The sequence below is a fragment of the Macaca fascicularis genome, chromosome 6 (assembly GCF_037993035.2).
Source record: "Macaca fascicularis isolate 582-1 chromosome 6, T2T-MFA8v1.1".
NCBI classification, from domain to species: domain Eukaryota; kingdom Metazoa; phylum Chordata; class Mammalia; order Primates; family Cercopithecidae; genus Macaca; species Macaca fascicularis.
The window spans coordinates 184321596-184382187 of record NC_088380.1 but is presented as its reverse complement, the minus strand read 5'-3'; the positions used below and the strand labels follow the sequence as shown (position 1 = coordinate 184382187).

General features: G+C 54.8%; 4 protein-coding genes across 18 annotated transcripts in view; 2 read left to right on the top strand and 2 right to left on the bottom strand.

The window, feature by feature from the left end:
* GRK6 (G protein-coupled receptor kinase 6) overlaps positions 1-15203 on the bottom strand; it is a 17686-nt gene extending 2483 nt beyond the window's left edge. For 2 of the 9 annotated variants that reach the window (XM_015452311.4, XM_005558651.4), the window contains exons 1-13: positions 14864-15074; positions 10868-10963; positions 9726-9838; positions 9513-9590; positions 9017-9117; positions 8586-8678; positions 8415-8478; positions 8149-8289; positions 7721-7911; positions 6912-6949; positions 6730-6819; positions 5246-5454; positions 4997-5134 (exon numbers count right to left, since the gene is read on the bottom strand). In XM_015452311.4, the coding sequence (XP_015307797.1) occupies positions 4997-5134; positions 5246-5454; positions 6730-6819; positions 6912-6949; positions 7721-7911; positions 8149-8289; positions 8415-8478; positions 8586-8678; positions 9017-9117; positions 9513-9590; positions 9726-9838; positions 10868-10963; positions 14864-14915 (1404 nt within the window). In that variant the 5' untranslated portion in view covers positions 14916-15074. Of the gene's footprint in view, positions 1-4996; positions 5135-5245; positions 5455-6729; positions 6820-6911; positions 6950-7720; positions 7970-8148; positions 8292-8414; positions 8479-8585; positions 8679-9016; positions 9118-9512; positions 9591-9725; positions 10049-10867; positions 10964-14863; positions 15075-15130 lie in introns of those variants that run through there. The other 7 variants (XM_073994847.1, XM_065547104.2, XM_073994848.1 and 4 more) reach the window with 7 other exon arrangements.
* Positions 15204-32090: 16887 nt separating this feature from the next.
* F12 (coagulation factor XII) lies at positions 32091-40756 on the top strand. Its single transcript, XM_015452310.4, has 14 exons — positions 32091-32170; positions 32533-32590; positions 36849-36948; positions 37105-37175; positions 37478-37588; positions 37727-37858; positions 37998-38102; positions 38248-38413; positions 38499-38716; positions 38822-39053; positions 39293-39429; positions 39513-39656; positions 40199-40347; positions 40438-40756. Exons 1-14 carry the CDS (start codon positions 32114-32116, stop codon positions 40603-40605), a joined length of 1848 nt encoding a protein of 615 aa, XP_015307796.3. The 5' UTR covers positions 32091-32113; the 3' UTR covers positions 40606-40756.
* Positions 40757-42562: 1806 nt separating this feature from the next.
* On the top strand, positions 42563-45445 carry PFN3 (profilin 3). The gene has a single exon (XM_005558643.5). The coding sequence runs from the start codon at positions 42648-42650 to the stop codon at positions 43059-43061; it is 414 nt and encodes a 137-aa protein (XP_005558700.1). The 5' UTR covers positions 42563-42647; the 3' UTR covers positions 43062-45445.
* On the bottom strand, positions 44381-58798 carry SLC34A1 (solute carrier family 34 member 1). Of its 7 annotated transcripts, none has more exons than XR_012414425.1 (14): positions 58743-58798; positions 57439-57594; positions 57151-57300; positions 56938-57066; positions 56721-56864; positions 55413-55524; positions 55097-55292; positions 54914-55009; positions 49212-49281; positions 48776-48943; positions 47177-47295; positions 46368-46484; positions 46144-46268; positions 44381-45442 (listed from the first exon to the last, which is right to left on the bottom strand). XR_012414425.1 is itself a non-coding variant. In XM_015452307.3 (13 exons), exons 2-13 carry the CDS (start codon positions 57545-57547, stop codon positions 44939-44941), a joined length of 1920 nt encoding a protein of 639 aa, XP_015307793.3. In that variant the 5' UTR covers positions 57548-57643; positions 58743-58798; the 3' UTR covers positions 44381-44938. The 7 variants fall into 7 exon arrangements, 5 of the variants coding, with proteins under 5 accessions (XP_015307793.3, XP_005558702.3, XP_073850945.1 ...); XR_012414426.1 differs by having other exon boundaries at positions 57439-57568; XM_015452307.3 differs by lacking the exon at positions 47177-47295 and having other exon boundaries at positions 57439-57643.
* Positions 58799-60592: the final 1794 nt, after the last annotated feature.

Sequence of the window (60592 nt, the reverse complement as noted above, 5' to 3'; positions counted from 1 at the left end):
GCCCGTGGCTCCCCGAGGCCAGGCAGCAAAGCCAACCCATGGGGAGCCCACACTGCTTCCTGGGTATGCAGTTGGGGTGGGAAGTACAGGCTGAATCTCAGCCGGCCGCTCGGCTGGGCACCGCCACGCAGAGCCTGGAGATGGTGACTCCTTGGCTCCCTGCCCTGCGATGACCTGGGATTTGCTCCGTCTTCTCTCCCAGCCAATCAGAGGACTGGCAGTCTCCCACCGCTCCACCTCCCCAGACCCATGCTGGGAGCCCATCTCAGCTCCAGGAGGCCACCTTCTTTTTTATCTTAACATGGTTTTCTAAATCCTTCAAATAAGATGTCAATTAAAATATCATCGTCATGTAAAATGGTGCAGCGGCTTTGGAAAACAGTCTGGCAGTTCCCCAAAAAGTTAAACATCATTACCATATGACCTGGTAATTCTACTCCTAGGTATAGACCAAGAGAAATGGCAGCATCTGTCCACACAAAAACTTGTACATGAATGTTCACAGCAGCAATAACAGCCAAAAAGTGGGAACAATCCTAATGTCTACCAACTGACGAACAGGTAAGTAAAATGTGGTCCATCCATGCAATGGAATATTATTCAGCCTTAAAAAGGAATGAAGCACTGATCTATGCTACAACATGGATGAACCTCGAAGATATTACGCTAAGTGAAAGAAGCCAGGCACAGAGGATCACATACTGTGTGATTCCATAGCTATGACACGTCCAGAACAGGCAAACAGAGAGAGACAGAGAATAGACTGGTGATTGCCAGGAGCAGCTGGAGGGAAGAATGGAGAATGACTGCTAAGGGTATGGGTTTTTTTTTTTTTTTTGCAAAGTGGGGCAGGTAATGAAAACACTCAAAAATTTATTGTGGTGATGACTGCATAACTAAAAAGCCAATGAATTGCACTTTTTTTTTTAAGATGGAGTTTTGCTCTTGTTGCCCAGCCTGGAATGCAATGACATGATCTCAGCTCACCGCCACCTCTACCTCCTTGGTTCAAGCAATTCTCCTGCCTCAGCTTCCCAAGTAGGTGAGATTACCAGCATGCGCCACCACACCCGGCTAATTTTTGTATTTTTAATAGAGACGGGGGTTTCACCTTGTTGGCCAGCTGGTCTCGAACTCCTGACCTCAAGTGATCCATCCACCTTGGCCTCTCAAAGTGCTGGGATTACAGGCATGAGCCACCACACCCAGCCGAATTATACATTGTAAATGGGTGAATTGCATGGTATATAAATTATATAAATTAAACTCAAAAAAGCTGTTAAAAAAATCATCATCAAGCTTGCTTTTCATCTACTGCTTCTACAAAGTTAAACTCCAGGGCACTAATTTTATCTCCAACTTTGAATGGAAGATCCAGAGGCAGTGTGGTTATTTCAAGGTTAAATGAAATGATGAACACAGGAAACAGAACAGACTGAGTGATGAGTGGCAGTGCCAGCCTCAGGGGCGAGCTGGCGAAAGTCAGGTTGTCCTAGTTCAAGTGCCTCTGACAGGGCCCACCTTTGCTTTGGAAAACAGTCTGGCAGTTCCCCAAAAGGTTAAACATAGTTACCATATAACCCGGTAATTCTATTTCTAGGTATAGACCAAGAGGAATGGAGGCCAAAGCGAACAGCTTACCTGAGGTCAGGAGTTCGAGACCAGCCTGGCCAGCGGTTCCAGTGAGGCCCATGTGAGGCAGTCACTCAGGGCAGTAGCCCCCTCGCTGGCGCCCCCACTTCCACTCACACCCACTATGGCCCACTCCCCATACCTCACATTCCTGCCCAGGGTGCCCCACTGGTCCCGTCTTGCTGAGAACCTGCCTGCACTCCTCTGCCTGCACGGGCTCACTCAGCCACACAGGTGTCCTCGCAGCTGCTGCCCCTCACGGGGCTGGCCCCTGCCTCAGGACTGCAATGCCTGGCTGTTTCTTCTGCCTGGAATGCTCACACCCCAAATCTTGGCGTGGCTCTCCGCTTCACATATTTTACATTTCTGCACCACCATCACCTCCCCAGAGACCACCGTGTCTAAAAGTACTCCCCCCACCATCATTCTCTGCCATCTTCGTAGCTTTAGTTTTCTCTTTTTTTTTTTTTTTTTTTTTTTTTTTTTGAGACGGAGTCTTGCTCTGTCGCCCAGGCTGGGGTGCAGTGGCCGGATCTCAGCTCACTGCAAGCTCCGCCTCCCAGGCTTACGCCATTCTCCTACCTCAGCCTCCCGAGTAGCTGGGACTACAGGCGCCCGCCAACCCGCCCGGCTAGTTTTTTTTTTTTTGCATTTTTTTTTTTTAGTAGAGACGGGGTTTCACCGTGTTAGCGAGGATGGTCTCGATCTCCTGACCTTGTGATCCGCCCGTCTCGGCCTCCCAAAGTGCTGGGATTACAGGCTTGAGCCACCGCGCCCGGCCTCTTTTTTTTTTTCTATTTATTTATTTATTTTTTTGAGACAGAGTCTCGCTCTGTCACCCAGGCTGGAGTGCAGTGGCTCGATCTCCACTCACTGCAAGCTCCGCCTCCCGGGTTCTCGCCATTCTCCTGCCTCAGCCTCCCGTATAGCTGGGACTACAGGCGCCCGCCACTGCGCCCGGCTAATTTTTGTATTTTTAGTAGAGACGGGGTTTCACCATATTGGCCAGGATGGTCTCGATCTCTTGACCTCGTGATCCGCCCGTCTTGGCCTCCCAAAGTGCTGGGATTACAGGCATGAGCCACCGCGCCCGGCCTTTTTCTTTCTTTTTTTTTTTTTTTTGAGATTAAGTTTTGCTCTTGTTGCCCAGGCTGGAGTGCAGTGGTGCGATCTCAGCTCACCGCAACCTCCTCCTCTCGGGTTCAAGCGATTCTCCTGCCTCAGTATGCCGAGTAGCTGGGATTACAGGCATGCGCCACTACACCCAGCTAATTTTGTATTTTTAGTAGAGACGGGGTTTCACCATGTTGGTCAGGCCAGTCTTCGAACTCTCAACCTCAGGTGATCAGCCTGCCTCAGCCTCCCAAAGTGCTGGGATTACAGGCGTGAGCACCGCGCCCGGCCAGAGACGGGGTTTCACCATGGTCTCGATCTCCTGACCTCGTGATCCGCCCGCCTCGGCCTCCCAAAGTGCTGGGATTCCAGGCGTGAGCACCGCGCCCGGCTGCTTGCTTTAGTTTTCTTTATCACACTTAACATGACCTGGAATTCCTTCTGGCTTACTGGTTTATTTGGGTGTGTCTCCCACTAGAATATAAGGGCAGGACTGGCTCCAGTGGGCCTCATTATCTCCAGGGTCTGGCATAAATGGGCACTCAGCTATTTGCTGAATCAATAAACGTGTGTCAGCTATCAGCCAGGCCTGCCCTGCCCATCCTTCGGGCCTCTCCAGTGTTACTGGTGAACCGTTAATTACAGGACCCGGTCCTCACAGACAAGGGAAGGGGAAAGCACATGACCTCATCTTAGCCAGTCAGAACCGTCCCTGTGACTGTCACACAGAGAAGCCTAATTCATGGGGAGGGAAAGAGTCAACAGGTTGAAGGCAAGGCAAGAGCTGGAGAATCCTGGCACACAGCAGAAAACCCTGAAGCTGGCCCTACTTTGGGACTTTCTGGCCAAATGAACCAATACACTCCATGTTGAGCTTAAGTGAGTTTAGGCTGGTTTTCTTTTTTTTTTTTGAGACGGAGTCTCGCTCTGTCACCCAGGCTGGAGTGCAGTGGCTGGATCTCAGCTCACTGCAAGCTCCGCCTCCCGGGTTCCCGCCATTCTTCTGCCTCAGCCTCCCGAGTAGCTGGGACTACAGGAGCCGGCCACCTCGCCCGGCTAGTTTTTTGTATTTTTTTTTTAGTAGAGACGGGGTTTCACCGTGTTAGCCAGGATGGTCTCGATCTCCTGACCTCGTGATCCGCCCGTCTCGGCCTCCCAAAGTGCTGGGATTACAGGCTTGAGCCACCGCACCCAGCCTAGGCTGGTTTTCTGCCACCTGGCCTCTGACAGCTAGAGGACACTCTTGCCTGCTGAGTGCCTGGCCCACTGAGATGCTCAGTTAACAGGTGAGACTCTATAAGGGGAAGTGACCACCCACAGAAGGACGGCCAGCCCAACAGCCCCTCCCACTGCTGGCAACTGCACTGTGGTTTTCCTCTGGGGAACTGAGCTCCCCCATTGGTGCAAGGTCAGGTGGGCGTATGATCTGGGTGTGGCCAGTGAGGGACTATGAGCAATGAGAGGCAATGGACATCAGTCTTGGTACTTCTTTTCCCCCATGAGGATTTCTTTTGAAATTACTGGGCAAGGCCAGGCACAGTGGCTCACGCCTGTAATTCCAGCGCTTTGGGATGCCGAGGTGGGCAGATCACCTGAGGTCAGGATTTCAAGATTTCAAGACCAGCCTGGCCATTATGGTGAAACCTCGTCTCTACTAAAAATACAACAATTAGCTGGGCATGGTGGTGGGTGCCTGTAATCCCAGCTACTCAGGAGGCTGAGGCAGGAGAATCGCTTGAACCTGGGAGGCAGAGGTTGCAGTGAGCCAAGATCTCGCCACTGCACTCCAGCCTGGGGGACAGAGCAAGACCCTGTCTTGAAAAAGAAAAGAAAAGAAAAGAAAAAAAGAAAAAAGGAAAGAAAAGAAGAAAGAAAGGAAAAAAGAATGAAGGAGGAAAGGAGGGGAGGGGAGGGGAGGAGAGATGCTCTCTGTCCACTGTGGCGGCTGAGCTGCTGGGGCCCACTGCTGCCACACCCTGGGGAGAGCCACCTCAGTATGAAGACTACACATTCAACAGTACAGGGAGGGGAGGGAGAGAGTTCCTAGGACATTGTCAGAAGCCCCAAGCCCCATCCAGGCATGCCAAAAGCTGGAACTATCCTGGGGCTTTTCCTTTTTGTGAATTATCTTTATTTTTGTGGCTAAGCCACTAGATTGTTTTTTCTGCCGCTTGCAATGGAAGCATCCTGGCTGATACTACAAGAGCCCCTGAGCCCCAGCCCTGGCTGGGCCCCGCCCTCCTGCACTCACGTCAGGCTTGAAGGGCGGCTCCAGCATGCCGGCTCCCAGCCGCTTGAAGTTCAGCTTCTTAAAGAGGGGGTGCTCCTTCACCTCGCGTGCACTGCCGCCACGACACCCCAGGCGTTCGGCGGGGTCCTTGCAGAGGAGCTGTGGCAAGGCAGGGGTGAGGCAGCCGGGCAGGCGGGTGAGTGGGTGGGAGGGAGGGAGAGGTGCGTCCACCCCAGCCCTAGCTGGCCAGGCTTCCGTGAGCTGCCGTACCTGTGAGCAGAGGGAGCGGGCCTGCGGGGAAAAGCGCTCGGAATACTCCTCGGGGACCTCCTTCACCAGCCGCTCCACCTCCTCCCGCTTGATCTTCTTCTTCCTCTGCTGGAAGGGCGACTGGCCTGCGATCATTTCGTACAGGAGGCAGCCGAGCGCCCACCAGTCAGGGCTGAACGTGTACCGTTCATTCTTTACCACCTCCGGAGCTGGGTGGGTGGCATGGGAGTTAGGGCTGGGCAGGAGGCGGGCAGTGGACCCTCAGGCCCCAGGAACGCCAGCGCACGTTAGGTCTGGGATACACTCAAACCTGTTGGCCAGGCAGGTGCCGTCCCAGCTTGGGGGGGACCTCGACCAGTAGGAGAGCGCAGGCCCCATCAAGCGGGTGGGTACAGCCCTGCAGGAGGCCATGCCCAGGGTCCCTGGGTCTTCAGATTTTACACAAGGAGTCAGAAATCTGTATTTTGTATGTGAAACCATCTGGCTTACTAAAAACAATTTGACTTAAACACAAATGTAGGCCAAATTGGGCCCACGTGGCTACCAGTTTGCAACTTCTGGATTTAATAACAGTGAGAAGAAGGAAACTCCTATTTTCTGACTACCTCCTACCTTCCAGGGCAGCCCCGTGGGGAGTTTTCCCTGAACTCTCTCTTTTCATCTTCTAGGCAGCCCTGGGAGGCAGGTATGATGAGCGTTTTACAGTGGAGCAAAGTGAGGCTGGGAGCAGTGGAGTCTCTGGTTCAAGGCCACGCAACAGGCAAGAGGCGGCGCCTGCAGAGCCAGAACTCTGCCTCCTGTGTCTCTCAGTCTCCAAGTGGAATGTGGGGCCTCATCTTGGCCCCTCCACTGGCCTCCTTCACAGATGGGCACAGGCAGGGCAGGGACTGGGGCCACAGAAACAGATGGAGGGTCTCTCTCCTCCATCCCCCGGTGGCCACTTGCAGGCTGAGCCATAGCAGGGTTTAATAAGTATTTAGCGGCCAGGCGCGTTGGCTCAAGCCTGTAATCCCAGCACTTTGGGAGGCCGAGGCGGGCGGATCACGAGGTCAGGAGATCAAGACCATCCTGGCGAACACGGTGAAACCCCGTCTCTACTAAAAATACAAAAAAATTAGCCGGGCATGGTGGCGGGCGCCTGTCATCCCAGCTTCTCGGGAGGCTGAGGCAGGAGAATGGCGTGAACCTGGGAGGCGACGGAGCTTGCAGTGAGCGGAGATCGCGCCACTGCACTTCAGCCTGGGCGACTGAGCAAGACTCCGTCTCAAAAAAAAAAGTATTGAGCAAATGAATGACATGGTTTCCAACTGTGTGCGGCCCTGGCTGAGTCTCGGTCTCCTAAGCTCTAGAAGAGGAGCATTGGTATGAGCCCTTTCTGCTGAGGCCCCTTTTGAGAGAAGACTCCCTGACAGAAGTGGGTGTGGCTGGATGGCTGCATAGTGAGGGAACCCAGGAGGCTAGTGCGCCGGGCAGAGAAGACTCACCCATGTAGCCCACGGTGCCCACACGGCCTTTGATGGTCTGGCCCTCGGGCACGTGCACAGCCAGCCCCAGGTCAGAGATGCGGATGTGGCCTGAATGTGGGTGGAGAAACAGGTAGACCCGTTAACAGGCCAGGCCTCTGCATCTCACCCCACCCTGACCCACCCCAGGCACCCCCACACACCATGGTCATCCAGCAAGATGTTCTCTGGCTTCAGGTCCCTGTGCAGAAAGAAGAACAGGGTCAGATGCTGCTCAGTCTGCCAGGGAGCCAGACGGGGTCAGCCCCTCCTAGCTCACTTGCCTCCTGGGGCCAGGTGTGGAGCAAGGTGCAAGACTCATTTGCTGCCAGGGCGACAGACAGCCCTGCTCTCCCTGGCAACAGCCTGGATTCAAGGGAGCAGAAGAAGGATTTATAGAGCTAGGACTCCCAGGACTCTCTAGGCGAGTGGAAGGCAGCTCCACCTGCAAGAGGCCTCCCCAGTGGCCTTGCTCACCCCTTGATGACTGACTCCGCCTTTCCTCTCCATCAAATGGGACTACTCATCTGTCCCCTGACTAGGCTGCTGTGAGGCTCACAGGAAGTCAGCAACTATCAGAGCCAGGGCGCTCTCTTACCCAGCCCCGTGTGCCAGGCACTCTGTGCTTAACTCACTGGGCTCCTCCAACAACCTGGGAAGTAGGAATTACAGTCTATGCTTCCTAGAAAAGGAAGCAGTGTTGGGAGCAGGGAGCTGACTGGCCCAAGGTCACACGGTGGGGGGTGGAGGGGTGACAAAGTCAGGATTCCCCTGTGGGTCCACCAGAGCCCAAAGCCTAGGTCTGGGCCACTCAAGTTGGCCTGGCATGTGAGTTAAGCCAGTGCCACAGCCCCCACACCAATGTCCTTCTGTAGTCTGGCCTGATCAGCAGCCTTGGCCACCTCCGTCCAGGCCCAGCTGCAGTTGCTGGCAGGGAAGGACTAAGCCCCTGGGGTGGCCGAGCCGTCCCAACCTGTACACAATGCGCTCCCGGTGCAGGTCCTCCAGGCCACAGCAGATCTCGGCGGCGTAGAAGACGGCCCGTGCTTCGGGGAAGCCAGCCTGGCCCATGTGGTAGATGTGGAACTTGAGGTCGCCCCCGTTCATCAGTGTCAGCACCAGGCACAGCGCGTCCTTGGTCTCATAGGCGTAGGCCAAGCTCACCTGTGGCCGAGGGGACCCGAGCCCTCAGGCAGGAGCTGCGGGGCGCTTGGCGGCAGGGCTGCCCAAAAAAGCCTTCTCGGTGCCACTCCTTGGGCCCAGCCTGCTCCCCAAGCCTGGCGTCAACACCCCAAACCCGCCCTTCCCGGCATCCCGTGCGGGAGGGTGGGGCCTGGGGGGTAGGGAGGGCCAGTGCGCCAGCATGGCCAAGGGGAAGGGGGAGTCTCCTTCTGTACTTACTACAAACCTACTGTTCACTTTCTCCAGGATCTGCTTCTCGTTCAGCGCCATGGCCTCCCCTTTCCGCTTCTTGATCCGCTTTTTCTCTAGCTTCTTGCAGGCGTACATCTTACCGGTGGCCCGCACCTGGCAGGCACACACCTGTGGCCAGGCAGAGAGGGGCGAATGGAGGCCAGCTGTGCCCTTGCTGGGCATCCAGGGGGTGGTCCAGGGCCCAACACACCCACCCTTTTCACTCTTCCAGGGCCACTGGCCTGGCCACTCACCTCCCCAAAGCCGCCTTTGCCCAGGACACGGTACTGCCTGAAGGTGTTTTTGGTCACTGGCTGCCTGTGGCAAGGGGTGGGGAAGCGAACGCTGGCTGAGCAGGAGAGCCCAAGGCCTGGGAAGAACCCCAGCAACCTGGCCTGTCCCAGTCCAGCCTTCAGGGAGCTCACCTTTCCAGCCACTTCCACTGCAGGAAACGGTTGAAGTAGATGCTGTCGAGGTAGTCGGCAAAAGGGGCCACGCTCAGGTACTCATGGGTCAGCCTAGTGAGGGAAGGCAGGCCCAGCTCACCCGCCAGCCCCTGACATTGCAGGCTGTTGGCTCGATGGGCCAGGCCTCCCATTCTGCACACGCTTAGCCCACAGGTATCATCGTCGGCCAGTCCTCCTGCTAACCTCCGAGTGGGGAGACACATAGCCTGTGCTGAAGCTGTGGGTGCTACTGAGGGGAGGCAGCCTGCTCAGGTCACACAGCAGGGGCAAGGCCAGGGCTGGGCAGCTGAGCTCCCTCACCAGCCACTGAGCTGTTCACAGTCTTTCTGACCCCCAGAAGCTCCCTCCTCTGGGCACAATTCCAGGCTTGTGGGCAGGGACAGACTTACCGGGTGAGTTCCTGGAAAAGGTCTTTGCAGGGCCCCTGCTCCAGCCGCTGGGTGCAGTTCGTCACCAGCTGCCGGGGGACCTCTGGGATGAGGTCAGGACCCTGGGAACAAGCCCCAGACAGGTCAGTGCAGGGGCTCCCTTGGACGGCTACCCACTCCCAGGGGAGAGGGGTCAGGCATCTCGGGCTGGTGCCATGGGAGGCTGCAGGCCGGGGGTGTGCCAGCCAGCCTGGTTGCTGAACTCCTTCCTGCTGCCCACCCGTGAGGCAGAGCGCAGAAGAGCCACTGGGAGGCCGCCTGGCCCAAGCCCAGCCCATACCCTGGGCCGCATGCCCGCCGTGCTGCCTGGAGCAGCTCCAGGGCACTCTCTGCCCAGGCTGTGTGTTATGCAGTCTGTGTGAAGAAACCACCCTCAGAGGCCTGACACTGTGGTCACTCCTCTCCCTGACAATGGGCTCTGGCGGATCCTGTCATCTCTCCATCACTGCTCACCCACCGTGTGGCTCAGAAAATTCTGCATTAGCTGCCGCCCACATGCCTTTCGCTTCTCATCCGGGGTCACTTCATACTCAGCCTGCAGGGTGGAAAGCAAAGAAGCTGGAGGTCTGGACAGAGCAAGCAGCAGGTGTGGGGAGGAGGGGCACATGGGGCTGGGACCTCGGCCACCCGCAGGGCTGGGCAGGGCTGGGCAGGGCTGGGCTGCACTCACCACCCCATCCAGGAAGGCGATGCAGCGGCTCAGCTCCGGCCTCGTGGCACAGAACTCTCGGAACAGCAGGCGCCCAATGGGCTGCCGCTCGCACAGGCTGTGATAGTCACGCTCTGTGGGCAGTGATGGAAGCTGCTGGGTCCACAGCCCCAGAGCACATGGGTGGGGCATTCCTGCCCACACCACCAGGCCCTGGGCCCCCACAACAGCTTCCAGCTCTGCAGTGTGGCAGCCACAGTCTTCTTCGGAACCCTCACCACAACCCTAAGTTGGGCACAGCTGTTTTGGGGCTGTGAGGCCCAGAGAGGCTAACTGACTAGCTCAATGTCACACAGCCAGGAGTCTGGCTCCAGAGACCAGGACTCCACCCACCTCCCTGCATCGTCTCCTGATTTACACGACTTGTGTATGTCACAGTACTGGGGTTGGGTGCGGTCCGTGAGGTTCCGGCCCAGCCCAGCCCTAGCCAGGCCCACACCTGCTGCCTGCCTGGCGAAAGTGCGAGAGGAAGCTGTGGCTTCCGGCACGCTCTCAGCTGGGCCTCCTTCCCAGGAGGTGGGAGCAGCCCGGGTGTGCTCTGCCCACGTGCAGGCCACCGGGGGCCTCAGCAACCGTGGGTGCTGCTCAGACCTGGGGCCTTGGCCAAGATTGGCAGGAACTGGGGTCCCGAGCCCTTCTGTCCCCTCCCAGGAGTAACCCTGTCACACTGCCTAGGCTGAGGGCTTCTGGTCAAGGCTTTGCTAGTCACCCCTCTGGGCTGGGCCTGGGAGGCTAAGCCCCAGTGTGGAGCTCCCAAGGCAGTCAGTCTGTGGGCTGGCCCAGCGGCCACTCCCTCTCTCTTGTGGGCCCTGCTAACCCTAGCTGGCTCTCCTTTTCAAAGTGGTATCAACTGCCCCAATCTGCCCCTGCCCTATTCCTGACACCCGCTTCACCTACCCCCAGCGTGACCCTGTTTGCTGTCTGCTCTCCACCCATCCCAAGCCCGGGAACTGAAACTGGGCTGAATGGTGCAGTCCTCATCCTCCTGCTCACTGGATCCCCCAAGCCTGTCCCTCTGCCCCAGGGCAAGGTCTCAGGGGAGGCTCCCCCTGCCCCGGCAGGGGCCCCTGTGTTGGCACCCGCAGGCCCTGCCCAGGCCTCACCGAGGCTGAGTCGCAGCTCTTCGCATTGGCTGATGTGCGGGAACTGCAGCATCTGCCGCCATTTCTTGCTTTTGCCTTTGCGATTTCCACCGCCACCTGTGGGAGCAAGCGGACACTGGGTCTCAGGTCTCAGTGCAGTCCAGGGCCTCTAGGGCTCAGCCAAGGCAGAGCCAAGGCAGAGCGGCACCTCAGGCCTTCCCTCTGCACGCTCCAGCACGCCCTTGCTGCGTTCCAGGACACACGTGGTTCTCCTGCTTCAGGCTCCTGCGCTGGGAGAGCCAAGAGAGGCAGTGAGGTCGCTGGGGGAGGACGGTGTTCCAAGAAGCTCCAACAATGGGTCCAACCTCAGCTGCTTCCCACCAGGTAGGAGTTCCCTCAGTGAAGAAAGGGGAGAAGGACATCGCAGTGGTGGGAACTGCAGAAGGCCCAGGAGGGAGAGATTCTAGGCCAGTGGGGCAGGCCTGAGAGATGCACAGGGCAGCCTGGAGACAAGGAGGCTCCCAGGCCTCTATCACCAGGCCCCACATCAGAGCTATCAAATGCTCAAACAAGGCAGGGGCAAGGGGGCTGGCACCCAGGACTCCCCATCCCCTGCACACTGGGGCTTCCCCGGTCCCCTGCCTGCCTTGCTTGACCTCGCAGACACCCCACCTGCAGCGGCTGAGGTCACGGCAGCAGTGGGATTGCCTGCAGAGCCCAACAGGTGTGGGAAACATGGGCCAGATGTGAGATGACCAGGAACAGCAAAGGCCCCTGTGACAGAGGCAGCTGCAGGACAACACCAGCTGATTGCTTGATTGCTGCTAGGAGGGTTTCTGGCTCAGTGAGGCCAGCTCTTCTGATTTTTCAAAAGCAGCTAGAAATTCAGACTCTCACATAAAATATTGGCCCTCATTTTATAAAAAAGAAAAAAAAAATTCACTGCAACCACATAAATAAAATGTGTCAGGGAGCTAGCTAAACGTGTGTGGCCTGTGGGCCACCAGGCTGAGGCGGGTGGAAGGGGCCTGAGCCTCCCAGAGCTGGGTCTGAATCTCTGATTCACACCATAGGCCCATCACTTGCTATCTGTGAACCTCAGCTTCTCCGCGTGTGTTATGTGGTGCATGGGAGACGCTGTCCACATTAAGTAGGGCTGAGTCAAGAGGTGAGCCCCAACTCCAACAACTCCATGGCAACCTTAGACAACCATTTTCTCATGCTGGGCCTCAGTTTCCCATCTGGTTTTTCAGTCCTGTATCCATCTGGCCTGGGTGAGGGCAGGTGGTGCAAGGGCAGAAGTTGCCTTCTAGGGTGGGGGCAAGGCGAGGTCCCTGGATGGCTCCCTGACCTAAGCTGCCTGGAGGAGGAACTACTGCAGAGGCCCATTGAGAAACTTGCTAGAGGCCTCCTGCGAGCATGCCCTGCAGTCATTGCTTCACTGTGAGTGAGCAACAGACCCCCACCCCTCAACCCAGGGCAAGGCCTTCCCAGAAGGGGAACTCCTCCCCCACACCCACAGGTCCCTCACCCAACCCTCCATCCGCCAGCCTCCCACCCTCAGTTACTTCCTCCTCCCCCCTCCCAGCCACATCAAGGCAGCAGCAGAGTCACATGCAAATATCCTGTCCTGGGCTTCCCAGTCAGTGGGGCTCCTCCCCACCCTCCCCATCCCCTTTCAGTGTCCCTGGGCCCCCTCCCCATGCCTCTGAGTGCCTGGGAAGAGAAGGGGTACTGAGGGAGGTCTCAAGCCCCAGCGTTGTCCCACTCCATCCTCACAGCAGCTCTGCCAGAGCAGGCCCAATTTCCTATGAAAACTGAGGTTCCGAGGTGAGGAATCGATTCACCCAAGATGACTAAGCCTAGAGGTGACAGGATTGGTACCCAGCTCCCTATGGCCACAACCCAAGCTCCCTTCCCACCCCAAACATGGCTGGCATCTATTAGGTGCCAACTGTATATACACTCCAAGGGTTCCCAAACCCCACTTGGGGTCTCAGATCACTCAGGAAGCCGTCAAAGGTCCCAGCCCCAAGCTCATGGAAAGCCGGTTCATGAGTTGGTTCTGATGCAGCCCACCCAGGCGCCTGGGCTCAGGACTCAGTGACAGTCAGGGTTTCCTTTAGTCTTTATATCCCACCCCTAACCGTTCCACAAAAAGGGGTACTGAAGTTGAGAGAGAAGAGACATGTTTAAAGCCATGAAGGTCGGCCAGGCGCGGTGGCTCATGCCTATAACCCCAGCAATTTGGGAGGCCAGAGGCAGGTGGATCACTTGAGGTCAGGAGTTCAAGACCAGCCTGGCCAACATGGTGAAACCCGTCTCTACTATAAATACAAAAATTAGCTGGGTGTGGTGGTGTGCACCTGTAGTCCCAGCTACTTGGGAGGCTGAGGGAGGAGGGTCACTTGAACCCAGGAGGCGGAGATTGCAGTTAGCCCTGCACTCCAGCCTGGGTGACAGAGTGAGACTCCATCTCAAATAAAAGTCATGCAGGTGGGAGGGGCAGAGCCAGGTTGTGGTAAGAGTTCTCAAGTGGAGGTACCAGTCCCCAGTCTGGCCACACCACCCTGTGCCTTGCCCATGGCCTGACAAAGCTTCTCCAAACGTACCCACACTCTCGGGCCAGGCAGTGCCATCAGCAGGCCTGAGGCCTTAACTGGTTACAGCTCTAGGGAAGAAGTCCTGTTTCAGGCCTCCCCACCCCTCCTCCCTGGCTCGTTGGATGACAAGGCAGAACAGAATCGGCAGATGCCCCCAGAGGCTGGGAGGAAGGCCTAGCCCATGGGCTCGATAAGGGACAGGGGATAAGACAGGCTCCCCAGGCACTGAGGACCCAGCCTGCCATGCCATTTCTGAGCTGCACCTCGCCAGGGCACTGGGTGGGCATGGGGTGCCAGGTGTGGCACCCAGCTGGAGGTTCCTCTGGGCTTCCTATAGACTGTGCCGGTCAGCCTGTGTCTTAGGCCTGAGTCAATCACAATATTGCTGTGTGACTGATGCTAATCCCTGGTTTGAGCCTCAGCTTCTCACGTGTAAAATGGGGCAGAAAGGTGAAGCAGATGACTTTTAAGCCTGGAAGCCCAGTAAAGGAAAAACTGTCATGGTCTCCCTCCTTGCCCTGGAGTTCCAAAAAGAAGAGTCTTGTTTACTGCTGCTTCCCCAGCACCCTGGACAAGGTAGGGCAGAGTGGGTGGTCAGTGATCATGTTACTGAGGTGGGGTGTGGCAGGTGGGGGCAGACTGACCACAGGGCAGTGAGGACCCGGTCTGGTCCTTGTGTTTCTCCCAGGACCTGCACAGAGCAAGTGTCTGATAACATCTGGGGTGGGAGCCACGAGGAGCTACACACACACTCGGTCCACCAGACTGGTTTCCCCAGTCAGGCCTTTGAACTTACAATACTGACAACGCAGCCTGCTCTGCTCCCACTTCTTTCTGTGTCCGCTAGGCCCACTAGACCATGGGCTCCCTGAGGGCAAATATCCATTCACCTCTGCCCTCAGTGTCCTGAGGCACAGAGCAAGTAGCAGTCCTATAGGTAGCATTTGTGACCAGGAGTTTCCCCAAGTCAGGTGGGCTGTGCTAGGCAGAGGGTCCGCTCATTCATTCTCCAGCCTTTACCTAACACCAACTTTCTGCGGGATTAGGCTAGGTGCTGGGGTCTGGGCCCATGGCACGTGGGGCATCTTTACACCTCTCACCTGGAGAGGACTCAGAGAGGCTCTCCTGGGGCTCCGGTCCCACCCTTCCCTCTTCGTCTCTCCTTCTTTCACTCCTTCACCCCCACCCGCCGTGAGGGCGGCGGCCTGACCCCCGCCCCTTCCTGGGCCCCGAATCCCGGGGGCAGGTGCTGAGGAGGAAGACGACGGGCCGGAAAGGCTCGTGTCTGGGCGGGGTGTAGGGCGCAGGGCCCGCGGGCCTAGGGGATTCGACGGCTGGGTAGCCCCGCGGAGCTCAGACGCCGCGCACTCGCGCTCCATGCACCCGGGCCCGGCCGCCCGCCCGGCCGCCTCACCTTCGCGGGCCTTGAGTAGCACCGTGTTCGCTACGATGTTCTCGAGCTCCATGGGCTGTGGCGCCGCCTGGCGCGCCGGGCCGCACCGCCGGCCGGGATCGCGCGCGAGTGCCGAGGCCGGATGGGATCGGCGCGGCTCGGCTCGGCTCGCAGTGACCGCGCCGCGGCCTCCCCGGCCTCCCCGGCCGCCGCAGCCAGCCGCGCACTCTCCGCCCCCTCCCGGGGGCCACCCCGGCGCTGGCCCGCCCCGCCCCGCCCTCTGTTTACCTTACAAGACCAATCACCGGGCAGAAGCTCCCCGCGCCGTCTTCCCATTAGTCTTCCTCTTCCTCTTTCCCCCGCCCCCCGAGCTGGGGACTCGCTCAAAGGAGTATGGGGGCGGGATCAAGCACGTCACCTCTTCCTGGTTGGTCTGAGGGCGGGGTTCAGCCCCTAGGTTCGAATTTCTAGGCTTTCGTAGGATACCAAACTGCCAATTAGGGCCGAGCCCTCAGCCGGGACAACGGAGGTGGGTACTCTGGGGCACGCCCAGGAGGCCGAATGTGTGATTGGGTGAAGAAGACGTCCGTCATCTTAAGTACTGCACTTTGATTGGGCCATCGCCTGAAGGTGTGGCCCGGCAGCCTTTAGCTCGCAGATGGCTTTTCTAGGGTTTTGTTGGGGATGCGCTCAGTATCCTGGGCCTCCTGCGGGCTGGCAGGGAATTTGTTTGGTCCACTTGTGTGGCCTTATTCCCTTGGGTCGGTCCCAACCAGGAGGGCGCACATCGAAAGAGGGAGCGACAGGGAGGAGGCTGCGGCCTCCGCAGCCGTTCCCCGACCTCTTGCCCGGTCGCCGCAGGCGCCCCGCCCAGCCCCCGCAGCCGGATGTTGTGATTTCTCTCCACCCACTCGGCCTAGTCTTCCCTTGGCCTCTGCTGCCTTATAAGGCAGCACTACCACCCCTAGACATTGGGATGAGTTCACACCCGTTATACAGGTGGGGAGCTGAGGCGCCGGACGTCAAGTGGCTGACTCCAGCCCGAACACTACGGAGAAAACAAGGCTGAAATCTTACAACTAATCAACACCTTGTAGCTTAACACCCCACTTCCTCCACCCCCCACTTCACGCAGCAGGAAACGGGCTTGCCCAAATTCCGCTAGTAAGGCAGAGCCAGATCCATCTAGGCTTCTCTAGTCCCTCTTCATTCATTCATCCGAAAACACTTACTGAGCAACACCTCTGTGCCAGGCACCAAGCCAGGTGCTGGAGAATACAGTGGTGGCAGCAAGATAGCCAGGCTCCCTGCTTACTTGCTAGAAGTGGAGGGAGCAAGTGAGGGCCGGGTGAGATAGAGGTAATCATTCTGTAAATAACAAATAGATAGTTTCAGAGAGTGACAACTGCTCTTGGGACGTTAAGACAAGATAGAGTGTGTGACACTCTCAGTGTGTGACATTGGAGCGGATCCAGTAGAAGCAACAGCAAACGCAGAGGCTCTAAGCCAGACTAAGTGGTGTTTCAGGGAATAGGAGAAGGCGTCTGCAGCTTCTGGGCCCAGTGGTCTGAGATGAGACAGAAGGAGCAAAGGCACTAGCTAGGTCATGGAAGACCGTGAACACGTCCAGGAGGTTGAAATGTTTTTGCTAAGTGAAATGTGAAACATTTGAAAGAATGATTTATATTTTAAAAATATCACTCTGGTGGATTCCTAGGGGGCCAAGAGTGGAAGCAGAGCAGTCAGGAGGTTACAGAATTCCAGGACAGCGATGGCGGTGGCCTGGACTAACAAGGTAGCAGTAGAGATGGAGAAAAGTGGATGGATCTAGGATCTAGGGAATTAAGATAAGTACCTTAAAAGAGGGAAACCCTCCTGGCTAACGCAGTGAAACCCTGTCTCTACTAAAAACACAAAAATTAGCCAGGCGTGGTGGCCGGCGCCTGTAGTCCCAGCTACTTGGGAGGCTGAGGCAGGAGAATGGTGTGAACCTGGGAGGCGGAGCTTGCAGGGAGATGAGATCGCTCCAGCCTGGGCGACAGAGCAAGACTCTGTCAAAAAAAAAAAAGAGGGAAATCCAGGGGCCAGTGGAACATAGGGCAGTTGCCTCACTTAGTGAAGGCTGTTGTGTCCAAGTGAAATCTGAAGATTCAGTGAAAATGGGCGGGTTACTGGAGTAGGGAGGGAAAGAGCCTTCTGGACAGAGGGGTATCACATGTTCAAAGTTCTGAAGAGGAAGTCAGGAAGGGCTCCTGTGTTCAGCACCTAAGGGCAGAGCATCCAGCTAGAGTTTAAAGGTACACGATGGGGTGGACATGGGGGGCAAGAAATGAGGCTGAAGTCTCAGGAGGGGCCTGGATCAGGGAGGGCCTTGAGAGCCAACTAAGGAATTTTGGACTTCATCTTGAAGGTGGTAGGGAGCTGTCAAGGAGGTTTTGAGCACGGTGATCAGATTTGCTTTCATAGAGAGCTCTGGGCTGCACTGTGAAGGATAAGCTGAGGGGAGGGGGCTGGCTTGTTGTTTTAGTTCCCAACATCTGAAGCCCTTCCCATTTGAGAAGAATCCTATGAGATGTGGAGGCAGACCCTGCCTTCAACTAAGGAAATCAAAGAAGGGAGGTAGAATTTTTTTCCCAGGTGTCTGGTAGCTGGAGCACAATTCCGATGTTTCCAACCAGGTCTTTGAATCTAGAGCAAGTGAGCAGCGCAAGACATGGAATTCATTGTGGAGGCCGTGGAGGTTGGGGGAGGGAAGGAAGGCAGTCAAGCTAGGCCCTTCCTGGGGGAGGGGGATTCGGCAAGCCCCCCAGGCTGTCCTGTCCATTCCTCGTCTGTTTAGTTACCCAGAATTGGCTTCCTTGTCTGCAGGCCAAGTATCCTAAGACAGGTGAGAGACCTTTTAGAAGGAACGTTTAGAGAGAGGAATGATGGTGCCCTATGCTGGGGCAGTGGCCATGACATGCAGACAGGTGGACAGATGGAGACCTGGCATGTAGCTGGCATGACAGGACATGGCAATAGATAAGAGGTGAAGAGAAGATGTCACTCAGGAAATTTGGTTCCAGCTCTTCAAGCCATTTTCTACCTGCAGCCAAAGTCATATTTTCAAAAGGGAAAATTGGCTAAGCATGGTGGCTCATGCCTGTAATCCCAGAACTTTGGGAGGTCAAGGCAGGCTGATCACCTGAGCTCAGGAGTTCGAGACCATCCTGGCCAACATGGTGAAACCCCATATCTACTAAAATAAAAAAAAAAATTAGCCAGGCATAGTGGTGCGCGCCTATAGTCCCAGCTACTCAGGAGACTGAGGCATGAGAATCGCTTAAGCCCTGTAGGTGGAGGAGTTTGCAGTGAGCCAAGATCACGCCAGTGCATTCCAGCTTGGGCAACAGAGGGAGACTCCATCTCAAAAATAAATAAATAAATAAATAAAAGGGAAAATCTGCCACCAACCATCTGAGATGTGCGTGTCTAGGAATTTATCTTACAAATATCATTGCGCTTAGTCTGGTGCTATTCACTGCAGCATTGTCCAAAAAGATGCATTTTTTTTTTTTTTTGAGACAGAGTCTCATAAAAAACACAAAAATTAGCCAGGAATGCTGGCCTGAGCCTGGAATCCTAGCTATTCGGGAGGCTGAGGCAGGAGAATCGGTTGAACCCAGGAGGTAGAGGTTGCAGTGAGCCGAGATCGTGCACTCCCGCCTGGGTGACAGAGTAAGACTCTGTCTCAAAAACTAAAGAAGAGTCTGGATAAATTAGGTTCTGCTGCAGTAACAATCAATCAATAAGTAACCTAAAACAACAAGGCCGGGCGCGGTGGCTCAAGCCTGTAATCCCAGCACTTTGGGAGGCCGAGACGGGTGGATCACGAGGTCAGGAGATCGAGACCATCCTGGCTAACACGGTGAAACCCCGTCTCTACTAAAAAATACAAAAAACTAGCCGGGCGAGGTGGCGGGCGCCTGTAGTCCCAGCTATTCCGGAGGCTGAGGCAGGAGAATGGCGTGAACCCGGGAGGCGGAGCTTGCAGTGAGCTGAGATCCAACCACTGTACTCCAGCCTGGGCGACAGAGCGAGACTCCGTCTCAAAAAAAAAAAAAAAAAACAACAACAAAAGTTCATTTCTCACATGTACCACATGTCCAACACAGCTTGTTGGGTGGTGGGGTGGCACTACACATAGTAGTCACTCAGGGCCCAGCATAATAGGGGCTTCATTGCAATTTCTGCTTCTGTAATGGCAGGAAATAGGAATGTGGTAAATCATACAATGGTCCTTAAAGCTCACACCCAAAAGTGACACAAGTCACTTCTGCTCACATTTCATTGGTCAAAGCAAACCACGTGGCCACAACTAGCTTTTAAAGGGTGGGGAGAAGGGCTGGTGCGGTGGCTCATGCCTGTAATCCCCATACTTTGGGAGGCCAAGGCTGGTGGATCACCTGAGGTCAGGAGTTTGAGACTAGCCCGGCCAACATGGTGAAACCCCGTCTCTACTAAAAATACAAAAAGTAGCCAGGCGTGATGTTGCACACCTGTAGTCCCAGCTACTCGGGGTGCTGGGGTGGGAGAATCGCTGGAACTCAGGAGGCGGAGGCTGCAGTGAGCTGAGATCATTCCACTGCACTCCAGCCTGGGAGATAGAGTGAGACTCTGTCTCAATAAATAAATAAATAAATAAATAAAGGAGTGAGGAGACACAACATTACTATGGCAGATTATATTTTCTGAAGATGAGTGTAACAATGCATTCCCGCCGGGCGCGGTGGCTCAAGCCTGTAATCCCAGCACTTTGGGAGGCCGAGACGGGCGGATCACGAGGTCAGGAGTTCGAGACCATCCTGGCTAACACGGTGAAACCCCGTCTCTACTAAAAACTACAAAAAACTAGCCGGGTGAGGTGGCGGGCGCCTGTAGTCCCGGCTACTCGGGAGGCTGAGGCAGGAGAATGGCGTAAAAACCCGGGAGGCAGAGCTTGCAGTGAGCTGAGATCCGGCCACTGCACTCCAGCCTGGGCGACACAGCGAGACTCCGTCTCAAAAAAAAAAAAAAAAAAAAAAAACAATGCATTCCCATCCCACAGGCACTCCTGCAATGAAACCTTGCCACCCCCACAGCAAGAGATAGAGTTTAATTTCCCTCCCCTTGAATTTGGTCTGACCTTAATGACTCTCTTGTCGTCGGTAGAATATAATGGAAATGATGCAGAGTGAAGTCTGAGGCCAGGTCAGAAAAGGCCATATGGCCTGGCTCTCACAAAATGCCGGCTTTCCAGAACTGTCCTCTTGGGCTGTTTCCTCAGAATCAGCCGCTGCTGTGAGACGCCCTAGCCAAATGGAGAGGCCACACGTGTGTGCTCTGCTGTGGTTGACAATCCCAGCTGAGCCCAGGATGCTGGGATGATCCAGTCATCCCACCAAGCACCAGACATGTGAGTGAAGAAGCCTCCGCCCCTGGCAATTTGGATCACCCCCAGCCATTCAAGTATCCAGCTGAGGCCCCTGGCATCTTCCCCGCTGAGTCCTGCCTGAATTCCCAACCCACAGAATCCATGAGCATAATAAAGCAGGCCACTAAGTTTAGAGTAGTTTGTAATGCAGAAACAGGTACCTGCCATGACTACTATAGGCCTGGAAGGAGAAAAGAATTGGAAATATTTGGTGAACAACACTAACAACCACCACAGATAGTTTTGCTTATATACATGTTGGCCACTTTGGGAAGGCCACGTGAGGCAGCAGGAGTGCTGTTCGCATCTGGGAAGGGGCAGTTAAATGGCTGGGGACAGGGGCAGGAGGGAGGTTTGTCACCCTATTCCCTTCTGCACCGTTAATCTTGTATCGTGTGACTGGATGGCCTGTCTTAAAAACTATCAGCTGGATCCTGTCACTCTCTTGCTCAGAACTCTCCAGTGGCAGACTGCGGTAGGCAACCTCCAAGGTACCCCTGCTGCCAGGGATCTCTGTTTCTTCCTGGTATTCACACCCTTGAGATCCCCTTAAGTGTCAGGTGGACCTCCTGACTCACTGTTTTTTTTTTTTTTTGAGATGGAGTTTTGCTCTCCTTACCCAGGCTGGGGTGCAATGGTGCGATCTCAGCTCACTGCAACCTCCACCTCCTGGGTTCACACAATTCTCCTGCCTCAGCCTCCTGGGTAGCTGGAATTAAAGGCGCTCACCACCATGCCTGGCTGATTTTTTGTATTTTTAGTAGAGACAGGGTTTCACCATGTGGCCAGGCTGGTCTGGAACTCCTGACCTTGTGATCTGCCCGCCTCGGTCTCCCAAAGTGCTGGGATTACAGGTGTGAGCCACCACACTCGGCATTTTTCTTGTTCTTTCTTTCTTTTTTTTTTTTTTGAGACGGAGTCTCGCTCTGTGGGAGTCTCACTCTGTTGCCAGGCTGGAGTACAGTGGCATGATCTCCACTCACTGCAACTTCCGCCTCTGGGGTTCAAGCAATTCTCCCGCCTCAGCCTCCCGAGTAGCTGGGACTACAGGCGCGTGCCACTACGCCCAGTTAATTTTTGTAGAGATGGGGTTTCACCATGTTGTCCAGGCTGGTCTTGAACTCCTGACCTCAAGTGATCTGCCCATCTCGGCCTACCAAAGTGCTGGGATTACAGGCGTGAGCCACCGGGCCTCGCCGGCGCCCGGCCTTTTCTTTTCTTTCCTTTTTTTTTAGACAGAGTCTCGCTCTGTCGCCCAGGCTGGAGTGCAGTGGTGCAATCTCAGCTCATTGCAACCTCTGCCTCCCAGGTTTAAGCAATTCTCCTGCCTCAGCCTCCCAAGTAGCTGGGATTACAGGCACCACCCACTACGCCTGGTTAATTTTTATATTTTTGGTAGAAATGAGGTTTCACCATGTTGGCTAGGCTGGTTTCAAACTCCTGACCTCAGGTGATCCACCTGCCTCAGCTTCCCAAAGTGCTGGGGTTATAGGCGTGAGCCACTGTGCCCAGCCACATTTTTTTTTCCTAAGAGACAGGGTCTTGCTCTGTCACTCAGGAGTGCAGTGGCACGATCACAGTTTACTGCAGCCTCCACCTCCTGGGCCCAATCGATCCTCCTACGTCAGCCTCCCGAGTAGCTGGGACTACATGCGGGTGCCACCATACCCAGCTAATTGATTTTTTTGTAGAGATAGGGTCTCCCTTTGTTGCCCAGGCTGCTCTCAAACTCCTGGCTCAAGCAATCCTCCCTCCCTGGCCTCCTAAAGTCTTGGGATTACAAGCGTGAGCCACGGCACCCAGCCTGACTCACTTCCAATGGAAAAATGCAGCCAAGGTGATGGAAGTCATTTCCAACATGAGATTACTAAAAGATTGTGGCTACCATCTTAGGTAACTCCTCTTGCTCCCTCACTGGCTCAATCTGAGAGAAGCCAGATTATGTTGTGAGATGGAGAGACCTATGTGGCAAGTAACTGATGTCTCTAGCTTTGTAAGTGAACTTGAAAGTGGATCCTTCCCCCAGCAGCCTCAGCTGACCCTCCGATGCAGCCTCGTGAGAGATGCTGACCCAGTGGCACTCAGTTAAACAGTGCCAGGCTCCTGACCCATAGAAACTGACCCATAAATACCTTTTTTTAAAAAAGAATTTATGGCTGGGAGTGGTGGCTCATGCCTGTAATCCCAGCACTTTGGGAGGCCAAGGTGGGTGGATCACCTGAGGTCAGGAGTTCGAGACCAGCCTGGCCAACATAGTGAAACCCCATCTCTACTACAAATACAAAAATTAGCCAGGTGTGATGGTGGGCACCTGTAGTCCCAGCTACTCAGGAGGCTGAGGCAGGAGAATCCCTTGAACCCAGGAGGTAGAGGCTGCAGGGAGCCGAAATCGTGCCACTGCACACTCCAGCCTAGGTGACAGAGCTCCATCTCAAGGAAAAAAAAAAAAAAAAGTTTAATTGATGTGAGGCTGGCCCACATGAGAGAACTAGAGTTATCACTGAGATCAGTCTACATAAATGTCATTTTAAGCTGCTAAATTTTGGGACAATTTGTTATGCAGCCATAGACAATTAATACGCTTCTCATTACACTTAAACAATAAAACCTCCTTGAAGCTGCAGTGAGCCATGATCATACCAGTGCACTCCAACCTGGGTAACAGAGCAAGACCCTGTCTCAAAAAAATAAATTGAAAAAAAACCTTCCTGTAGTCCCAGCTACTTGGGAGGCTGAGGTGGGAGGATCACTTGATCCTAGGAGTTCAAGGCCAGCCTGGACAACAACATTGTGCGACCTATCTCTACAAAAAATAAACAATTAAAATGTTAAAAACCCTACATTCTTCCCTGTGGCCTACAATGGCCCAGCTTGATCCGGGCCCTGTTTCCCTCTCCAGCGTTATTTCATGCCATTTCATTCCCTCTCATTCGGCGTGCACCAGCAGCCACACACTGACCTTCTTCCTGCATCCGTCAGGAACTGCACTGTCCAATATGGTAGCGCCTAGTCACATGTGACTACTTAAATTAATTAAATTTGGCTGGGTTCTGTGGCTCATGCCTGTAATCCCAGCACTTTGGGAGGGCGAGGCGGGTGGATCATCTGAAGTCAGGAGTTCAAGACCAGCCTGGCCAACATGGTGAAACCCGTTTTTACTAAAAATGCAAAAATTAGCCAGGTGTGGTGGCAGGCACCTGTAATCCCAGCTACTTGGGAGGCTGAGGCAGGAGAATCACTTGAACCTGGGAGGTGGAGGCTTCAGTAAGCTGAGATTGCTCCATTGCACTCCAGCCTGGACAACAAGAGTGAAACTCCCTCTCTCTCTCTCTCTCTCTCTCTCTCTCTCTCTCTCTCTCTCTCTCTCTCTCCATATATATATATATAAAATCAAGGCCAGGCGCAGTGTCTCATGCCTCTAATCCCAGCACTTTGGAAGGCAGGAGAAGGATCATTTGAAGGCAGGAAGAGGATTACTCCCGAAACAGGAAGAGGATCACTTGAACCCAGGAGTTCAAGACCAGACAGGGGAGCAAAATGAGACTCCATTTAAAAAAAAAAAAAAAAAAAAAAGCTCAGCGTGGTGGCTCATCCCTATAATCCCAACACTTTGGGAGGCCGAAGCTAGTAGTTCACTTGAGCCCAGGAGTTCAAGACCAGCCTAGGCAACACAGCAAAACTCTGTCTCTACAAAAACTACAAGCCAAGCATGATGGCTCAAGCCTGTAGTCCCAGCTGCTCAGGAGACTGAAGTGAGAAGATGGCTTGAGCCTAATACGTTGAAGCTGCAGTGAGCTATGATGGCACAACTGCACCCCAGCCTGGGCGACAGACCGAGACCCTGTCTCTCAAAACTAACAACAAAAAAACCAAACTTCAGTTCCTCAGTAACAATGGCCCCATTTCAAACATTTCAAGTGCTCAATAGCCCTGTGTAATCAGTGGCTACTGTATTAGACAACAGAGACAGAGAGCACATCCATGATCACAGAAAGTTCTCAGATGGCACTGGTCTGGAAGAAAGAATGGCTTTTATTTGTGTAAAGACTCTATCTTGGCCGGAGGCGGTGGCTTATGCCTGTAATCCCAGCACTTCAGGAGGCCGAGGTGGGTGGATCACCTGAGGTCAGGAGTTTGAGACCAGCCTGACCAACATGGTGAAACCCCCATCTCTACTAAAAATGCAAAAAAAATTAGCTGGTATGGTGGCACACATCTGTAATCCCAGCTACCTGGGCAGGTAAGCCCAGCTTCTGTAGAAAGACAGAAGCCAGGGCAAGGGGACAGTGCCTTTCTGCTCTGGTCTAAAGGAGTTGGTGGAAGACAGGCAGATGTGCAAGAAGATCTGGGGACAAGTGTGCAGAAATTAGAGAGAAAAATGTATCCACATTGGAAAGTTTCTTTGTACACTTCTATGGACTGAGCTCCAACCACATGCCAGGTTCTGCCTTTTCACTTGCAATCCCATTCAAACACCTCAACAAGTCTATCAGACAGCATGAGTGCCCATCCCTCCCTACAGAGGTGTGGCAATGCAGATTGAGACAGGCCAAGCTTAGCCGTCATCACACTGCAGGGCGGTGGCCAAGGTGGGAGTGGAAGGCTTCCTGACTCAAGTCCAGAGCTTCCCTACCTTGCTTCTAAGGTCGGTATTTTCCTGTCCTTTAAACTATTGACTTACCCATCACAATCACATGAAGGGTTTGTTTTGCTTTGTTTTGTTTTAGGAACTTCCTGGTAACAGTGCATGAACTCTGGCAGCATAAGTTAGGACTTTTGGTTGAAACTAAAAGTGGCTTAGGCAAAAAAAGGAATTTTGGGGTTCAAGTAACAGAAAAGCATAGGGGGTGGTTCTGACTTCAAACGTCTCTGGATGCTGGGTCTCAAATGGTGTCATTCAAAATCTGTCTTTTTCTTTTCTTTTTTTTCTTTTTTTTTGAGATGGAGTCTCACTCTGTTGCCAGGCCAGAGTGCAGTGGCGCGATCTCAGCTCACTGCAACCTCCACCTCCCTGGTTCAAGCAATTCTCCTGCCTCAACCTCCCGAGTAGCTGGGACTACAGTTGCATGCCACCACGCCTGGCTATATATATATATATATATTTTATAGTAGAGACGGGGTTTCACCATGTTGGCCAGGATGGTCTCGATCTCTTGACCTCGTGATCTAGCTGCCTCAGCCTCCAAAAGTGCTGGGATTACAGGTGTGAGCCACCATGCCCGGCCCAAAATCTCTCTCTTCATACCATGGCTCTGCTCTTTATTTTTTTTTGAGACGGAGTCTTACTCTGTTGCCAGGCTGGAATGCAGTGATACAATCTCAGCTCACTGCAGCCTCTGCCTCCCAGGTTCAAGCAATTCTCCTGCCTCAGCCTACCAGGTAGCTGGGATTACAGGCACGCCACCACACCCAGCTAATTTTTTTGTATTTTTAGTAGAGGCAGGGTTTCACCATGGTGGCCAGGCTGGTTTCGAACTCCTGACCTCAGATAATCCATCCACCTCAGCCTCCCAAAGTGCTGGGATTACAGGCGTGAGCCACCGTGCCCAGCGTCCATACTCTGTCTCTGCTTTTAATCTTTATTATCTTTATTCTCAGGTAGGTTCTCCTTTTGAGATGTTAAAGATGGCTGCCAGCAGCTCCAGGCTCATTTGCTAGGAATGTGGCAACCTCCATGGAAAGAGAACGCCTCTAGCTTTATAATTCCAGCAAAAATCCTGGGGCTGCCTCTCACTGGTTTGATGTGGGTTAGGTGTTCTTTTTTTTTTTTTTTTTTTCTTTGAGATAGGGTCTGGCTCTGTTGTCCAGGCTAGAGTGCAGTGGTGCCATCTTGGCTCACTGCAACCTCTGCCTCCTGGGCTCAAGCCATCATCCCACCTCAGCCTCCTAGGTAGCTAGGACCACAGGCGTGTGCCACCACACCCAGCTAATTCAGGTGTTCATTTTGAACTAACCGCTGAAGACAGGCAGAGGTGGTGTTCTGATTGGCCAGGTCTAAATCAAATGCCCACTCCACCCTCAGCCAAGGGATGGGGTAGGCTTTATTTTATGTATATTGACGCAGAGTGGGGAGGAGCGATTTTCCAAAGAAACACTGAAGGCCATTTCTAGAAGCAGGGAGAATGAGTGGTAAACAGGAAATGATAGACGTCCATCACTGGCTCTCAAATTGTGTTTCACAGCTGTAGCCACCTTGAATTTTCTGGAAGTCAAAGAAGAGGCAGTAGAAATTGAGAGAGATGGAGAGATTTGAGAAATATTCAAATATTCAAATATTTGAAAAATATGGTGCAGTGACTCATACCTGTAATCCCAGTACTTTGGGAAGCTGAGGTTGAGGAGATAGCTTGTGCCCAGGAGTTTGAGACCAGCCTGGGGAACATAGTGACACCTCACCTCTACAAAAAATTTAAAAATTAGCTGGGTGTGGTGGTGCACGCCTGTATGCCAGCTACTTGGTAGGCTGAGGTGGGAGAATCGCTTAGAGCCTGGGACGTTAAGCCTGCAGTGAGCCATGATCATGCCACTGCACTCTAGCCTGAGCAACAGAGTGACACCCTGCCTCAAAAAATAAAAAAGAAAGAAAAGAAAAAAATATATATATTTATATATATTTGAGACAGAGTCTCACTCTGTCAGCCAGGCTGGAGTGCAGTGGCACGAACTTGGCTCACTGCAAGCTCCGCCTTCTAGGTTCACACCATTCTCCTGCCTCAGCCTCCTGAATAGCTGGGACTACAGGCGCCCGCCACCTGGCCCGGCTAATTTTTTGTATTTTTAGTAGAGACGGGGTTTCACTGTGTTAGCCAGGCTGGTCTCGATCTCCTGATCTTGTGATCCGCCCACCTTGGCCTCCCAAAGTGCTGGGATTACAGGCGTGAGCCACTGCGCCCGGCCAATAAAGTAGCCTTTCACCACCACAACTGGGGAGGCGTGATCACAAAATGAAACTGGGAGGGGAAGAGGAAGGGAGATGGATGTTGAACATCCAAATGCCCATTAATGTCCACCTCACGCCTCATCTCACACTCCCTACAAGGCTCCCTATGCTCACTACATTCCCCATTTGACATGCTGCATTCAGGCTTCTGTGCAGTTGTATTACTCACTCTGCCTCAAACCCCTGCTTGGGGTGAAGACTTGTTCAAAAGGCGCCTTCCATTTAGAGGAACAGCTGCCTTCTCCCCGAGAGGAAGGAGCCAATGTGGGAGTGGCCTTAGGGCCAGAGTCTATACTCAGGTGCAACCAAGAATTGACAGAGCCGGCCGGGCGCAGTGGCTCACGCCTGTAATCCCAGCACTTTGGGAGGCCGGGGCGGGCGGATCACGAAGTCAGGAGATCGAGACCATCCTGGCTAACACGATGAAACCCCGTCTCTACTAAAAATGCAAAAATTAGCTGGGCGTGGTGGTGGGCGCCTGTAGTCCCAGCCACTCGGGAGGCTGAGGCAGGAGAATGGCACGAACCCGGGAGGCGGAGCTTGCAGTGAGCCGAGATCGCGCCACTGCACTCCAGCCTGGGCGACAGAGGGAGACTCTTGTCTCAAAAAAAAAAAAAAAAAAAAAAGAATTGACAGAGCCAGGCATGGTGGCATGCACCTGTAATCCCAGCTACTCAGGAGGCTGAGGCGAGAGGATCACTTGCGCCCAGGATTTGCAGGCCAGCCTGGGCAACTTAGTAAGACCCTGTCTCTTTAAAACAACAACAAAAAAAAGGTGACAAAGGTGCTTTCGCTTTAATGACTCGTCAACATATCTAATAGTTTCACTTTCATCATGGAGTTAACAGCTGTCACATCAATGACTTTGAAACCAGTGGTTGGAAGGATGCCCCTCCTCTCCTGCCCTCCTCTTTCTGCGTTTCTGTTCCAAGAAGTCTTCCGCAGCCTGCCTGTCTTCCAGCAGAATTAATACATTGCTACGTTCTGTTTTCATTTCCCATAAATTACTTATGGGATAACTTAGGACTCTAACTGAAAGTGACAGAAGTCCACTCAAATTGGTTTTATTGGCTCATATAACTGAGAAGTCTTTTTTTTTTTTTTTTTTTTTTGAGATACAGTCTCACTCTGTTTCCCAAGCTGGAGTGCAGTGGCACAATCATAGCTCACAGCATTCTGGACCTCTGGGCTCAAGCAATCCTCCTGCCTCAGCCTCACAAGTAGCTGAAAGTACAGGCACGTGCCACCACGCCTGGCTAATGTTAAATTTTTTTGGAGAGTTGGGATCTCACTATGTTGCCTACATCAGTCTTGAACTCCTGGGCTCAAGTGATCCTCAAGTGATTCCCAGCCCCGCAGAATGTTGGGATTACAGGCATGAGCCGCTGTGCCTGGCCATAACTGACCAAGTCTTAAGGATACTTCTAGTTTTAGGATCTAGGCTGTCAAAGTCATGAGAAATCAGTCCATCAGTATTAGTTCTCAAATGTTGTATAACAAATCACCCTAACTTGTGGCTTAAAGCAACAACATTTAATGATGATTTATCACAGTTTCTGATGGTTGGTTTTGCCTTGAGGTCTTTCCCAAGATTGCAAGCCAAATATCAGTCAGGGCTGCAGTATCCACTTCCAAGGCAGCTCATTCATGTGGCTGTCAAATTGGCACTGGCAGTCAGCAGGGCGCTTTACCTTCTCCCTACATGGGCTTCTCTGCAGGGCTGCATGCGTGTCCTTAGAGTGTAGTGGCTGGCTTCCTTCAGAGTGAGCAATCCAAGAGACTGAGGCAGAAACTGCAATGTCTTTTATGACCTGGGTTTGGAAGTCCAACACCCTCACTTCTGCCATATTCTTTTTTTTTTTTTTTTTTTGGTAGACAGTCTCTGTCGCCCAGGCTGGAGTGCAATGGTGCAATCTCTGCTCACTACAACTTCCGCCTCCTGGGTTCAAGTGATTCTCCTGCCTCAGCCTCCCGGGTAGCTGGGATTACAGGCACGTGCCGCTACGCCCAGCTAATTCTTGTATTTTTCAGAGACGGGGTTTGGCCAACATGTTGGCCAGGCCAGTCTTGAACTCCTGACCTCAAGTGATCCGCCTGCCTTGGCATCCCAAAGTGCTGGGATTACAGGCGTGAGCCACTGCACCCAGCCACTTCTGTCATATTCTAAAGGACACACTGAACAGCCCTAACTCAATGTGGGAGGACACTATACAAAGGCATGAATCCTAGGTGGTGAAGATCAATGGGGACTGTCTTTGAGGCCGTCTGCCACAGCATCCCTCCATCTTTTCTGCCCTGTTTGCTCTGCTTTTCCTATGTGTAGGCTTCATTCTCAAACAGGCCCTCCCTAGACAGTGACAAAGGTGATCATCAACGTGTTCAGACCCACATGCTCTGTGCTTAGTAACCCCAGTGCAACTTTTTTGCTTTCCCAAAAGTTCTGGCAAAAGTCCTAAACTAGCACTTTAATTGGCCTAAGTTGTGTATATGCTTATCTCTGAACCAATCACTGTGGAGTAGAGATGTCATGCTCTGATTGGCCAGACCTAGGTCCATGCCATGCCCTGAATGGCCAGACCTAGGCCACACCCATAGCCCTAGTTCTGAGGGTAGAGCTGGCAGCACTAGAGCCCATGGAAGAAGTAAGAGAGGAGTCATTGTTAAAGGAAAAATCAAAGTGTCATTACCGAACCAGGACAGATACTGGGCAGCACATGTGCACCCCATCTTCTCTTGTGTTCCAGCTGCACATCTTAGTGCCCCTTGGTTTAGCACTTTTCTCATGAAATCATTTGCTTTCTTGCCTCACTTCCTGTGGTTGGTAGAATGCTAATATGGCCCCAAGATCTCTACCCCTGATGCTTGCACACTTCCCAGTTATTCTGTTAAACACGAATGTAGATGCTTCTGTGAAAGAATTTTGCATATGTAATTAAAGTCCCAAATTGACCTTAAAATAAGGAGAATGGCAGGGCTAGGTGCGGTGGCTCACGCCTGTAATCCCAGCGCTTTGGGAGGCTAACGCGGGCGGACCACGAGGGCAGGAGATCGAGACCATCCTGGCTAACACAGTGAAACTCTGTCTCTACTAAAAATACAAAAAATTAGCCCGGCGTGGTCGTGGACACTTGTATTCCCAGCTACTCGGGAGGCTGAGGCAGGAGAATGGCGTGAACCCTGGAGGCGGAGCTTGCAGTGAGCTGAGATCGTGCCACGCACTCCAGCCTGGGGGACAGAGCCAGACTGTGTCTAAAAAAAAAAAAAAAAAAAAAAAAAAAGACAATGACTTTGGTGGGCCTGACCTAATCAAGTGAGTCTTTTTGGTTTGTTTTTGTTTCTGTTTTTTTTTTGAGACGGAGTCTCACTCTGTTGCCCAGGCTGGAGTGCAGTGGCATGACCTAGGCTCACTGCAAGCTCCACCTCCTGGGCTCACATCATTCTCCTGCCTCAGCCTCCCGAGTAGCTGGGACTACAGGCGCCCGCCACCACGCCAGGCTAATTTTTTGTATTTTTAGTAGAGACGGGGTTTTGCCATGTTAGCCAGGATGGTCTCGATCTCCTGACCTTGTGATCCGCCCACCTCGGCCTCCCAAAGTGTTAGGATTACAGGCGTGAGCCACCGGGCCCCGCCATGTGTCTCCTTTTAAGAACTCACCTGGGCCGGGCACGATGGCTCAGGCCTGTAATCCCAGCACTTTGGGAGGCCAAGGTGGGCAAATAACGGTCAGGAGATCCAGACCATCCTGGCTAACACGGTGAAACTCCATCTCTGCTAAAAATACAAAAAATTAGCTGGGCGTGGTGGCATGTGCCTGTAGTCCCAGCTACCCGAGAGACTGAGGCAGAAGAATGGCGTGAACCCGGGAGGCAGAGCTTGCAGTAAGCTGAGATGGCGCCACTGCACTCTAGCCTGGGCGACAGAGTGAAACTCCATCTCAAAAAAAAAAAAAAAAAAGGAGACACATGACCAGAAATACAGGCCTCAGGGAGCCGAGGATAGCCCCTGGCTGACAGCCTGCAAGGAAGTAGGGACCCCATTCCTGCAACCATAAGGAACTGAATTCTGCAGACAACCTGAATGAGCTTGGAAGTGAATCTTCCCCGCATGGGATTTTTAAACTACGGAGTTGTGAATTAGTAAGTGGGTACTGGCCGGGCACAGTGGCTCACGCCTGTAATCCTAGCACTTTGGGAGGTCGAGGAGAGTGGATCACCTGAGGACAGGAGTTCGAGACCAGCCTGGACAACATGATGAAACCCTGTGTCTACTAAAAATACAAAATGAGCTGGGCATGGTGGTGGTTGCCCGTAATCCCAGCTACTTGGGAGGCTGAGGCAGGAGAATCGCTTGAACCCGGGAGGCAGAGGCTGCAGTGAGCCAAGATCGTGCCATTTCACTCCAGCTGAGCAACAAGAGTGAAACTCTGTCTCAAAAAAAGAAAATTAAAAAAAAAATTGAAAATGGGCATTGTTGTAAGCTGCTGAGTTTATGGCAATTTGTTACATGACAATAGAAAACGAACACACTTCGCAGTGGACTCCAAGATGCCCGTGAAAGAGAGCTTCTCTTTGATCTCCTTAACCTCCTCATCTCCACAGGACCCAGAGCACAAGAACGTCCCTTCTCCTGCTTCTAGTCCCACCGTCTAGAAAAGAGAGGAGGAGCCCAGCTCTTCATCATTCCACCCCCACCCACTAACTCCCAACTTCCTGGCCCTCAGCGGGTGACCAAGGAAGTCAGTCCACTTGGCTTTCCATAAACAGCCTGTGCCCCACCAGGCTCAGGGGGGCAGCTTGACCAATCCCTATTTCCAAGACCTTTGGCCAACCCTATTGATCTGGACTCCTGGGCAGACAGTTGGACCAACGGACAGACGCCATGAGGGCTCTGCTGCTCCTGGGGTTCCTGCTGGTGAGCCTGGAGTCAACACTTTCGGTGAGTGCTGTGGGAACCAGGATTGTCCCAGGATGGTCCTGGGGTGGGGGCGGTCGCTATCACAGCCATGGTCTCTGCTCATGACCTGTGGGTTCAGGTGACTAGGAGGCCTATGTGGAAAGGTGAGGCCAGCCCCGAAGGCCCAGGCAGAGGAGACAGACAACCAGACTGGGGATACAAGGGCACAGCCTACATTTCTGGGGGAGATGGGCCTTAAGAAGACAATGGGAGGAGGTAGAAAGGGTTTGGGTCTTGGGAGGAAATCTCTGCATTTCTGGGCTGTGAGAGGAAGCTGCAGACTAGCAACAGATCGGTGGCAGGCTATGACTTCTAGGCAGTTCCCTGCCTTCTCTCCCTTGTAGATTCCACCTTGGAAAGCGCCCAAGGAGCATAAGTACAAAGCTGAAGAGCACACAGTCGGTAAGTGGCTCCTCCTCCTGAGAACCCTTGGGTGGGGATGTGTATGGTGCGGCATGTGCAGTCTCAAGACAATCTAGTCTTGTGCCTACTTGGTGCTAGGTCTTATGCCCATGGGCACCAGAGTGATCGTGAGCTGTGTGATCCTTGAGGGCAGGGCATAACTGTGTCTAAGTGCCCACGAGCCTGGCTCAGAGCAGGTGCTTGAGATATGTGCTGCTGGTGCCATCACACCTGGGATCCTGCCAGCCTTCCTCAGTTTCCCCAGCTTTTCCCCTTCTTTTCCTTTCACCAGTATGTCTCGTGGGCATGAATCATGCCACACAGAGGCCAGGACCTTCAATGGGCAAGGAAGGATCAAGAGCTGGTCTCTGGCATTCGAATGCCTCTGAATCCCAGCTTTATCACTTATGAGCTGGGTGACTCTGGGTGAGAATCAAATCTGAGTTCTCTAAGCTTCAATTTCCCCTTCTGCGAAACCAGGTTGATAATAGTAAACCTCTTAGGGTTGTTGAGAAGGAAAACCCATGTGAGGCATTCAGCCCATCACCTGAATGGAATGGTGCATGGAAATGCTTTAAAAATATTAGCTTTTATTGGCCGGGCGCGGTGGCTCAAGCCTGTAATCCCAGCACTTTGGGAGGCTGAGGCGGGTGGATCACGAGGTCAGGAGATCGAGACCATCCTGGCTAACATTGTGAAACCCCGTCTCTACTAAAAATACAAAAAACTAGCCCGGCATGGTGGCGGGCGCCTGTAGTCCCAGCTACTCGGAGGCTGAGGCGGGAGAATGGCGTGAACCCAGGAGGCGGAGCTTGCAGTGAGCCGAGATCGCGCCACTGCACTCCAGCCTGGGCGACACAGCGAGACTCCGTCTCAAAAAAAAAAAAAATTAGCTTTTATTATTAAACTACCTTTTAGATGAGGGGTACCTGCCATTTCCCCCTTCCTCAAGCCCTGCCATAGCTCCTTATTGCTTTCATTCTTCCAGACACTAAATTACCTAGAGGTCAGGCATGGTGGCTCATGCCTGTAATCCCAACACTTTGGGAGGCCAAGGCGGGTGGATCACGAGGTCAGGAGTTCGAGACTGGTCTGGCCAACATGGTGAAACGCTGTCTCTACTAAAAGTACAAAAATTAGCCAGGCATGGTGGCATGTGCCTGTAGTCCCAGCTACTTGGGAGGCTGAGGCAGGAGAATTGCTTGAACCCAGGAGGATGAAGGTTGCAGTGAATGAAGATCACACCGTTGCACTCCAGCTTGGGCAAACAGAGCAAGAGTCTGTCAAAGTGCTGGGCAACAGAGCAAGACACTGTCTCAAAAAAAAAGAAAATTTACCTAGAGCATGCCACATAGCAGGGCCTGTGAACCAGACAGACCCTAACCTGGTGGGCCTGACTTGGTGGGGTTGAGTCCTTAAGCATGGCATTGAGGCCCAGCTCATTCCAACCCTGGACTCCCTCAGCCTCCTCTCTTCACCCCACACCCAAAAGTTTCTCCTCCCTCTTGCCTTACCCAACCTTGGTGCCCTATGCTTGCCTAATGCCCTGCCTAGTGTCCCCCTCCTCTCTGTCCGTCCATCCCATTTGCATCTTTTTTTTTTTTTTTTTTTTTGGGATGGAGTCTCGCTCTGTCCCCTAGGCTGGAGTGTAATGGCGCCATCTTGGCCCATTGCAATCTCCACCTTCTGGGTTCAAGCAGTTTTCTGCCTCAGCCTCCCGAGTAGCTGGGATTACAGGAATGCACCTTCATGCTCAGCTAATTTTTGTATTTTTTAGTGGAGATGAGGTTTCACCATGTCGGCCAGGCTGGTCTCAAACTCCTGCCCTCAGGTGATCCACCCACCTCAGCCTCCCAAAGTGCCGGGATTACAGGCATGAGCCACCGCGCCCAGCCGCCATTTGCATCTTATAGGTTCATCTCAGATCCATTTCCATTTACTGTCCTGGTTCTGGTTTGGTACTTGGCAAGTGCACTTTGCCTTTAACAAAATAGTGGCAGAAGCTTATTAAGCAGGTACTATGTGCCAGACACTGCTCAGCATTTCACGGCATTATCTCATGAAGCCTCACGACAATTCCTCTGAAGAAGACACAGGCAATTCTCATTATTCGCGGTGATTATGTTCTGTAAAATCACAGTGAACATTGAACTGGCAAACAGTATTAGGTTCCTGTGAGCTTCTGGTCACAACATTTTCATCAACCAACAGTATATAATCTCGTTTTATGTGTGATTCTGTTTAAAGACGTTTTATTTAATATATGTGTTGCTGATTCATCAATGCTAAGCTGATGGCACTATAGCTCACACCTGAATGAAGTGTATCTAACACACGCTTTCTCCCTAAGGTAGCCTTCTTGTGCTTAGGAACTATACAACTCTTTTTTTTTTTTTTTTTTTTTTTTTGAGATGGAGTCTCGCTCTGTCGCCCGGGTTGGAGTGCAGTGGCCGGATCTCAGCTCACTGCAAGCTCCGCCTCCCGGGTTTACGCCGTTCTCCTGCCTCAGCCTCCCGAGTAGCTGGGACTACAGGCGCCCGCCACCTCTCCCGGCTAGTTTTTTGTATTTTTTTAGTAGAGACGGGGTTTCACCGTATTAGCCAGGATGGTCTTGATCTCCTGACCTCGTGATCCGCCCGTCTCGGCCTCCCAGAGTGCTGGGATTACAGGCTTGAGCCACCGCGCCCGGCCTTTTTTTTTTTTTTTTTTTTTTTTTTTTTTTTTTTTTGAGGCGGAGTCTTGCTCTGTCGCCCAGGCTGGAGTGCAGTGGCCGGATCTCCGCTCACTGCAAGCTCCACCTCCCAGGTTTACGCCATTCTCCTGCCTCAGCCTCCGGAGTAGCTGGGACTACAGGCGCCCGCCACCTCGCCCGGCTAGTTTTTTGTATTTCTTACTAGAGACGGGGTTTCACCGGATTAGCGAGGATGGTCTCGATCTCCTGACCTCGTGATCCGCCCGTCTCGGCCTCCCAAAGTGCTGGGATTACAGGCTTGAGCCACCGCGCCCGGCCTTTTTTTTTTTTTTTGAGACGGAGTCTGGCTCTGTCACCCAGGCTGGAGTGCAGTGGCCGGATCTCAGCTCACTGCAAGCTCCGCCTCCCGGGTTTACGCCATTCTCCTGCCTCAGCCTCCCGAGTAGCTGGGACTACAGGCGCCCGCCACGTCGCCCGGCTAGTTTTTAGTAGAGACGGGGTTTCACCGTGTTACCCAGGATGGTCTTGATCTCCTGACCTCGTGATCCGCCCGTCTCGGCCTCCCAAAATGCTGGGATTACAGGCTTGAGCCACCGCGCCCGGCCACGGAACTATACAACTCTTGAGCAGGAGGCTCAGGGGCCATTTCCAAAAGCAAAATCCCCAGCAAAAGCACAAAGTGTGAAAAACGTTGCGCTAAGTAGATTGAAAAGGACACTCGTTCAATACGACAGCTGAAACAAAAGCAGCAGTGTGACGCCTTGTTGAACCTTAACTGGGAGTGTGCAAATTTTTTACTGCTCTGTGCATGTCCGCAAATGGCCACGAAAGCATTTCAAGTATTGACTTGGGAGTTACAAATAAAATTTAGCAAGTAGGCATGTTCTCAAATATAGAATCAGAAAATAATGAGGATCAACTGTAGTATTATTACTGCCATTTTTCAGATAAGGAAACCAAGGCTCAGAGTGGTTAACACTGACTTCAACGTTCAACAAGTATTATTAAGTGCCTGCTTTGTGACAAGTGCTCTTCCTGGCCTTGGGACTGCAGACTTACCCAAGGTCACACAGCTAGCAGGTGGTGGAGTCAGTCTACTCCAGCTGTCTGAGTCCTAAACCCAACTTTTTTTTTTTTTTTGAGACGGAGTCTCTCTCTGTCACCCAGGCTGGAGTGCAGTGGCGTGATCTCAGCTCACTGCAAGCTCCGCCTCCTGGGTTCACGCCATTCTCTTGCCTCAGCCTCCCAAGTAGCTAGGACTACAGGCACCCACCACCATGCCTGGCTAATTTTTTTGTATTTTTAGTAGAGACGGGGTTTCACCGTGTTAGCCGGGATGGTCTCAATCTCCTGACCTCGTGATCCGCCTGCCGCGGCCTCCCAAAGTGCTGGGATTACAGGCTTGAGCCACCGCGCCCGGCTCTGAACCCAACTTTTAAAGCAGAAAGTGTTTTCAATGCACAGCGGCCTTTTTGAGGGTCTGTCCTTTCCCAACCAGACCCTGAGGGGCAGTGCCTGCACAGTTGAGTACAGGGGAAGTCCTCAGGGAATGTGTTGTCCCTGCAGTTCTCACTGTCACCGGGGAGCCCTGCCACTTCCCCTTCCAGTACCACCGGCGGCTGTACCACAAATGTACCCACAAGGGCCGGCCAGGCCCTCAGACCTGGTAAGACTACGCAGAGGAGTTGGAGCAGGGGCCTGGGAGACATGGGCCCTGGCTGTCCTTCTGTCTAAGGAACTCTGCTCAGAGAGAGGGGGCTGTGATAGGGGAGGGTGGGCCAGGCCCCTGGGCAGAGCAGGGAAGTCTTGTCTCTTTCTACAGGTGTGCTACCACCCCTAACTTTGATGAGGACCAGCGCTGGGGATACTGTGTGGAGCCCAAGAAAGTGAAAGGTGCTACACACAGCCTCTGGGGTGGCCCGGGGCTCTCTCCTCCCGCCTCATTACTCTCCTGGTATCACCAGACCCCACACACCTGGGATTCTGGGCCCAGCCCCTTCTCTCCCTCCACAATACCCTTTGGAAGTCCAGAGGGAGAGTTCTGGGAAGGAGTGGTCCCATTTTGCAGGTGGGTAAACTAAGCCTTGGAAACTTGGAGTATCAAGGTCACAAGGCAAGTAGGTTCAAGTAGGGCGTTGGCCCCCAACTGTCTGACTCAGCTCCCTGCTCTTCCTCCCACCGTGTCCATCTCTCAGACCACTGCAGTAAACACAGCCCCTGCCAGAAAGGGGGGACCTGTGTGAACACGCTGAGTGGCACCCACTGTCTCTGTCCACAACACCTCACTGGGAACCACTGCCAGAGAGGTGAGGAGACGCTGAGGACCCGGGCGGGGGTGCTGGGGGACAGGGGCAACCCTGGGCCTGCAGAAGAGGTCGCTGGATACCAGGAGACTTGGCATGGTCCTAGACTCTCCTGAAACCACTGTCCCTCTTTGTCCTCAGAGAAGTGCTTTGAGCCTCAGCTTCTCCGGTTTTTCCACGAGAATGAGATATGGTATAGATCTGAGCAAGCAGCTGTGGCCAGATGCCAGTGCAAGGGTCCTGATGCCCACTGCCAGCGGCTGGCCAGCCAGGGTGAGCAGATGGTTGGGAACGGGCCAGGGAGGAGCGTCAGGAAGACAGGCTGGCAGGAGGCCGGGTGGCGTGCCTGGAAGGAGAGCTCTCTGGGGGGCTCTTTAGGCCCAGGGGTGGCTCACTGCGTTCCCTCCCCAAGCCTGCCGCACCAACCCGTGCCTCCATGGGGGTCGCTGCCTAGAGGTGGAGGGCCACCGCCTGTGCCACTGCCCCGTGGGCTACACCGGACCCTTCTGCGACTTGGGTGAGTGAGGGTCTGGAGGAAGCAGAAGGCCAGCCCCCAGGTGGGACGGGCTTGCCAGGGAGGAGGAGGGAGAGTGCAGAAAGCGGATGAGAGGGCGGCAGGAGAGCCCAGCCCTGGCTGCCCAGGGAGCCCCCTCTCTCCCCAGACACCAAGGCGAGCTGCTATGATGGCCGCGGGCTCAGCTACCGCGGCCTGGCCAGGACCACGCTCTCGGGTGCGCCCTGTCAGCCGTGGACCTCGGAGGCCACCTACTGGAACGTGACGGCCGAGCAAGCGCGGAACTGGGGACTGGGCGGCCACGCCTTCTGCCGGTGCGCCGCGTGGGGCTGGGTGACCCCTCCGCCCGAGGGCCCCGGGCTCCCGGCGCTCTAACGGCGCCCCCTCGTGTGGCTACAGGAACCCGGACAACGACATCCGCCCGTGGTGCTTCGTGCTGATCGGCGACAGGCTAAGCTGGGAGTACTGCGACGTGGCACAGTGCCAGGCCCCAACCCAGGCGGCGCCTCCGACGCCGGTGTCCCCTGGGCTTCATGTCCCACTCATGCCCCCGCAGCCGGCACCGCCGAAGCTTCAGCCCACGACCCGGACCCCGCCTCAGTCCCAGACCCCGGGAGGTTAGGAAGCGGGGGGAAGGAGGAGCCGAGAGGGCTCTGGGCGGCGAGCTAGATTCCGGCCGGCGGGCCGCGGGCTCCGCGTCCACAGCCCCGGCTCCTCCACAGCCTTGCCAGTGAAGCGGGAGCAGCCGCCTCGCCTGACCCGGAACGGCTCAGTGAGCTGCGGGCAGCGGCTCCGCAAGAGTCTGTCTTCGATGACCCGCGTCGTTGGCGGGCTGGTGGCGCTACGCGGGGCGCACCCCTACATCGCCGCGCTGTACTGGGGCCACAGTTTCTGCGCCGGCAGCCTCATCGCCCCCTGCTGGGTGCTGACGGCCGCTCACTGCCTGCAGGACCGGCGAGTACCTGCCCGCCCAGCGCCGCCCCAGGGACCGCGGCTCCTCCGTCTCCCAGCGCTGCTTCCACGCTGCACCCGAACCCGTGCCCTACCTTCTCCCGCCCCACCCTTCTTTCCACGCCCCTCTAGAGCTCCCGGGGAGGAATCTGGAACACGAGATGGGGTTCGGGAGCAGGGGGCTTCCCCAGAACGCTTGTGGCCAGGTCTGAGCGTTCTGCCTCTCCCCTACCCGCCCGCAGGCCGGCACCCGAGGATCTGACGGTAGTACTCGGCCAGGAACGCCATAACCACAGCTGTGAACAGTGCCAGACTCTGGCCGTGCGCTCCTACCGCTTGCACGAGGCCTTCTCGCCCGACAGCTACCAGCACGACCTGGGTGCGTGGGGGCGCCCCGCGGGGACGGGAAGAGAGGATGGGCCCCCGGCATCCCCGCCTCACGCTCCTCTCGGCCCGGGTTAGCTCTGTTGCGCCTTCAGGAGGATGCGGACGGCAGCTGCGCGCTCCTGTCGCCTTACGTTCAGCCGGTGTGCCTGCCAAGCGGCGCCGCGCGACCCTCCGAGCCCGCGCTCTGCCAGGTGGCTGGCTGGGGCCACCAGTTCGAGGGTAGGCACAACTGCTAGGGGCAGGGTAGGAGAGGAGGCCTTTGATCACTGGGTTAGGCAGGAGAAGCCCGCGACTGTGTTATCATTCCGGGTGCCTACAGAATGGGTGGCGCTGACCTGATGGGTTGTGAGAATGTGTAGGGCCACCCAGGGCCTGGGATTCACTGCTGGGATCCCCCAAATCTCCTGGGGATACAGGGATAATCGAACTTGCTCTTGGTTTCCTCTGGGCGCCGGGCTTCTAAGTCCAACTATGACGCTGACCCCGCGCTCCGGGCTAGTGTGGGAGCCACGTTCTGCGACTCTGGATGGGTGGTGGGGGTGGGGTTTCTGTTTCCGCCCCGCCCATTCAAATCCTGGCTCTTCCCTGGACCTCAGCTTCCTTGCCTATGAAATTGAATTAATGGCATCTCCTCCCCCTCGGGCTTGCTGCAAGAGAGGAAGGGCATGAGTGGGTTTAGAAGCGCCTGGCGCAGCTTCGTCCATCGTCCGGGCGGCGAGCGTTGTCAGATGGGGTGTGAAGAAGGCGCTCGGTGTTCGCAGGGGCGGAGGAATATTCCAGCTTCCTGCAGGAGGCGCAGGTACCCTTCCTCTCCCTGGAGAGCTGCTCAGCACCGGAGGTGCACGGAGCCTCCATCCTCCCCGGCATGCTCTGCGCAGGGTTCCTCGAGGGCGGCACCGATGCATGCCAGGTGAGCCCTTAGCCCGGTTGGCGCCCTTCCCCGAGGCCGTCAGGCACAAATCCCAGGTCCACAGCACTGAGCTGCGTGTTTCCGACCCAGGGTGATTCCGGAGGCCCGCTGGTGTGTGAGGACCAAGCCGCAGAGCGCCGGCTCACCCTGCAAGGCATCATCAGCTGGGGATCGGGCTGTGGTGACCGCAACAAGCCAGGCGTCTACACCGATGTGGCCTACTACCTGGCCTGGATCCGGGAGCACACCGCTTCCTGATTGCTCAGGGACTCATCTTTCCCTCCTCGGTGATTCCGCAGTGGGAGACTGGCTGGGGCATGGAAGGCAAAATTGTGTCCCATTCCCCCAATGCGGCCAGCTCCGCGCCAGGATGGCGCAGGAACTCAATAAAGTGCTTTGAAAATGCTGAGAAGGAAAGCTCTTTTCTTCATGGGTCCCGCCGGGAGATGCCAAGACAGAAAAGCGATTTACAGCTTCTCCACAGCTCTCAGAGAACAAGGTCTATGAGATCTTAACGTGCAAAATCTAGATGCCGGTCCAGCTAATGTTTACTGAGCCTAGGATACTGTGTACCAAGCCCTGTGCAAGGAGAACCTGCATGTTATTCCTTATGAGAAACTCACTAACATTTTGTTTACAGAGCAATAGTTCTCAGACCATACACTAAGATCACTTGGGGAGTTTTTGAGCCAATCTATGCCCAAGTTCCACCTCAGACCAATTAAATCACTATGTCTAGGGATGGGGCATGGGTAGTGGTATATTTTCAAAACTCCCCAGATAATTCCATGTGCAGCCAAAGTTGAGAATCATGGTTAGAAACACTTAGCATTGGCCGGGCGCGGTGGCTCACGCCTGTAATCCTAGCACTTTGAGAGGCAAAGGCAGGTGGATTGCTCAGGAGTTCGAGACCAGCCTGGGCAACATGATGAAACCTCATCTCTACTAAAATACAAAAAATTAGCTGGCACAGTGGCGTGCGCCTGTAGTCCCAGCTACTCAGGAGGTTGAGGCAGGAGAATCACTTGAAACGGTGGGAGAGGGAGGGGGAGGGGGAGGGGGAGGGGGAGGGGGAGGGGGGGAGGAGGGGGAGGAGGGAGGGGGGAGGGGAGGAGGGGGGAGGGGGAGGGGGGAGGGGGGAGGGGGAGGGGGAGGGAGAGTTAGCATTGACTGTGGCGTGGACCCTAAGGGATGGGTGACATATCATTGTCCCCACCCCAACACGCACTAGGGTAGTGGGTCTCAGAGTCCCTTGGCTAGCAGTACCATCACCAGGGAACTTGTTACACATAGTAAATTATCGGGCTATACTTTACACTGCTAAACAGAAAGTCTGGGGTGGGGCCCAGCAATCTGTTTAACAGTCTTGCAGGGGATTCTGATGTTCTCTCATGCTTGAGAACCACAATCTGGGGGTTGAATGGTTACAGGTGGAGGTCTGGCTGTCCAGACACAGCATCCTTTTGTTCACAAAACCAGCTTTTTAAAATTAAAAAAAGATTGGCCAGATGCGGTGGTTCACGCCTGTAATCTCATCACTTTGAGAGGCTGAAGCGGGAGGATTGTTTGAGCTCAAAAGTTCCTGATCCGCCTGGGCAATATAGTGAGACCTCATCTCAAAAAAAATTTTTTTTTTTTTTTTTTTGAGACGGAGTCTTGCTCTGTAGCCCGGGCTGGAGTGCAGTGGCCGGATCTCAGCTCACTGCAAGCTCCGCCTCCCGGGTTTGCGCCATTCTCCTGCCTCAGCCTCCTGAGTAGCTGGGACTACAGGTGCCCGCCACCTCGCCCGGCTAGTTTTTTGTATTTTTAGTCGAGACGGGGTTTCACCGTGTTAGCCAGGATGGTCTCGATCTCCTGACCTCGTGATCCGTCCGTCTCGGCCTCCCAAAGTGCTGGGATTACAGGCTTGAGCCACCGCGCCCGGCCAAAATTTTTTTTAATTAAATGTTTTTTTCTTTTTTAGAGACGGGGCCTCGCTCTGTGGCCCAGGCTGGAGTGCAGCGACACGATCCTAAAATCTCGCTGAGTTTAAGCGATCCGCCCGCCTCGGCCTCCCAAAGCGATGGGATTGCAGTAATGAGCCACAGCGCTCTGCCAAACCCTTCTTACAGGATAACCTTAGAACTGCCCCTGCACTACACGCCCACGCCCCACGTGCCCCAGCCTGGGTGGTCCCTCCGGGACGGCGCCTTGTGTGACGTCACAATCCCAGCTTGCGTCGCAGCGCCGCAGGCCTTCCCCGCGTGGCGCCTCTACATTGCTCCGAGAGGCACGAGGCGGCGGGGCGCACTCGGAGCGCGATGGGCGACTGGAAGGTCTACATCAGTGCAGTGTTGCGGGACCAGCGCATCGACGACGTGGCCATCGTGGGCCATGCGGATAACAGCTGCGTGTGGGCTTCGCGGCCCGGGGGCCTGCTGGCTGCCATCTCGCCGCAGGAGGTGGGCGTGCTCACGGGGCCCGACCGTTGCACCTTCCTGCAGGCGGGCCTGAGCGTGGGCGGCCGCCGCTGCTGCGTCATCCGCGACCACCTGCTGGCCGAGGGCGACGGCGTGCTGGACGCACGCACCAAGGGACTGGACCCGCGCGCCGTGTGCGTGGGCCACGCGCCGCGCGCGCTCCTGGTGCTCATGGGCCGACGCGGCGTCCATGGGGGCATCCTCAACAAGACGGTGCACGAACTCATACGCGGGCTGCGCATGCAGGGCGCCTAGCCGGGCAGCCAGGCCGCCCACTGGTAGCGCGGGCCAAATAAACTGTGACCTGGGCGCGGCTGGCTCCTTCTCCGCTTGCGCGGTGGGAGGAGTTGTAAATAAGGAAACTGGTCTTTGCAAGACGGTTACCTGGTGGAGATGGGATTTTGAGTCTAGAGGCTACCAGGCTCCTGTGCCCTCCACCTTGCTCTCTCATGGACGCCTTGCAGAGTCTCCTGGCCTGACTGCTGCTCCTTGGCGCCTTCCCAGGGTCCTAGGCACTCCGCAGCTGAGGAAGAGTCCAAGGGTGGGGCTTCTCAAAGTCTGTTTCCGCCTTAGCGTCCTTTCTCGCAGATATTCCCACACATTAGGCAGGACAAGTAAAAGGAGCCTCTTCCCCATCCCGCGAACACCTCTCCCCGTCAGAGTGTCAGGCTAGAGGCCAGTTTGCTCCTCCCCCCTCCACTCATACCTCACGTACTAGCAAGGTGTGTGAGTGGGTGACAGGACGGGCCTGGTAGCTTGTAAAGCAGTTCCGGGGTTCACAGGCCTCTGCATCTCTGCCCACATTCCTCCAAGGGGGGCCCACTGAGAGGGCACATGTCCAAGACCATCACAAGTGGGTCTGAGACCTTACATCCTGCCTTCCCCAGGTCTTCGAAAAGGCCCCGGAGGAGTCCCTGGACTAGAGGGAGGAACTCTGGCATCCCTACCCCGAAGTCTCACTCTGTAGGCCTCCGTTTCAGGGTGACCTATGGAGGAGGGGGAATTGAAAAGCTTGGATGAGTTTGTGGCCTGGTTTTCTGCCCAAAGATAGTGGACAAAAGTGGGAGGGAGAGTGTCTGGTCTCTGCCCTCCATGTGCTGGGGCCCAGGGCACAGCCTCTCTTGCCCATCACCCCCCTTCCCATCCCCTCCCCCAGCGGCCCTGACAGCAGACCCCACGTGTCACTCATTCTGGAGCCCTGATCTTATCCCAGCAAGGAGTGATGTGTGGCTGAGGTGGGTGAATTCAGAGGGCAGAGGGAGACCAGAGGAAGTTGAGCCAGGTGGGGGTCAGGGGTTGGGGGTGCAGAATCCTCCTTACTCTTGCCTTGGGGGTGGCCCCAGGCCTAGGAGGGGCTTCAGGGAGTTTGAGTGTGGATCGGCCTCTCAGGTAGGGCCAGACCAAAGGTTGGGGTGTGAGCCTGCATGGCTGGTTTCTCTGGAACTGCACCTGACCTGGGCAGGGCAGGCTGCTCTTGCAGCCAGTCTTTGAGGGGAGATGGTGCTGCTGAACCCCATGGCTTGGTCTTGCCTTTCACCATTGGTAGAGAGCAAAAAGACTTCCGAATGCCTAAGGAGAGTTTTGATTCCTTTTGTTTTTGTTTTTGTTTTCCATCAGGCAAGTGTTGGGAAGGGAACTGTAGTGGTGCTGAAGACCTGGGTGAGGATGAGGAGAGGGTATCTTGGAGGAAGGAAGGTGGCAGGGAGGTGTGCAAATTCAGTGAGGCAGGCACCAACATCTATGCACAAACAGCTGCACAGTCATATACTCAGACCCACCCTCACTCCTGTCTATCCTAGTCATGTGTACACGTGCAGAGGACCTGAAGTCGTATCAGATATCCTGAAACCTGCACAAAGCCTCCCACAGGTGTGTCTGTGTATATGTGCATGGGCTGGCACACCTGCACACAAATACAAGCGTCTACACATGACAGGTGCACATGCAGACTCACCCCCACACATGCACGCACACCGACACTGTCACACAAGCCCAGACCTTTGCGGAGCTACAGAAGGAGAGACTGGCACCCAGGGTGGCACAGGCACATGCACACACATATACACACCCTCCCTCCCCTGCCTTTCCACCCCAGGCCTTCCCCATTCCAGGCTGTAGTCTGGGCCCACCACCTAGAGGCGGGTGGCATTGTGGTGAGCAGGCAGTGCAAGGCGGGGGGAGGGCGTGGAAGGGGGTAACTCCTCCAGGAAGACCCTAGGGGGTAGCGGGGGTGAGCGGGGCTCAGGCCTGGCACAGCATAGGGTGGCACGGGTGATGAGACGGTCCAGAGGCTTCAGGGAGTGCATCCATCGAGGCAGGAAGTCCCATGTCTGTAACCACTTGGGCAAGTGCCCGGGACTCCGACTCTGCAGGACATTGATGAGCACCACGAAGGCCAGCAGGGCCCCGAAGGGCGTGCCCACACCTACCATGACCTGCCAGCCTGCCATGGAGATGCCAAACACCAGTGAGGGCAGCAGCAGGAAGCAGACAAGGAGATAGAGGACAGCGAACCAGCGGTACTTAGCTGTGCGTTTCCCCAGCGCCTTGGCCATGCGGATGGGCAGGCGTGTGCAGGGCACCGGGTACCACAGAAGGATGCCCGAGATGTTGAAGAAGAAGTGACAGAGGGCAATCTGCAGGGGATGAGGCAGAGGGGCTGAGATGGGCACTGGCTCCCAGGTCCTGGGTCAGGCCAGCAGGGGTAGATGATAGGAACCCCAATCTGGTCTGGGCAGCAGGAAAGTTTCCACTTAGGGGTGATGTGTCCCCCGCCCCCAGATCACCCCGGGGCAGCTATGCTGGTTATGCAAATATTGAAATACTTCTAGACCAGTTGGTAAATAACTACTGCCCTGAGCTCCCCACATTTTCCCCACTGATCCCTCACACAGGAATCCCCCAGCAGATACTGCCAAAATCCAGCAGCTAAAGGATTGATGTCAGTTTCTGGATCCTCACTCAGTCAGTGCCTTGGCTTGTCAGTTACTCCTTTGCTCCTAGAAAAATTCCCCTTTGCCATTTGCGGCCCTGACTCCCGCAATGGATTCCTCAAACTGTGCCAGGCGCCCTCTTATAGTGCCTCTTCCTCTTCCTTATGGGCAAATCCGATTCACTGCTATTTATTGGTGTAATTATGAGCAGTGTCTCCCTATGAGATGCTAAGGTCTCGAGGGTGGTATTGGGTCTACTTTGTCCATAATGGTTTCATTGAGCATAGTAGGTGGCCCTTAGTAGGCAGTCAAAATATTTGTTGCATGTCATCACACCTTTGTCAGGCCCCACACCCTATACGCAACTCCATCCTGCCCCAGGCGAGGCTACACTCCCAGCGCACCTGGAAAGCGCTGAACAGCTTCTCCTTGGGGCTGGCCAGGGCAGCCAGGATGGCCGTGGTGGTGGTGCCGATGTTGGAACCCAGTGTGAGTGGGTAGGCCCTCTCAATGCTGATCACATCGAGGCCTGGGGGCAGAGGGAGAGGAAGTAGTTCCCCAGCGTCTCCTTCAGCCCTTTCGCTGCCAGCCCTGGCCCACCCCACTCCACCTCTACATGGGCACTCACCAACGAGTGGGGTGATGGCCGAGGTGAACACGGAACTGCTCTGGACCACGAAGGTCATGCCGGCGCCCACCACCATGGCAAAGTAGCCTGTTACCCAGGTGAAGGGGGCAGGGAAGTCTGCAAGGAAACCGCATCCCAGCAGGTTGGGGTCAGAGCAGGGACATGGGGAGAGCAGACCTCCGTGGGGGCATTGGGAGAGAGGACCTCCGTGGGGGTTTGCGCCTACTGCAGTGGCTTCCACTTGGCCTCTTTGCTCCTGGATTAAAGGCCTTTCTCAGCCTGGCTCTGTCAGGCGACTGTGCCTTTGCTGGGGCTGTTCCCTCTGCTGGGAGTATCCTACTCAGCATCGGAATATTCATCCTCAGACTCAGCATGGATGTCACTTCCTCTGGAAAGCCTTCCCTGACCCCCTGCTCTGGAGCAGACGTTTTCTCCCTTCTCTGAACTCCCACAGCCCCATGATACCCCTTATTCTAGCATTTGTCATTCGGCCCCTCCTAGTGCATGAAGTTTACAATGAAAACCAAGCCCGGGCAAGGTGGCTCACACCTGTAATCCCAGCACTTTGGGATGCTGAGTTGGGTGGATCACTTGAGACTGGGAGTTCGAGACGAGCCTGACCAACATAGTGAGAGCCCATCTCTATTTTTTAAAAAAATTATGGTTAATAGGAAGAGTCTGGGCATGGTGGCTCACACTTGTAATCCCAGCACTTTGGGAGGCCAAGGTGGGAGGCTTGGTATAGCCAACATGGCAAAACCCTGTCTCTACCAAAAATACAAAAATTAGCCAAGTGTAGTGGTGCACACCTGTAATCCCAGTTTACTCAGGAGGCTAAAGTGGGAGGATCACTTGAACCTGGGAGGCAGAGGTTGCAGTGAGCTGAGATTGCGCCACTGCACTCCAGCCTGGGTGACAAAGCAAGACTCTGTCTCAAAAAACAAAAAAGAGAAAATGAAAATCAAATGGCGTTGCTCCCTTGCCCCAGGTCTTCTGAGTGCTCATGTTACCCTCGTTAAAGTCCAGACTCTGAGCAGAGCCTGGAGACCCCATGCTCTGGCCCCTTCCCTGTCACCTCACTGACCCCACTCAGCCAATCCCCTTGCTTACCCTGCTCCTGCTAGCTGCTGGCCACCCTTCTGTGCCACGGACCTGCCATGCTGGTTCCTGCCTCTGAGCCTTTGCACATACTATTCCTCCACCCAGAGTGCTGTTCAGCTGCACCGTGGCTACTTGTGTCTGTTCAAATGCCAGCTGCACTGAGCGGCCTCAAACTGCGCATTGGAAGCCATGTCTTCCACACCCTACTGCATTGCCATTTTTGCTATGTCCTTGGCAGGTACCTCTTTCTGAACGTATCCCCCTAATTCATTTTCCTTTCTTCTTTCTTTTTCTTTTTCTATTTTTATTTATTTATTTTTGAACTCTGTTGCACAGGCTGGAGTGCAGTGGTGCCATCATAGCTCACTGTAGCCTCAACCTGCTAGGCTCAAGTGACTCTCCCACTCAGCCTCCTGAGTACCTGGGACTATAGGAGCACACCACCATGCCCAGCTAATTTTAAATTTTTTTGTAGAGACAAAGTCTCAGCCGGGCACGGTGGTTCATGCCTGTAATCCTAGCATTTTGAGAGGCTGAGGCAGATGGATCATCTGAGGTCAGGAGTTCAAGACCAGCCTGGCCAACATGGTGAAACCCTGTCTTGACTAAAAATACAAAAAAATTAGCTGGATGTTGTGGCGGGCACCTGTAATCCTAGCTACTCGAGAGGCTGAAGCAGAATCGCTTGAACCTGGAAGGCGGAGGTTGCAGTGAGCCAAGATCATGCCATTGCACTCCAGCCTGGGCAACAAGAATGAAACTGTCTCAAAAAAACAAAAAAAAACAAACAAAAAAAGTCTCACTATGTTGCCCAAGTTGGTCTTGAACTCCTGGGCTCAACTGATTCTGCTGCTTCAGCTGCCCAAAGTGCTGCATTTACAGGTGTGACCCACTTGCCAATCTCACGTATTTTTCATTGCTTGCCTTCCCCTGCTGGGCTGTGAGCCCCTCAGGGCAGGACCCATCTCTATTTGTCTCACCTGTGCATACCTGGCACTATACCTCCCTTGTCACACAATGGGGGTGTAAGAACTCTTTGTTGATTGAATCAAACAATGGTCCAATCAACTCTTTGTTGATTGAATCAAACAAGCATCTCCACCTGCTAAAATGGAACCACAGTCAGAGGCAGCCACGGGTCTCCAGCTGTCAGCACCTCAGTGGCATCAGAAACCACCTTCTTTGTTCACATCAGGAAACAGGCTCAGAGATGGTAGGCTTTACCCAGATCAAGGCAGTCACAGGACTTAGCAGGATCTGGAAAGGCCCATCCTGCGGCCCTGCCCAGTCAACTGCTCGCAGCTCACCGGTATTGATGACCTTCTGGATGACCTTGGCCACTTGGCCCTTGAGCAGGGAGTTGAGCATCTTGACGAGGAGGATGAGGCAGGTGCACAGCAGCACCAGGGATCCTGCCAGCAGGATGAGCCCCACAGCCAGGTCCGGTAGGCTGGTGTCCACAAAGATGTGGTTGCCTGCAGGGGGTGGAGCTCCTGACAGCTGACCCCATACCTGGCTCCCAGGTCCCCACCTTTGCCACCTGGTTGGACTCTGAGCCTAAGGCCCCACCTCAGGCTCCTTGAGCCTTAACACCGGAGCTTGACCCAGGCTCAGGAGATGGGCTGGTTGACAGCTGTCCTTCCTGGGGCTGGACACAATAGTGGCTGGCAGCTGGTGCAGGATTGCCCTGCCACTGCTAGGCTCTGCCCCTGCCATTCTGGACACCATGTTTCAGGCACTTACATTTCTCCATGGTGGCATTTCCAAGGGTCTGGCTGGAGTTGGCCTCTGCTCTCGACATGGAGGTGGGAGCCTACATTAAGAGGAGGGTGACTTAGTGAATTAGGAAAACATAGCCTGAGGTTGGAGCCGAGATGGGGGTTAGGGAAGGATGGGGAAGATGGAGATGGGCCTCCTGCTCTGTGACCATGCATGGGTCTCTTGCCCTCTCTGAGCCTGTCTCTTCCACTGAGGACATGTAGATGAAAGTAGCTGCCACACAAGAATCTGGCCCTCTGTGTGTTCTGCCCTGTCGTTCCACTGGCCCAGCTCTCCCCAGGGCCACATCTGTGGCTTCCTGTCTTTCTTTTCCTCCCTCTCTCAGTGGCATTCCGTGCTGCTGAACGTGTTCCTCTTTGTCTGAAAACTCCCCCTTCCTCATCTTTTATTACCAATCCCTTTATTGGTGCCCCTTCCCCAGCATCCTGGCTCCTTCCTCTCCTCCAAGACACCCTTAGCCCAAGCTCCATTCTCCTCTAGATCAATTCCTTATTCTCAGGGGATGTGGGGGGACAGAGGGCCCAGCCCACACATCTCTTCTGTCACCTACTGTCAGTGAAACAAAGGGGCTCCCCAGGGAGGCCGTACAATTCAGAGGGCCACAGGGCTGGGCAGGTAACCTAAGTGAGCAGCTCGGGCTATGTGTGGAAGAGGTGGGGAGAGTTTCTGCTGGGCTTATAGAGTCAGCAGTTACTCAGCTCCTGGTCACTGTCACCATCCAGGGACGCAGCCTGGCATGGCTAAATTGCCCAATTTCTATGAGAGAAGCCACAACTCTGAAGTTCTAGATAAAATCTCCCAATCTGGGCCAGGTGCAGTGTCGCTCATGGCTGTAATCCCAGCACTTTGGGGGCTGAGGTGAGAGGCTTACTCAAGGCCAGAAGTGGGAGGCCAGCTTGGGCAACATAGCAAGACCCTGTCTCCACAAAGAAAATTAGGGCATGGTGGTGTATACCTGTAGTCCTAGCTACTCAGGAGGTTGAAGCAGGAGGATCTCTTGAGCCCAAGTGTTCGAGGCTGGCATGAGCTCTGATCACGGCCCTGCACTCCAGCTTGAGTGACAGAGCAAGACCTTATCTCAAAAAAACAAAAACAAAAACAAACCCCAAAAGCAACAAACTCCCAATCTGTAAATATTGGCAACCACTTAGAGTTATCTTTACAACTCAAAGAAGGTCAGCAGAAGCAGGCCAGCCTGGCCTGTGGACAACTAATTTTTAGCCTTGTTGGGCTAGTAAGTTATTTATTTATTTATTTAGAGACAGAGTTTTCATTCTGTTGCCCAGTCTAGAGTGCAGTGGCACAATTTCGGCTCACTGCAACCTCCGCCTCCTGGGTTCAAACGATTCTCCCGCCTCCACCTCCTGAGTAGCTAGGGTTAACAGGCGCCCGCCACCACGCCTGGCTAATTTTTTTGTATTTGTAGGAGAGACGGGGTTTCGCCATGTTGGCCAGGCTGGTCTCAAACTCTTGACCTCAGGTGATTCACTGCCCCCCCTCGGTCTCCCAAAGTGCTGGGATTACAGGTGTGAGCCACTGCGCTGGCCAAGGTAAGAAATTTTATGGCATCTGGTGTAATATCCGGGTTTATTTTAGCGGGATGTGCTCCCTAGAATGGGGCAATGTGCTCTTGTGTGCTCCCAGTTCGCCACATCAGGGCCTTGTGGACCCATCAAGACTGGGCCTGAATGGCAGGCCAAGAAGCCTGGAAAAAATAGGTTGTGCTGGGCTAGATGGGAAAACCAAGCTGGAAAAGCGACGGTAACTACTGCGAGGGTAAGGGAGAGAGCGAGCCAGCTGTTTGCTGTTAGGCAGATGTAAGTTCAAATCCTGCTTCTTATACCAACCACCCTGGGTAAGCCATGCCACCTCTCAGAGCCCGTTTTCTCTAACGCAGGGTAAGAGAAGAGCTGCTGTGAAGGCTGCAGGGGGAAATGTGTTTAAAGCGCTCATCACAGGGCTTGGCTCATAGTGAGCCTTCGGTAAACTGTCTTCCTACACGGAGTGACCGTCTCCCTCCCTGGGCCTGCTCAGGACCACATGGCGGGGAGGCTGTGTGTGTGACTGACTTCCTAGGTCAGGACCAGTGCCCCCTGCCGACGAACCTGAGAACCCTGGCCCTGTTGGGGAGGAATCTGCTTGGACCTTCCTGGGAGTACCCAGCCTGGGGGCTGAGGGAGCAGACAACCCCTTGAATGAGTGGGTGCCTGGTCAACCTGTGCCCCACTGACCTAACCTGGGCTGGGCCCAGAGGTCTCTGTGGGGAGGACTGTGGGGTCCTGGGGAGGCTGGAGGAGAATGGGGAACTTTACTGGGGTCCCGACTTAGGACTGGCAGGGGCAGCAGCAGGGCCAAGCCCTCTGGGTTTTTAGAACCTTGACCTTCTTGCGTGGGGCTGTGTGGCCCTGGCTGGGAGGCCAGAGACCCTAAAGTATAAGAGAGGAAGGTAAAGGTGGCAGGAGGGACAAAGCCAGGCGGAGAGGGAACTGCCAGGAGGGAGCAGGCCCTGGGGCTTCCTTGTGGGGTAGAGGGAGAAGACGGAAACTCCAGCTTAGATAAAAGAGCTGGGAGGCCCAGGATCTGGGGGCATCTTCCCAAGATGTGCCCATCCCTGCCTGGGCCTGGGGTTGGGTAGGAGAGGCCGGAGGGACCTGAAGCAGGTGGTGGGCTCTGTGGGAAGAGCAGAATTGGCCTGTGGACAGCCCTAGGTCCATACCCCAGCTGAGCCACTCCCAGCTGTGTGACACTGGAGCAAACACTTAGCCTCTCTGGGCCTCAGTTTCCTCCTCTGCAGCATGAAGTCCATAATGCTGCCCACCTTTTCCCAGAGGCTATTTGGCAGCATTATGGAAGAGGGAGTTGGGATTTAAGTGCCTACAGGGACACCCTAAATTAAAGAGACCCCTTCTGGGAACTGAAGGAGGTGATGAAGCTCACAGAAGCCTGTCAGGATGTGGGCCTGCGCAGTAGTTTCCCCCACAGAAGAAGGGGCGCGCTAGGGCCTTTGTTCTTCTGGAAGCAGAGGGAGAGCACTGTGCCAGCAGCACCATCTGGTGGCGAAAAGGAGAACTCCTCCTTAGAGTAACACCCGCTACCTCTGGGGTGGTCTCCAGGGGGCTGTGGTCACCTGGTGGCCTTCAGGCCTGATGGGCAGCATGGGAAACAGACATATATAGTAGAATGTCAGACCGGTGAGTGGGAGAGGCAACCAGATAGAGAGTCAGGATTCCACCAGGATTTGTATCCTACAAGCCACTGGACTTCTCTGGGGCTCAGTTTTCCTCATCTGTGAAATGGGGGATGTGATAATCCCTGCCTCCCAGGTTGCAAGTCCTCAAAAGATGCTTGTTTATTCCAGGCAGGTATAGTTGATAATCCGCAGTGTGGCCACGTAAGAAGGTGATTCCCAGGACAATGTCAGGGTCCCGGGAGACTCAGGATCTGAACACTACAACTGCCACTGCTTCTTCCTTCCCCATCTGGAAGGCCTTAGACTTGCCTCCTCTCCCGCGTGCGTAGCTTCCCTGGCGACTAGTTCAGGTTCAGCGTGGTGGAAGTTGGAGTCAATGGGAACAGGTTGGAAGGAAGCACAGGGAGACTCTGCAGCCAAAGGACAAACCCAAGTCTTTGGGCAGGAGGAGCCAGGAGGCACTTCACACTTCGCACTTCACACTTCACACTTCGCACTTCACACTTCGCAAGACCAAGCACATCCATTGCTGTGTGAGTCACCCTCCTTCGGTGGGGTCCCAGAAAGAGGGTGAACGTGAGAGCTTGGGTCCCACCCACCAGCTACTCTCCGAGCCGAGGAAATCAGACCCTGCCTTGCAGAAAGCGTTGAAGGAAAGCGTTTCCTGGCAGAGTGAGGAAGAGAAACCAGCTGGACAAGTGGCAGCTGCAGCCGTAGAGAAAGGCCCAAGGGCGGCCTCCACGGAGTGAACCTGGGTGAGGACGACTTCAGGTGAGGATGTGGAGGCTGCAGGCTGAGACCTGCCCGAAGCTGCAGCAGGTGACCGGCGGGGAGCTCCGAGGCAGCGAGGATCAGAGCTGGTTTCCCTGGCTTGCTCTGTGTGAAGATCAAAGTGTGTGATTTCGCTCCCTTCCAGATTTTGCTATGAAGTCTAGAGGCTTGTGGTGATTCAGAGAGCACTGAGAGTGCTCACAGAGCTCGTGAGAAGGTGCTTGATGTATTAAAGAGGTCACGAAGTCAGCGTAAAAGCTGCCCGCTGGGGCTTTTTTATATAAGGCTGCTTTGAACACTCAGAGGCTGAGCCGGAGCAACTTCAGACGCAAAGGAGCATTGCAGGGCGAGTCAGATGAGTGTTTTCTGTTCACACCAGGAGGAAGGTCCAGTCACAAGGAGTGGCAAGTGGGAGGGTGGGGGGGAGGGCTTGTGCTTGTGCTGTGGCTTTGGGTTTCCTCATATCTCATTGTAAATGAAGTTATGTCTCGTATGTACGCATCAAGGAGAAGCAAATATGGTGCATTGTGGTTTGGATGAAGTGTCTTCCTTTTTTTTTTTGAGACAGAGTCTCGCTCTGTCACCCAGGCTGGAGTGCAGTGGCGCAATCTCAGCTCACTGCAAACTCCACCTCCCGGGTTCACGCCATTCTGCCTCAGCCTCCCGAGTAGCTGGGACTACAGGAGGCCGCCACCACACCCGGCTACTTTTTTGTTTTTTGTTTTTTTTTCAACAGAGACGGGGTTTCACTTTGTTAGCCAGGATGGTCTCGATCTCCTGACCTCGTGATCCGCCCACTTCGGACTCCCAAAGTGCTGGGATTACAGGCATGAGCCACTGCACCCGGCCGAGCATTTTCCTTTTTATGGCTGAGTAAGGAAGTGTGCTAATTGCCTGCTTCCTTGTCAGCCTGGCATAATGGGTGGTCCATGAGTGTCCACTTGATTCAAACAGATCTTCCCAGCATTAGAAGCAGCAGAAACAGTGCAGAAGGACAAGGGACTCCTGCCTGTGGCAGTCTCCAGGAGAAGGAATCCCCGATGCCAGCACAAGTAGCTGCTGTATCTCCAAGGAGGTCTCCGTGCAGCCCACCTTCCTGCTCACCCTACTTTCCTGGGTGTCCTTATAGGACACGCCTCCTCCTCCCATTACCTGGGTCCCAAAACATGGCCCAGCTGAGTCACTAACCCCTCTGGGGTGCTCAGGCCCTGACATGGTAGGACAAGCTCTGGCATGTTTCTTAGTCTCTCTGAACCTGTGTCTCTACCTGTGAAACCTAAGGGTTGCACTAAATGAGTGGTTCTCAAACTTGAGCACGGAGCACACCCAGAGGAACTGCTGAAGTATAGGCCACTGGCCCCACTCCCAGGGCTTTCCAGATTCAGCAGGTCTAGGGAAGGGCAGGGTGATTTGCATCTCTAATAGGTTCCCACGTGGTACCCAAGATGCCGGCCTGGGACCACACTTCAAGAACCACTGGGCTAGATCAGCTACATAATAACTCTGATGGGTGATGTCTGCCTAAGGCAATGTGTGAAGCTGGGAGGAATTAGCAATGTTTACTGTAAGCACAGTAGAAGGGCCACATATTTGCCCTCTCCTGGCTAAATGATCTTCAAGTTCTATCTGGAGCATTTTGAACAGACAATGAAACCAACAGCTTGAAGAGGGAGTCCTCTTACCTGGGGCTAGGCCTGGGACTTACCTCTAAGGAGTCTGGGTGGCACCAGATCCGGATGAGACTGTGGTTCCTCAGGGACTCATCACCGGTGGCAATGCTGGTTATCACGGACTTGTCCAGCTGCAGGCAAGATGTGGGCAGGGGGAGTGAAGGAGGCTGGGTCCCTTGCTACCCCCACCCTCGCCCCATGCCAGGCCCTGCTGTCACCTGGATGATGAGCTTCGTGAAGGGCTCTGTGATGATCTTGAGTAGGTCAGGAGCGTCACGGCCACCATGGATGTTGAAGGAGGCCACCACGAGTTGAGTGATGTGGTGCAGGTAGCCGGTGGCAGCCTCCAGGGGCAGCAGGACCAGCACTGACAGCCAGTTAAAGCAGTCATGCACCGTGGCCCCTGCGAAGGCCCTGGGCAGGGAGGCCACATTGCAAGGCAGGCTGCAGCCAGAGCGCAGTCGCGCCCGGGGTTTCTGGCATCTGGGGCTGTCCTCCCCTAGGCACAAGCCCCCAACCCCCAGCCCCCCTCACCGCCGGAAGTCAGTCCTGTCCCCCGCCTGCATCAGGGCCACGATGGTGTTGGTGACAGAGGTGCCGATGTTGGAACCCATGATGATGGGGATGGCAGAGCTTACCTCCAGCACTGGTAGAAGAGAAGACGTCCTAACGAATTTGACGGTCACCCAGCTCCTGCCCCACGGTCCTACCACAACTCTTGTCAGGTCCCCACCCATGTCCCAGTCCCCAGTGGACGCTCCTGCCATGCTGCTGCGTCTGCCTAACCTTGGTGTCACAGGTGCATGTGGGCACGGGCTGTGCATTTACAGGTGTGTGCATTCATCCATGTGAGTAGATGTACACGCGCTGCTCATGGTGTATGGATGTGAACGTGTATGCATGTGAGGCCTTCGTTATGAGGGCTCGTGGGCTTATATCCTACGTGCAAATAGAGATTTGTGCTTGTGTGTGCACACGTGTCCCCAAACGTGATGGTTAGTTTTTTTGTTTTTGTTTTTGTTTTTTTTTTGAGGAGGAGTCTTGCTCTGTCACCCAGGCTGGAGTGCAGTGGCATGATCTCGGCTCACCGCAAGCTTTGCCTCCCAGGTTCACTCCATCCTCCTGCCTCAGCCTCCTAAGTAGCTGGGACCACAGGCATCTGCCACCATGCCTGGCTAATTTTTTTTTTTTTTTGTATTTTTAGTAGAGACGGGGTTTCACCGTGTTAGCCACGATGGTCTTGATCTCCTGACCTAGTGATCCACCCGCCTCAGCCTCCCAAAGTGCTGGGATTACAGGCATTAGCCACCGCGCCCGACCAGTGATGGTTAGTTTTATGTGTCAACTTAGCTAGGCTGTGGTACCCAGTTATTCAACCCAACACTAGCCTGGGTGTTCTGTAAGTGCTTTGTAGATGCAATTCACATCTACAGTCAGCTAACTTTAAGAAAAGGAGATTATCCTTGGTAACCTGGGTCAGCCTCATCCAATAGGACGAAAGGCCTCGAGCAGAACTGAGGCTTCCCTGAGGAAGGAGAAACCCTGCCCTGTCTGGACTACAGCGTCGGCGCCCACCTGAGAGTTCCCGCCTGCCCTTCCAATGCCCTAGCCTACGGATTCCTGACTTGCCCAGACAGCCCACCATCGGGGAAGCTAGTTTCTTGCCATAAATCATCTGGGTCACACACAGCTACAGTTTGGGCTCCTCTCGTGTCCCTGGCTGATACGGGAGTCAGGCTGAATGGAGGCCAGCCTTCCTGGGGTCATGCTCCCTATTTGCCACCCTTCCCAGCTCCTGGGGTGCCCCTCCAGGCTCTTCCCCACCGTGGTGGGCCAACTCACAGCCAGAGGAGACCATGCTGACAATGATGGACGTGGAGGTGCTGGAGCTCTGCACCAGCACAGTCACCAGGATCCCCACCACCAGCCCGGCCACCGGGTTGGACAGGATGGCATTATCCTTGAAGATGTCACCGGCCACCTTCCCTGGGGAGCATGAGCTGGCGTTGTCCAAGGCCCTTCAGGAACCCCTCCCAGGTCTCTCCCACCTGGGCCCTACCTCCAGCCAGCTGGAAGGCTGAGCTGAGCACGTCCAGGGAGCAGATGAAGAGGTAGAGGAAGCTGAGCATCAGCGGCACCTTGAGCAGCATGGCGCCAGCCTGGCGCAGCTTGGAGACCAGCCTGGGCTCTGGTCGGGGGAAGCCATGAGCATAGTGGGCAGAGGCCAGGGCGGGGACTGCTGCTGCCCCTGCTGCCCCCAGCCCAGGCCCACCTGGCTTTTGCTCCTCCTCCAGGGCCAGCTTGGCAGGCAGTGGTTCATGGCGCTCCAGGATCTCCCCACAGGGGTAGGTGTGCTCGGCAAGGGCCACAGGGCCCAGGCTGGGGAAGGCATAGGCAGAGGTCCCCGGGATCCTGTGTAGGACTAGGGAGGGAGCCTGGTCAGGAGCTCCCAGAGGCCCCACAGCGGGGAGGCGGGGAGGGACAGGCGGGGGAAGTGGCCTCACCCGGGATGTGGTCAACTGTGGGCAAAGAGGGTCCAGGGTATGGGAGCAGCACTCACCCTGAGGGCTGGGCACGTAGGCAAAGGCCGTCCCTCGCATCACATGCCCCCCACGGACTGGGAGTGGGGAGACAGCAGGGGACCCCAGCCTCTCTCCATAGGACAGCATCCTGGGCACCCACTGTGAGGTCTGCAGGTCAGTGGGTCGCAGCAATGCTGAATGACAATGGCTGTGTCCGGGACACTCACTCCCACACACCCTCACCTGCCCAAACCCCCATGGCGCGTGATTCTAAACACACACCCAGCAAAGTACACCCCCGATCCTCACCACACACACCCCTCCGAGACTCACATGCAGACTTACATGTGCACATCTGTGCCGGGCACCTGCATGTGAGTCTCAGAGGGGTGTGTGTGGTGGTGGTGAGGTGTTCCTTCATTCACCCATTCACTCATTCAGTGAGTATTATGGAGCTCTAGCCCAGGCTCTGGGATATCCCAGAGGCTGGGATATAGCGTTGATGAAAGACACTGAGAACCGAGGACGCCCAGCCTGTGTGGGGCTGGAGGGGGCCAGGGAATATGTGGTGTTGGCAGTGGCTGCAGGTATGGGCTGGGGCTGGGCCAGGCTTCAGTTTTGCCCACCTGGAGAGCAGGGAGGAGCTGCAGTCACCTCCCTTCTCATGGGGTCAGCTGGGCACACATGGAGTTCCCCTGGTCCGGATCCTGATTTCCTGGGTTCCCCTCACAGTGAACTCCTTTCCCCATCCACCCCCTCAAGGGGCAATAAACAAACACTGACAGGCTTGCTTCAGCCCCCTGCTTGTCCCTACACTGCCCCAGGAGTCTCGGCTATTGGGGTGGAGGCACCCTGATCTGCCTCAGCACTCCCCGCGTTGTCCTAGCGGCCTTGGCTGTTGTGGTGGGGGTGTGAAGAGCTGAATGCAAGCCCTGAAGGAGCAAGAGTCCTTTTTTTTTTTTTTTTTGAGACGGACTTTCACTCTTGTTGCCCAGGCTGGAGTGCACTGGCGCAATCTCGGCTCACTGCAACCTCCGCCTCCTGGGTTCAAGCGATTGTCCCGCCTCAGCCTCCCAAGCAGCTGGGATTACAGGTGCCCGCCACCATGCCCAGCTAAATTTTTGTATTTTTGGTGCAAACTCGACCTCAGGTGATCTGCCCGCTTGGCCTCCCAAAGTGCTGGGATTGCAGGTGTGAGCCACTGCGCCTGGCTGGACTGACATGTTATATGGGCCGCGGTGGGGGTGGGCACAGATAGGACAGAGATGAAGGGGCTGGGGTGCTGGGCTGTTTCCTACTCAGAGCTGGGGGTGGGGGTGGGATGTGAGGGTCCTGGGCTCACCTTGGGATTCTGTGTTTCAGCTTCTGCTCAGCAGCTCAAGGAAGCCTCCAGGGCCCGAAGGAGAACTGGGACCCTCCTCTTTATATCCTCGTGTCCAAGGGCAAAGTCCCTGGAACCCTAGCTGCCCTCCCTCTGTTCCCCAATTAACCTCACCCCCGAGATTCCTCCCAGTTAATTGCTAATCGTCAGCTCTGCATGGGGAATCTGTGGTCAGGCTCTCCGTGTCAACCGCGATCCAGACACATCCCCCGCTCGCAGGCAGAGACCCTGATGCCACTCAGCACCTTGTTCCCAGGGTCCCCTCATTCCTGGCCTGACAGGACTCCCCAGGGAGTGACCCAAACATCCTATGGCCTTCGGAGGTTGCAGTGAGCCAAGATCGTGCCACTGCACTCCAGCCTGGGTGACAGAGTGAGACTGTCTCAGAAAAACCAAACCAAACCAAACCAAACAAAAACATCCTATGGTCTTGCCAGGCGTCAGGGCGTCTGTGAGTCTCCCAGGGGGAGCTCGGAGGAGAGGGAGTGTGAGATGAGGACCTAAGCTGGAGAGGCCGGAGGACATTGAATAGTGCCAGGTCTCTAATGCCTGACCCTGGGTCCAGGATGTGAGTCTGAGTCAATGTGGAGCTGCCCTCCAGACTGGGAAGGGCCTGATCTGCCTTTTAGAATGGCCCCAGTGGGGTGGAGCCCGGACACGTGGAAGAGAGCCTGGAAGCGGAGAGGCCAGTTAAGAGGCTGATGAAATAAATGGTCCAGGCGAGAGACGATGAGGCCTGAACTAAGATGGGAACAGAGGGGCTGGGGAGGGCCGGTGCATCCCAGGGACACCTGGCCAGTAGGATTGGTGACAGGGAGGGAGAGAGGGAAAGGAAACAGATGGGAGTCGCGCCTCTGGATCTTTGGCTAGGGCTGGGTTCGCGCCCAGGTAGGAGGGTGTCACCGAGTCAGGGAAATGCAATCATTTCTCAGTTCTTATGTCAGAATCTCTGGGTTCTTGGGCTTGAAGGTTAATGTCACGTTGAGTGTCTTCACCTATGAGCAAACTGACACCCCCACAGCGGGCCCAGAGACCCCGGCCCACGTGACCTGTTTCTCTCCTCTCCCCCGCACAGTTCAGACCCTTGGCAGGAGCAGCTGAATCCAAGGTGCTCCTGGTAAACTGGGGGTGTTTCTCCTTTTTAATAAGGTTGTGCTTTTTGGTATGTTTGAAGTTTGCCTTCCCCGCTGTCACGGAGCTCTGGGTTTAGTGGGGGAGGCAGTTAGCTATTGATCAAATCCATCAAGAGATGTAACTCCAAACTGCTGCGGATTTACGCAGCCACCACTTCCAAAAATTTATTTTGGGGCTACAGCCCTAGCGAAAGCGAGAAAATGCTGCATCTGACCAGAGCTGCTGTTGGGACTCATAAGGGCAGCTGAGAAGGCAGCTCCATTCCAGCACCAAAGCATCTCTTCCCAGCCTCTCTGCTATTTCAGCACCTCCCTGCCTACTGCCTGCCTCGTCCCTGGTCAGTGACAGAGTCTGTGTGTCCCCCTGGGTGGTGATTCCCACCTTATCTGTGCACCTGGGCTCTGGCCATGGCCTCCCCAGACCTTTTCTGGGCTGAGAGCCTGCCTGGTTGGGGGTGTCTCGCATTGAGAAAAGGTACCCAGCGGGAGGAACTGTTTTGGAGGGAAGGTGCCAAGCTCCGTCTGCTCAGGCTGTCTGAGCGGCCTCTGGCACAAGCAGTTGGCTCTGTAAGCCAGAAGCACACACTGTGCTTCTCACCCCAAACCTGGGCCTCCTCCTTCTTCCTGATCTTGGTGAGCAGCACACCGTCCATCCATCTGGGTCGGGCACCAAGCACA

Bases quoted from the DNA above. Each gene is read 5' to 3' on its own strand.
- F12 (XM_015452310.4), top strand. From the start codon at position 32,114: ATGAGGGCTCTGCTGCTCCTGGGGTTCCTGCTGGTGAGCCTGGAGTCA. The intron at 36,949-37,104 runs GTAAGACTACGC...CTCTTTCTACAG, and splicing joins CGGCCAGGCCCTCAGACCTG to GTGTGCTACCACCCCTAACT. The intron at 39,054-39,292 runs GCGAGTACCTGC...ACCCGCCCGCAG, and splicing joins GCTCACTGCCTGCAGGACCG to GCCGGCACCCGAGGATCTGA.
- PFN3 (XM_005558643.5), top strand. From the start codon at position 42,648: ATGGGCGACTGGAAGGTCTACATCAGTGCAGTGTTGCGGGACCAGCGC.
- SLC34A1 (XM_015452307.3), bottom strand. From the start codon at position 57,547: ATGCTGTCCTATGGAGAGAGGCTGGGGTCCCCTGCTGTCTCCCCACTC. The intron at 57,067-57,150 runs GTGGGCCTGGGC...TCCCCCGACCAG, and splicing joins GGAGGAGGAGCAAAAGCCAG to AGCCCAGGCTGGTCTCCAAG. The intron at 56,865-56,937 runs GTAGGGCCCAGG...CATGCTCCCCAG, and splicing joins AGCCTTCCAGCTGGCTGGAG to GGAAGGTGGCCGGTGACATC.